Source organism: Myotis myotis, unplaced genomic scaffold, assembly GCF_014108235.1.
Source record: "Myotis myotis isolate mMyoMyo1 unplaced genomic scaffold, mMyoMyo1.p scaffold_m19_p_15, whole genome shotgun sequence".
Lineage (NCBI taxonomy): Eukaryota > Metazoa > Chordata > Mammalia > Chiroptera > Vespertilionidae > Myotis > Myotis myotis.
Window position 1 is genome coordinate 6112373 of NW_023416319.1, and position 70396 is coordinate 6182768.

At 53.4% G+C, this 70396-nt stretch overlaps 1 protein-coding gene and 1 long non-coding RNA gene across 5 annotated transcripts; one reads left to right on the forward strand and one right to left on the reverse strand.

Annotated features, from left to right (window-relative positions):
• Positions 1 to 22260: 22260 nt before the first annotated feature.
• EMX2 (empty spiracles homeobox 2) lies at positions 22261 to 28574 on the reverse strand. 3 transcript variants are annotated; one of them, XR_004972097.1, is made up of 4 exons: positions 28000 to 28574; positions 25894 to 26078; positions 23188 to 23771; positions 22261 to 22625 (listed from the first exon to the last, which is right to left on the reverse strand). XR_004972097.1 is itself a non-coding variant. In XM_036335843.1 (3 exons), exons 1-3 carry the CDS (start codon positions 28403 to 28405, stop codon positions 23604 to 23606), a joined length of 759 nt encoding a protein of 252 aa, XP_036191736.1. In that variant the 5' UTR covers positions 28406 to 28574; the 3' UTR covers positions 22261 to 23603. The 3 variants fall into 3 exon arrangements, 2 of the variants coding, with proteins under 2 accessions (XP_036191736.1, XP_036191737.1); XM_036335843.1 differs by having other exon boundaries at positions 22261 to 23771; XM_036335844.1 differs by lacking the exons at positions 22261 to 22625; positions 25894 to 26078 and having other exon boundaries at positions 23668 to 23771.
• Positions 28575 to 28591: 17 nt separating this feature from the next.
• LOC118669703 lies at positions 28592 to 53800 on the forward strand. Of its 2 annotated transcripts, none has more exons than XR_004972099.1 (3): positions 28592 to 28690; positions 51415 to 51543; positions 53528 to 53800. It is a non-coding gene; the product is annotated as an uncharacterized LOC118669703 (long non-coding RNA). The 2 variants fall into 2 exon arrangements; XR_004972098.1 differs by lacking the exon at positions 28592 to 28690 and adding an exon at positions 29177 to 29567.
• The last annotated feature ends 16596 nt before the right edge of the window (positions 53801 to 70396 follow it).

Here is a 70396-nt window from a genome sequence, read left to right on the forward strand (position 1 = left end):
AAGAAAGAAAGTAAAATGGCATCTATTTGCAGATAACATTGTTGCTTAGGTAGAAAATCTTAATAAATCAATGAAACAATTATGAAAACTAATAAATCATTTCACAGAATCACAAGATACAAAGTTAATATACAAAAATCAATGATATTAGCAGGAAACGGAAAATTACATTTAAAAATAATTTAGAGGGCATATGCTAGGGGGTGGGGGTGGCCTGGGAGAGGTCAATCGGGGAAAAAGAAGACATATGTAATACTTTAAACAATAACAAATTAAAAAAATAAAAATAATTTAATTTGCAATAGCATCAAAAAGAATCAGAGAATTCTTAAGAATAAAGGTTTTAGTATGTGTAAGACCTCTATACTGAAACCTATAAAATACTGCTGAGAGAAATTAATAACTTCCAAAAAATGAAATAAATTGAGGAATGTACCATGTTCACAGGCTGAAAGACTCCTATTGTTACAATGTTAAGTCATCCCAAATTAATCTATAGGTTTAATGCAATAAAACAGGTGTATTTGTAGAAATTGACATGCCGATGATTAAAATTTATATGGAAATTTAAAGGACTTAGAATCATCAAAAGAATTTTGAACATGGAGAATAAAGCTGGAGGAATTGCATTACTTGATTTCAAGACTTACTAGAATGCTACAGAAAACTACAATAATTAAAGCAGTGTGGTATGAGAGTAAGAACAGACATATGGAGTCCAAAGGTTGGCCTACACATAATGGTCAGTTGACTTTCACAAAGATGTTAAGAATAGTCTTTCCAACAAACAGTGCTGAAATTAGTGGATATCCATATAGGAAAAAAATAAATAAATCTTGACCTAGAGGTCACACTATGCACACACACACACAGCTTAAAATGGATCATAGGCCTGGACAGAAAAGCTAACATTATAAATTTTCTAAAGAAAAAATAGAATTTTGTCAAGTTTAAAAGTCTTCTCTTCAAAAGACACTATGAAGAAAAGAACACGCAAGCAACAAACTATCAGATTCACAATACATATGAACCACTAAAAATATGCGTCTAAAATAAAGAACTTTGCCCTAGCTGGTTTAGCTCAGTGGATAGAGCATCAGCCTGCAGACTGAATGGTCCTGGGTTCGATTCTGGTCAAGGGCACATGCCTGGGTTACAGGCTCAATCCCCAGTAGGGGGTGTGCAGGAGGCAGCCAATCAATGACTCTCTCTCATCATTGATGTTTCTATTTCTCTCTCCCTCTTCTTCCTCTCTGAACTCAATAAAAAAATATTATTAAATAAAATAAAGAACTCAGAAGACAGACAACCCAATGAGGGTGGGGAAAACACAAGCAAAAGATTGGAACAGACACTTTACAGATGACCCAACAGGCTGCAATTTCCAGACTTAGCCAGTGGGAGGCACTGGTGAGAGACTGAAGGGAGCGGGGAGAAGCCAGAGCATTTTTCCTCCTACCTCTCTGCCTGGGGGTGTCTCCTCCAGCAGCAGCTCATGCATAGCTCCAGCTTTCACAGGCCAGGCCTTCCTGATCCCAGGTCACTGGGGACTCCCATAACACTCCCTCTTCCCTTTGCTTCTCCCACTTCCAGTGGGAGTGGCTTTCTGCCCTGACTAATCTCTGAGTGACTTCACTGACCTCGGTCTTTTGGGCTCCTCCACGTCACCTATGTGACAAGTTCCCTGTGTGACATTCCCTCTGCTACAAACAAATGACTCGGTTTCTGTTTTCCTGGTCAGCTCCCACCCGTACAGATGGGTGGTCACCTGGTCCACGGGCCCGTGGGACTCCGGAACATTAATAGTCACTGCCTGTGCGCTTGTTCAGAATCACGGTGAGTGCCAGTTCTCCGTCAATTGCTTTGCTGAGGAAGCTTTGCATCCCTCCAATCCTTTTGGTGAAATACCTGCTGTTAATTACTGATTACCCAAGGGGATGGCTTCTCTCTGTTTTCAAGGTTTTATGGCCAGATGTCTGGTTCTCTGTATTTGTTTCTGGGGTTGGTCTCTGGTGCAGGAAGGAGTGGAAAATGTCTCCCTGTCCTATAGTTGAGAAGAATAACCCTCTGACTGAGGTCCCAGTTAAGAGTGGGTTTTTTCTTGCCTTTTAGCAGAACCCTAGACACGAGGTCTCTTCCTCGGTAATCCATGCACACCTCCCCCCGCTGCCCACTCCCCAGCTTCAGGCCGACCATGCACAGCGCAGGCCTGTGCATCGGGGTTCCGGCTGCATTTGTATAGCGCTGGGCACGGTGGGAGACACACGAGTGTGTCAGACAAAGGTGCTCCCCTCCAGAATCAACTGCATCATTTTCAGGGCTCGATGCAAAATGACCACACAGGGCACCTCATTCAAAGAAGCTCAAGATGCCACCGCAGACCATTAAACCAAAAGGAAGGGTCAGGCCATGTGTGTGAGCCTTACACTCCAGACAAAGAAGTTTGCATTTCCCCCCTAATCACGTGGTTTCTCCATCAGCCATTCCTGACTCCTGAGACTCTGAATAGGCATTTGTAGGAATGGGGTATCTGTGAGCTATTTTCAGCAATTCTAGAAGCTTAGCAGGAAGCATATATTCACCCAAAGTAAATCTGCATAGTTCAGTAACAGCTAAGCCAGTGGTTCTCAACATGTGGGTCGCAACCCCTTTGGCGGTTGAACGACCCTTTCACAGGGCTCGCCTAAGACCATCCTGCATATCAGATATTTATATTATGATTCATAACAGTAGCAACATTACAGTTATGAAGTAGCAACGAAGATAATTTTATGATTGGGTCACAACATGAGGAACTGTATTTAAAGGGCCAGAAGGTTGAGAACCACTGATTTAAGCCAAAACTTTGTTAGCTTCTTATCCCCTGCTAATCAATGATTCCGATTGGCATCCACGTGGCTTTGGTTATTTGTAAATGGACACCCGGATTGATTCATAAATCATAAAGTGTGGTCTACACATGGTCTACAGAAGAAATTATTAAAAGAGAGTGCCATGGGAGAGGTTTGAAGCAGGGGAGTGAGCAGAAGGGACCTGGGTTTTAGAACCATCCCTGCAGCTGCCACTGGGGACATAGGTTGAAGGGGCAGGAATAGAGGTAGGAAAGTGTGTCAGGAAACTGCTGTGGCCACCCAGGAGAGGCTGGGGAGTGGCCCAGGCTCCCTCTATGTCTATCTGTCCATCATCCATCTATCCTCCATCCAGTCAGCACATTCAATGAACAGCTACAATGTGCCAGGCGTCTGAACCAGCTGGGGACCCAGTAGGGACCAGCCACAGATTCTCATCCACGAGGAGGCAGCAGCTAAACCACTACACAAATGGATGTGTGATTGACACTCAGGATGGGTCTGTGAAGGCAAAGTCCAAGGTGCAAGACCAGGAGGACAGGGTCCTCATGGTGATCATCTTACTGTGTCTTTAAGGTCTGGGGAGATCAATGGGCTCCCCAGAATGACATGCCTGAAGAATGCATGGGCCTTAGCCACTCTTCCCCACAGAGTGAGTAGGGCCTGGGTCTGCCTCCTGCACCCCTGCACAGTCTCCCACCTGTGGTTCCAGCACAGGGTAGGTGTGTGAAGTCCTCACTGAGTGCATGAATGAAAGGCTACCTATCTCCTCGGCTGGCGTCTCATTTTATCTATTTAACAAGCACGACGTACCAATTGACCATGTGCCAGGCCCTGCTGCCAATGCTTTTCAAATATTAACTCAGTTAATCCTCATAACAACCTGTAAGAGATCGACATTGTGGCCGACCCCACATCACAGAGGATGACAGTGAGGCTTAGGGCGAGGAAGCCTGGCTCTGAGGTCTGTCCACACCAGTGGCTCCAAGTAGCGTCTCCCTGCCCGCAGCAATCACATCACCTGGGAGGGCGTTGGAAATGCACTTAACAAGCCCTCCAGCGGGTTCAGACACCTGCTCTGGTTAGAGAAACACTGAGCCACACCCGCCCAATGGGTCCAAGCTTAAGAATTACCTGTGGTCCTGTTAAAACTAGAGCTTCTGAACACCACCCTCCCGCCCACCTACTGAATCAGACCGGGAGGGGGCCTGGAAATCTGTGTTTTTAACAAATCCCCCAGCAGGCCAGCTTTGAAAACATTCGTCCAGGCGACTCACGTTTTAACAGTGCCGTGGAGGAAAAGCAAGATGGGACTTCACAAAGCGTGGGCGTGGGTGCACAGGAGGTGGGTGTGTCCTGTGATGGCAGGTTGATCTTCCCTGAAAGTCTAGACAAACCTGGAGCTGAGAGGACAGCCGATCCCAAGCGAAGTCACAGGTATAAATCTCCTGATCCGACGGGGTAGGAACCGTTCACAACTTCCACGTGAGGAGAGCAGATTCCATCTCCGGCAGGAATGTGAATGCCGCCTGGTCGGATGCTCGCAGGCCAGCCTCGAAGTCCACTGCTCCGGGCGAAAGTCTGCCTTTATTGCTGTCTCTCTGAGGAGCAGAGACCGTCCTTGCCAGGGATTTCCTGCAATAAATACCTCTGTCATCTTGACTAAGGAAGCTGTGGACCTGAAACACCTTGGGCTGAAGTATTACTCTGCCTACCTCTCCGTAGTCACCTGGGCTGTGAAGGCGTTGGGTTTGGGGAAGGCTGGGGAGAGAATGAAGAGGCCAGGGAGGGACTGAATCACCTTTAACAGGTCATTTCCCCTCTCCCCTCCAACCTCCTGGTTTTCACCTACTACTAAAAACCAAAAGGGGAAGGGCTTTTTAAATGTTGGATATAAGTTGGCAGAACCTTTAAGGTCTATATGTCTAAATTATAAAGCTAAATCCAGCCTGGTCAGTGTGGCTCAGTGGCTGAGTGTCAACCCATGCACCAAGAGGCGTGGGTTCAATTCCCCATCAAGGCACATTCCCAGGTTGCCAACTCGATCCCCAACAGGGGGTGTGCAGGAGGCTGCCAATTGATGCTTCTCTATCATCTGTGTTTCGCTCTCTCCCCCTCCCTCCCTTTCTCTCTCTAAAAAATCAATAAAAATGTGTACATTTTGTTAAAAAGGATAAATCCAGGCACATGGCTTCTAACCCAGCTTTCGATTTATTATGCACCCGGGAATGTTCGTGATGCCCAATCTGCCCGAAACAGATCAATATGTGTAGTCGACTGGGCTGTAGAGCCCGCGGGGCTTCAGTTCTGCTCTGCCACCATTTATTAGTCAGTGTGGCCTTGAACGAGTCTGTAGACTTCCCAGAGCCCTGGGTTATTATCTGTAAAGTGGTGGCAAGCACCACACCCACAGCCCACCTCCTGGAGCTGTTGGGAGGAGTATATGAGAAGGCTTGTCCTTCTGCCCTCAGAGCCCATGCTGTGACCACTCTTTCCTGGGCATGCTGGGTGACTTGGAGCAAACCCCTCCACTCCCTGGGCCTCGGTTTCCCCACAGTTTGGAGTAGAACCGACTGAGATTGCTTCCATTCAGACCATCCAGGGTCTTGATCTGGGACAGGGGTCGGCAAACCGCAGCTCACGAGCCACATGTGGCTCTTCGGCCCCTTGAGTGTGGCTCTTCCACAAAATACCACGTGCGGGCACACACGTACAGTGCGATTGAAACTTTGTGGCCCAGGCGCAGAAGTCGGTTTTCGGCCTGGGCGAGTCTATTTTGAAGAAGTGGTGTTAGAAGAAGTGGGGGTATGTTCGCTGAGGTCGACCCCTCAGATTGAGGACGTTGTTAGCAAAGGCCAGCTTAGGAGTACCCTAATTAAGTTAATAACAATGTATCTACCTATATAGTTTAAATTTAAATAATTTGGCTCTCAAAAGAAATTTCAATCGTACTGTTGATATTTGGCTCTGTTGACTAATAAGTTTGCCGACCACTGACCTGGGAGGTGGAAGAGCAAGGGTGGCCCATGGCTGACCTCCAGGATCCTGAAAGGACCTCCTCCCTGGGGAAGGGGACATGGAACCCAGCTGGACCTCCACTGAGCAGAAGGGGAGCCTGGGGGGGTCAGCCCTGCCCCCCAGATTCTCGCTGATGCAGAAGCCCCTTTGTGACCCCCGATGCACATGCATGCTGCTCAGTTAGGGACCCGCGCTAATGAGCCGGCATGTCAGCTCCACCAGTCAGGCCGCAGGGACCCAGGCGATGGAACATTCGCTCAGGGAGGAGGCATGCTGTCTTGCCTCTTTCTGTTTTGTTTTGTTTTTCAGTAACATTTGTCACTGCGACACACGAGAATAAAACCCAGATGGAATCCCTGTGACAAGAGAGGGTCTTCTCTGTCCCTGTGTGGCAGGAGGAAGCCCATGGTGGCGCCTGGAGTCCCCGTGGCAGAAAGGGGCGGGCTCTCCGCTTCTCCTCATGGCAGCCTCCCAGCCAGGGCCACGGGATGGCAAACCCCGGGTCCGACCTGTCTTCTCTCTGCTGGACTGAGGAGGTCCAGAGCAGATGAAGATCTGAGGTTCCCCAGCTCCTCCAAACTCCGGCCATGGACACTCGCTTCTTCTTCTGCCCAGGAGCCTCTGTCCGGAAAGCATGGCTGGGGTCACTCACTGAGAGCACCCTCTTGGGAGGCCTGCCTTCAAGCACAGGGCGCTGAACAGGACACGCTGCACCAGGAGCAAGCCGGGACCAAAGCCTGAACCACACCTCCAGCAGGAGGCCTTCCCTGACCACCACACCCTTCTCTGTGAAAGTCACCACACACTGGAAGACCCAGCCACATGACTCGCACTTACCAGCAGCTTGCCTTGCTCACTCATGGCTGTGTGTGGCTTGCTTCCCTCCCCACCCCGCCTGTCAGCAGCTCTGAGGGAACAAGAAGCATCAACGCTCGCTGGGCATTGGTCAGCAAGGGAGGAAGGGGGATCAGCTCTCCCCCGACAAAGCCTTCAGCCCTGCCTGGACCTCGTCCTTTACTTTCTCCCTTTTCCCCACACCCCTGGCCTGAGAGCATTCCAGAGGGACGGCTTGTTTCCAAACCAGGAAGTTTTCCATAGTTCCAGTCCAACTCATTGCAGACTTGGGGGCCCGTAGGAGAGGGTTGCCAGCATCCTGTATACATAAGACACATCCTGTATTTGCTGAATATGTCTTGCATCCTGTATGGTCTGGCAGGGTGTCCTGAAAGCCTAATATTCTGTTTTTGTCAACAAGTTACAAAAATCCAGCCATTGGGCTCTTTTGCTAATTGACCTGGGCATCCAGGATTTCTCTCTGCTCTCTCTGGCCGCCTAGAGTCGCTGTGGGCAACCTAGGGTCATCCAGGGCCCAGGCGTTCTGAAACCACCAACCACACCACACCTGGGTGGGGGCAGGGTGTGGTTTCCACAGGGATCATGGGAGCAGCTCTGTGTGGGTGTTATGTGTATGTGTATGTATGTGTGTGTGTCCCCATGCTCACTGGGCACGTACTCTGTATGTGTGTACACAGGTTCCGCCTGTTCGGGGCATGACAATGAGCCAGCCCCACCCAACCTGAAACAAAGTGTGAATGGGATGGGCGAAGATTCATCAGGAGTCTGTTATGCTAAGAGGAATGATTTTCCAACTGCTTTTCCCATTGAAATCCTTCCTATTAGATCCCCCCTGCCAGGCCGACCTCTGAGGGCCTCTCTACAGGTGGTGTTCCGGGAACATCCCAGACCCATCAGGCTGGGAAGATCCTTTGGTCCAACTCCTTCCCCCTCCCCTGCCTCCCCAGATGAGAAAACTGAAGCCCAGACAGGGAAAGGGACTTACCAGGTCACACAGCCATCAGAGGAGGAGCTGGGCCTGGAACCAGGGTCTCCTGGCTTGATAACCCCGGGCTCATCCCGCCCCCTAAATGGACTCTCTCTGGCCGCAGGTCCCAGGCCAGAGAAAGGTGAACTCTTGAGAATGCAATGGCAGCCTTTTGCTCCCCAAGCGGCCAGCATACCCATTATAGCAGCTAATACTCACTGAGCCCTCCCTGCACGCTGCGGGCGCATTTCATTTCCGTGGCAACTCCCTGTCGTAAGTTTGATGAGTGCCTTCATTTAAAGATGAAGCAGCAGAGGAGGCCCAGAGACTTGCCCCAGTCACAGGGCGGCTGAGTGAGTGGCCACTTTAAGCAGACAGGCACCTGGGAGCAGGGGAGTAAACTGGATTCCTCTCACTAAGTGAACTGGGTTCTCCAGAGGCTGGAGGGAGTGAGGTTCTGTAAGACTGACCAAGTGTGATCACCAGGGTCTGAGCCCTTTCTCTCCCGGCCACTTCCCCTCCGGCCCACGTCATTCATCTCAGCTACGGTTTCCAAACCCGCCTCACCGAGAGATTTTCCAAGACAGGGGGGTGAAGCGATCCTGTTTCTACCTTGTAAACCCTGCCTTTCAGCTCGCCCCTTGAGACAAGACACTTTCTCTTCTTTCTTCCTGGATGCACCCCCCAACACACACACACACACACCCCACCTCTCCCTCCCACCATCCTGGGCTCAGTGCAGTTACTTCATTCAGCTGCCGATTGTTCGCCCGGCGTCCCAACACCACACAGGTGTACTGTGTACTCGCTTGCTTTCAGGAAAGTAAGTAGCTTTTTGGTGGGCAGCCAGCAGTGGGGACTGGATACGGGCAGAGAGGGGTGCACAGCCCCCTCCCCAGGGGACTGCCCTGAGCATGTTATCGAGTGCTCCTGAAACCCAACACCCCAGGTGTGCGCCCCAAGACAAGGCTGTTTTTCCTCTCCTGAAAGAGGCCTCCCGCCCTGGAGGGAGGGGGCGTGGCTGAGGGGCTCTGCTTCCTGAGGTCAGGGCTGCCTGGGCCAGGAGGCCGGAAGCCGGGTGGGGTCTCACCTCTGAGGACCCTCTGCCTGGGTTTCTTACTCTCCCCCCTCCCTCCTTCTGAGAACCTAGATCTACTGCCTGACCTTGCCCCCTGCCCTCCATTATCCCACCCCCCATCACCTCTCATCCACCCCCTGATGTTCCTGGGTCAGTCCAGGTGACTTCCCTCTCCATCCTCCCCAGCACCCTGCTCCCGCAAAACCATCCCTGAATGCTGTTGTCCCAGTGAGCTCCCCCTCCTCTCTAGGCCGAGCCTGTCACTCTTGGTACAGGCTGCCAGGCCGCAGATGGGCTTGCCTGAAGCCAGATGACACCTCAGCTCAAATCCCAGCTCAGTCATGTACTGGCTGTATGACCTTAGGCAAGACTCTGAACTCTCTGAGCCCAGTGTCCTTGTCTATAAAATGTGAGGAGAGGCCCCACCACTGGGGTCGCTCTTGAGAGGGTGACATGAAATCATGCGCGTGAAGTTCTGAGCCCTGCACCTCACACTGACACTGCGAACAGAAGCCTTAACAGGATCATATAACATAACCACACTCTAAATCAACCTCCTCCTGCCCAGCCTGCCTCCTAATTTATGGTTTCCCTGGTATTGATTTTTTGCTGTCTTATTTTTACTCTAGTGGTGTGGTGCACGGATTCGTGCACATTGAAAGGAACTTAATTAGAAAAAATAGTTTAATATGTCTATTCGCCCTTTCTCTATAATAGAAGTGACAGAGATGAAAAAAATAAGTAAAATGTATATAAAAATAATATATAATTTGATTAATAAACAAACAACATGATATAACAACAACAAAGACATGATATACTAGTAAAAACAACATTGATAAAAACAGTGACTGATAAATTGATTAAACTTACTCTAATACAGCGGTTCTCAACCTGTGGGTCGCGACCCCTTTGGCGGTCGAGCCACCCTTTCACAGGGGTCGCCTAAGACCATCCTGCATATCAGATATTTACATTATGATTCATAACAGTAGCAACATGACAGTTATGAAGTAGCAATGAAAATAATTTTATGGTTGGGTCACAACATGAGGAACTGTATTTTACGGGCCAGAAGGTTGAGAACCACTGCTCTAATATCTCCCTGTATACCACATTAAGGGTAAAAACACTTTCAGAGCACTTGACCAATTTCCCTTGCGATGAAGTATTTAAAACTTTAACGTCACACACTCTTCGAACTCGAGAGAAAGCAACATATAACTGACCATGTCCGAAAACGGGTTCAGGTAGGAATATTCCTACTCTGTCTAGAGTTTGTCCTTGTGATTTATTAATAGTCATCGCAAATGCTGGCATCATGGGAAACTGTCTTCGAATTAATTAACTAGTCTGACAGGGACAAATCAATTCTTGGAATCTGAACAACCCCTCCTTCTGCAGATCCTGTTAATATTTCAGCTTCGATTATGTTAGGTCACAATCTTTAGATAATAAATCTAGTACCATTACAAAGATGCCATTTACTATTAAGATTTCTCAGTAGCATGATGATTGCGCCTACTTTCAGTTTTAATTTATGACATGGCATTCCCAAAGGAGTAATACTATTAAGAAATTCGATGGGAAAATTTTCCTTTTTGGCATCATCCATTGAATCGATGGAATCACCACTCAAATAGGTGTGAAAATCTCCATCGAGTATGTGTATCATGCATGCATGAGTCAACATGTATCTTTAAATTGCCAGTGCGCTTCATATGTACCGGCTGGTCGGTCAGTCGGACAATCAGATGGACTTACAGTTGGTCAGTTAGCCTTTTATATATATAGATTACAATTTGTTTATACCTCACAAGTATCATTAATTAAATTTAATTATGTTCCCTGTGGGCCAACTCAAGTATTTTGTAAGGAGACAGGAAAGACAGACACACAGAGACACCCAGAGATGGGCAAAAGGGAAGGAGAGACACACAAGGTGGTGCTGTGAGAGCAGGAGAGGGAAGGCAGGGAAGAGTGAGCAGCTCTGGCCAGACCTGGGCACCAAGGAGTGACCAGGATGGGTCGCTGCCACGTGCTTTCTCAGAGCCCTTTGGAGAGACTGGATTTACCTGCGTAGAGAAAGGCAACAGGCTAAGCAAATGATGGCAGGTTCTGTATGGGAAAAGGCCCCAGAGAGCTGGCTGGGAAATCTGGGTGGTCTTCCTGGAGGTGGAGGGCCTGGAGGTGGCCCTACAAGGGCAAAAAGGATGTAAGGGAGGCATTTTAGGACCTTGTGAGCAAAGACTGAGACCAGGAACTTAAAAGGAAACCCCAACAGAAAAACTCCCCACCCTTGCTCCATTTTCCCAACACACATACACACACCCATACACATACACATACACACACCCACATACACATACACATACACACACCCACATACACATACACACACCCACATACACATACACACAACCATGCATACCCATATGCACATTCATACACACACATACCCGCATACACATACACACACCTATATACACATACACACACCCATGTACACATACACACACCCATATACACATACACACACCCATGTACACATACACACACCCATATACACATACACACACCCATGTATACCCATATGCACATTCATACACACACACATACCGCATACATATACACACACCCATGCACACCTATACACACACTCTCTCACACACACACACAGATCCATAGCTCTCTGAGGTGGTCTCCCTCCTCCTCTGGGCACCCACAATGTCATCCACACACCTGGCCAAGTCCTGGGCCTTTCCCTGGCTGCAGCCCTGTGGCCCTCTCAGACCAGCCTTGTACCCGACCACGGCATGCATTTCAGAGGCTCCTGGGAGGGCTCCAAACACAAATGGGGGTGGAAGAAAGTGAGGGGTAGTCCATGGGGGTGACTGTGGGGAGACACTGTCAGTGGGTCACTGGGAAACATCCTGACTGGAGGCCCCAAAACTCAGACACAGGCCACAACGTTCCATCCTCACCTGCACGTGTCCCTCCCCGGCGCCAGCCTAGAGTGCCGTTCAGTCCTGCCTCCCCCAGGCCTAGCCCCCGCCCCCCCCCCGCCGGAAGCCCAGGGCCAGGCTGGCCCCACCGCAGCCCAGAGCTATCCATTTCCCCCTCCACCTTCCAGCACAGGTAACCAGCTCTTGAGGAAACTCGAGAGGTTGGTTCCTTGAAATGGAGAAGGAGGTCAAGAGAAACATTTCCCAACTTTCAAAAGGAACTGTTTGGGATAATTAATCAGCACATCACCAACACCAAGGGATTGTTTCATATCAGAAGAGGTATAATTAAGGAAACAATGGCAGGCTTGTTGTGTGTTTCGTTCCTAAAGAATGCTAATTATGTCTAGCACGCTGACACCTCCAAAGGCTCTTCCCCAATATTGAGAAGTCACACCGAATGTGGCTGCCAGGGATCTGTTTGTCTCGACTGAGAACAGGGAGGGTCGAGGAGCAGCACAGGCCTCGGACGGACGGGCTCTTTGGGCCTGGAGTTGCTGCACCGGTGAGGAAAGGCGCTCGCAATTACTAAATTGCACTCGCTGCTGCTTAATTACACCTTCGGATCCGCACCTAATTTGCTGAGGGTGCAACTGAGCTGCCGTGGGTGTAATTACTTGCCGGGACACTACTTACCCATGCAGCGGATGCAGCCGCAGCCTGGGGAGCCGGGGAGCCCTTCTCGGCTCTGCTCAGGGAGGCTGTGGCCCTGTGGCTGCGGTTTCCAGACCCGGACCCTGGCGGCCAGAGGAAAGGAAGGTGCCCCCCCAACGCGCCCTCCGCCCCCCCTCCACCAGGCTGCTCTCTGGAAGCTCATTAAGGTCCATCTGGAGCAACTGGGAGGACTGTCCTGGGCTGACCCTCCTGGTGGGCCCCTCCTCAGCTGCCCCCAAGGAGGTGTCTCTGGAATGGGTCAGTGGCTCTGCCCAGGTTCTGCCCCAGCTATCCTGGACATGTCATCCCCGGGTATTGTTTGCTGAGCCTGGTTCCCAGGAGTATCCCTGAAACAGCCGGGGAAGTAGTGGCTAGAGGTGCTGGTACCCAAGGGGGACAGGCGCATGACCACAGCTACCAAGGCCTCAGGTAAGGGAGCAAAACCCCTCTCTAGAGACCGTGGAGCCCTGCGAGGGTCTGCAGTTACAGCCACTCTGGCAACACGGAGATCCGCGGTTCACACGAAGGAAGGGGAGGCACTCGCATTACCCCCAAACGCCCAAACGGGAGAAAGACACGTGTGTTCGCAGATGGGCCTGCCATGGCCTCACGGAGAGTAGAATTATTATGGAGTCATGATTCTGTGGCTAAACTTTTAAAAGAATCCTGTTAGAGATGCCTCCCAAACTTGTCGCTGGTGAAAAGAGACAATGTCTGCAATTTGCTTCAGATTAGTGATGCCCGGGGGCATGCCTGGGAGAGACAGACGGAACAAGATTTAGTTAATCATTTGTATTAGTTTGCCACGGGCTGCAAAGAGGAAGAAGAAAGAGGAAGGGAGGGAGGGAGCGAGAGAAGGGAAGAAAGAGAGGAGAGGAAAGGAGGAAACTGAAGCCCAGATTGGGCTGGGGAAGGGGTGGGGGTGGTTCTCCGCCTCCCTGGAGACAGATATGAGAATCTGGGGGTAAACCACAATCAGACGGGCAGCAGAGAGGACACGGGTGGGGGTGGGGCTATGTTGGTTCCTCTCTCTTTACTCTGAGCCTCCCCCACCCCAGCTTCATCCCTTTGACTGGGAGGAGAGAGCAGATCAGCTCCTGGAAGGCGAGGAAACAGGCCTCCCCTCTCCAGGCCCTCTCCATCACCCTGTCAGCCTCCCCTGGAGAGGCCGGAGGGCAGGGGCAGGAGGGCAGTGACAAGGACCTGGCCAATGGCAGGGGGCGGGACAAACTGAGATGGTGCTTGTAACGCGCTGGCACAGAGCAGGAGCAATAGCTCTTCACCCCCTCCCCACTCCCCCACCCACAGGTTGGCCTGCAATCTAGCGCAGACGCAGGGGAGGGAGGGTGCTTCAGAGATGAGCATCAGGCTGGATGCCCATTGCCAGAGCCGCCTGGCCCTACCTGTGCCCTTCCCCGGGGCCAGGAATCAAGTGACCCCTCTAGACTGTTCTTTCAAGTCTGCACTCGCCCAGACAGAACCTGTTCAGAGAGCTGATGGGTGGAGAGTAGCTGAGGACATGTGTCATCGGTCCCCCCACACACGTTACACATGTGCGCCCTGGTCTAACCCCTTCTCTGCCCTCCTGGGACTGTAGCATATGCTCAGTCACATCTCCTTTTCAGCTGGGAACACTCACAATTTGCGGGGGAGCAGGGTATGAGGGGGGCGGAGGGTGTGGGCAGAGAAGAGGAGCCTTTAACGTGCTGCGTTCCATCAGCTTCAGCAGCAACCCCACACCAGGGTCTCAGGGCTGAATAAGTCCCCTCTGTGCTGCCCCCAGCCCACAAGTGGGGGGGGGGGTGACATCTGAATCAATGGGGCACCACTCACTTAAGGCAGCAGCGGCCTTCCCTTGAAGTGATCTGCAGTATGAGATGACACTTGTGTTTTTTGTGGATGACATAATTGCCATAATTGATAGTGGGGGACAAGGACAGCAGGGAGGGAGGGGGCAGGATGAGTCTTCCAGGAGGCAGACCTCGAGGGGAAAGGGGGTGCTCTGAGGCTGGGGGAGTCAGGACAGAGAAGCCAGCTGGGCCCCTACCCTCTACATGGTCCCCACCAACATTCTCAGTATGGCCCCCTGCCGTGCTCACCCACACACACACTCACACACACACACACACACTCACACATGCACTTGCAGGCTCTCACCCACAAACCAATGTCCATAGTCACTCATTCTCAAACGTTCACACACACACACACACACACACACACACACTCACACTCACACATGCACTTGCAGGCTCTCACCCACAAACCAATGTCCATAGTCACTCATTCTCAAACGTTCACACACACACACACACACACACACACACTCACACTCACACATGCACTTGCAGGCTCTCACCCACAAACCAATGTCCACAGTCACTCATTCTCAAACGTTCACACACACACACACACACACACACACACACACACACACGTGCACCCTCAGTTACTCAGCCCCACTCACCTGCGCTTCCAGCCTTCTGCATAGTGTTTGCTACGTTGTGGTGGCAGATAGGGGTGGCTGTTGCATCCAAAGCCTCCATGGTGGGAAGGGGTCAGGGGACAGTCCCCAGCTAGGTGCACACCAGGGAAGTAGGGACTTCTCCTCATAAAACTGGTTCTTAGTAATAAAGGCACCTTCAATAATATCACACCCAACGCACAGAATCCGCACCAGAGCTCCAGGGTGTGGAATACAGATTGTGCTCTGCCTAAGAGGCCTGGGGTGTGGGGTGCACTGAAACCCAGCTCCCATGTCACTCTCCCAGTCACAGGGCAACCAGCCACCAGGAAGACCCCATAAGGGCCAGTGTGCACGCCTACACACCCATGTATGAGATCCGCATGCTTGAAGTTAGTCTATGCAAGCACATTCAGGCACGGCTCGTGCATCCATGACCGCTAGCATGCAAATGAAGTGCATGGCCAGATTCAGGCACAAAGCTCTCTTCCTTCCCGGGCACCCTCTCGGGGCCCCAGCACAGGTTCTCGTGGCTGGTCCTGGGTCTCTGAACCCCAAGGAATCCTGCCTGAAGAACAGGATCCAAGGACCAGGTCGGTCCCCCCAAAACGACTCCACCTGTTCCCTCTTGCCTGGCACCAGGATGAGGCTGCTGCCCCAACAGTCCCAGCTGAGGGGAGAGGCCAGGCACTGTGCCCCCACTAAGTGGCCAAGGAGGTGGCCCGGCCAACTCTTGCATCGGCAGTGGGTGTGTGGGTGTCTGGGCCCTGCCTCCGGGAAGTCCTGGCTCCCACCTGTCAGACCTGGAAGCCTCTGGGAGCCAAACAGGGGAGAGACCACGTGCACACCCATGATTTCTAAGTGAGCCAGACCCTCTAAATGAGGCTGCAGGGTTCAACCACCCACCACCCAGGAAGCACAGGGGGGGGCCACCGGGCAGGCCTTGGGACACCCAGCTTTAATGGCCTCACTGTCCTTTGACTCCTGAAACTCTCGTCTTCTCTGGGCCTCCCTACAAGAGGCTCTCCAGTGGACAGTCCTGGGTTGGGGCCCAGGACCACCCACCTCTGCCCAGGCACGAGGCCCTGAAAGGGGGGAGGGGTGGACAGAAGCTCCAGCCCACACCTTCCTTGGAGCTGCCCCCACCCACACACAGAGCAGGGTCCAGCCCCAGGGGCACCCCTGCCCCGAGGTTGGGGTGAGCAGGCTCTGGCGCCTCCCTGCCACCCCACCCCCACCCCCCAACCCCCACCCCCCACCCCAGCTCCATGCCGCCTCCTCTGGTTTAAGGGGGAGGGGGAGGGGCATCCACATTCTCTAGGGAGCAGAGGGAAGCCCCGAGAAGTGACCCCGTTTCTGAGTGAAATTGAGCTGCCATTTTCATCTCCTTCCCAAATGTCAGCAGCGTTAGATCAGATTAGGGGCTAATCTCTTGCCAAAATTCATTTCGGAACAAGAGAGGTGGCGGTGGGTGCGGTGGAGGTTGATTGTTTCGGTATTTCCCCGCCCCCTACACACACACTTTCCTGTTACCTGGGCGCGAGCAGGGGGTGAAAATCGGGACAGACGCACTGAGGCCCGGGGAGGCCTGGCGACAGGAGGCAGGCGCCCGCCCTGCGCTCCGCAGTCGCGCTCCGCCAGCGAGCCAGGCGGCTGTTCTCCGAAAGCTCCGATGGCTCCAGGCCCCGGGCGTCCTTCTCGGCCGGAGCCCCCCACCCCCACACACACCGAGGGACAGGCCCTGGGCGGGTTTCAATACCCGCAGGCGTCTTCCCTGCCAGAGGTCCCGCCCCGCCTCCAGCCGCTCACCGGGCAGGCAGGCTCACCGGGCAGGCAGGCTCACCGGGCAGGCAGGCGCGGGTGGTAAGAGGGGAAAGGAGAAGCCATTGCGACCAGAGAGAGAAGGAGGAAGGAGAGAAATAAACGCCCAAATGCACTGGTCAGTACCTGCAGGAGGCCACAGCCGCTGGCCTGAATGCATAATGACCCCCACGCGAAAATTCCCCATCTAATTTGATATTTGCTTCTTTGCAGAAGCTATAGCCTTCGTAAATAATATACAAAGTAAGAAACCTAATCCCGCCTGCTAGAATGTTTAATTCATCATTATGCGAGCTAATTGGAAGGTGATTATATGGTAATTGCTCATTAGTGGTGTATATTTATCGCTGTACCTTATGTCAAGGCCATGGGAATTGTGTAGAGTCTGTTCTCTCATTTCAAGGATCAATTTCAGAAGCAGGAGCAAAGCAGGCAAGATCAAGTTCTTCCTGCCGTCAGGGTCCAGCCCAGGGCTGTGGAGGCCCCGCTATATATAGGCCCTGGAGCTTGGGGCCGGGCTGAGCCCAGAGCCTGGAGGTGCCGGGCAGCCAGCCCACTGCCAGGCAGAACTGGTCCTCCCGTACAGAGAGAGGCGAGCTGTGCGGCTGGGGAACCCGGGAGGTTTTCAAAGGACCCCATCCCAGGCTCCTCCCAGGCCCTTCTGGGAGTCTTGACCTCGGGGCTTCTTCCGGGGAGAAAGACCTTCCCCCTGCGCTTTCTCGGGCGCCTCCTGCGCTGTGCGGAGGGGCAGTCGCTGTGGGTGGAAAGGGAGACCGGAGCGGGAAGGTGAGGTTTGACTTGAAGGGAAAGATCGAATTCAGAGTGTGAGGACCCGGGATCTCTTCCCCATAGGGCCCCTGATGAGTGGGCAACTCCCAACTCCTCCCCCAAAATTAGCTCAGTTCCCCCACCCAGCGGACTGGGGTGCTTGGCCGGTGGGCAGCCTGGTTCATGCAAAGGGAGGAGGAACTCAGACTCTCTCCCGGGTTGATAAACTCAAAGCACAAAGAAACGCAGGACATAAGCCCAACCCAGCTCCCAGGCCAGCGCCCGGGCACGCGGGGGAGGCAGGGAAACAGGTCTGAAACCCCCAGGGTGCGGAGGAAAGAGGTGGGCTCAGTCTGCAGGTGGGAGTGGGGGCAGGCGTGAGGCCTTGAGCCTCCGAAGCTTGATGGCTGCAGCCCGGGCACTTGCACGTGGGCACGATCTTCGGCGCGCTCTGGCGCCCCCTCAGAGGAGTGCCAGGCGCCTTTGCCCACCTGGACCCCGGCCCGTGGCCCCCAGTACCCTTACCAGCAGCCCCGGGGCCCTCCCAATCCCCCCCCCTCCACGTTGGGCAACAGGCTCTAATGAACAAAAGGCCAATTAGAGGCTGGGGCGCGGCTGATGAATGGACCTTTCGCTTTCAAGTGTGGCACCGCCTCGCGTTTCCTGGCGCACAGGGTCGCGCTGGGAGAAGCCGCCTCCCCGAGCGGGGTCACGACTGGGGTCAGCAAGTTCTCAAAACTCCCACTTCCCCCAGTTATGGGGCTGCTCTGGGGAAGTAAATCCAGCGGTGAGCGGGTGAGCGGAGCCGCGAACAAGGCGCGCCTGCGGCCCGCAGCTGGGCCTCCATCCAGCCCGTCGACCCAACGCTGTAGGCCCGGTTCCCCTGCCGCCCGGCCCGCGGCCGCTCTGAACAGGCAGCAAGTAAATCACACGCTGATTGCTGGAGTCATACCGGCCGGCCTAGGAAAATGCAGTTACCGAAAACGACCGTTGTTGGCCAAACTCCGGAGCCAGTGGTGCGCTGTGGGAATTACACCCCAACTCAGGCCTCCTCACCACACACACACACACACACACACACACACACACGTGGATCCCGAGAAACACGCAAATACTGCCGGGGCTCTGGGCATAAGCACCATCACACGGGAACCCCCACACAAACACGAAATGTCACTGAGAGAGAGAGAGACGCTGAGGCCATTCCCATCGTCTGATTTACAACCACTGCCGCTGCGCGGCCAGACACTGGCACTCAGGTTCCATACACAGCTGTATTCCAGGCGCTCTAACTACGGCCGCACAACTACACGTTCCTGCCCAACTCAGTACAATTCTAGAGGCACGAGGAAAGCTGGACAGCTGGACACACACAACGACACAGCAGCCCTGGTCTCTCCAGCCTCTCACGCAGCCAGCACAACCAGCATCTACACACCCTGCCTGAGTCCTGGCTCAGACACACAGCTACATCTCCACACAAACACAACTGTTTCCGGGCCTAACGCACACACGCGACCTGTGCAAACACACAAGCGCGGCCGCTCGCCCTAACTTAACATCCACACCCCTATTTCGACTTGCAACTGCACACACGCGGGCAGCCCAGCCCACAGGACTGCGCCGCAGATCAGGGCCGGGGCCTGGCCTCCCAATGGCCAGAGGCCCTCCCCTGACGATCCTGGAGTCCTGGACTTTGTTTCCTGCTACCCAGGCGAGGCGGGGACGGGGAGGAGCCGAGGTTCCCACGGCTGCACGCAGGCCCAAGCCCCCTTTCTGCCTAGCCTGCTTGGCACGGGCGCTCTGCCTGCCACAGTCCGCCCCAGCACAAAAGTGGCCCGGCAGGTTCCGGGCCTCCGCCAACGCACCCGCTGCAGCTCGGCTTGGCTGCCAGGAGCAGAGTCGGAGGGAGCTGGGGCCACCGGACACTCAGAGGGAGAAGCAGAAAGGGGTCATACCCCCGGTGGGGGTCCGAGGTTTCTCCCCCCTCCAGAGCTGCTGATGCTTTGAACCACCACCCCCAACCCCCACCTCCCCTCCCGCCTGCCGGGCCCTGGGCCTCGAAGAGGAACAGAATCCCCAACTCAAAACGCAAGCTGAACCCACGTGTACCTTGCAGGAAGGAGAATGTAGTTGGGGCGCACAGGCAATAGACATCCCTTTTGACTCGCTCTGGGAAATGCTGACTAGGGCTGGCCCACAGGTAATCAACAAGGGAGCCGGACCTGGATCAAACATGTCAACTACGTTCCGATGTTGGGCAACAGGCAGGACACACGGCCACATGCGTGTGGTTCGCCATGTTCAGGGAGGAACACAGAACCTGGCCCTGGATGCCCACAGAGCCCTGCCGGGGCCTCCAGGGCTGGCACCCATGAAACACCAGAGAGGACCCGGGCCCGGGACACACAGCTCCCACGCACCCCTTGTCCGAAAGGCTGCAGCCCAGCCCGCGCGCTCAGCGAGGGGGACGCACGCAGTCGTCAGGCACACGCGCCCGCACCCTGCCCTGCGCCCCGTGCCCAGATTGCCATCATGGGATGGCATCTCGCAAATATTTATATTCTTCAGCGCCACGGCAGCCCGCGTCCACATTAGACGTCCTAATCCTGCCACTTTAAGTAGATGAATTAATAAAGCAAACGAGCGGCTAATAAGCTGACTGTCCTGCCTTTCGGAGGGGTGGGGGGGAAGGCCTGGAAAGTGCGCCAAATTTGTTTGCAGTGGATCAAGGCGAGCCGCCTCTGCTGCACTTTCTTTATCTTAATTCCGACTTGAAAAGATATAATTATCTAGTTTGAACAGAGCTGCTATCAAATCCTTCTCTGGGCCGGGAAGGGGGGCGTTGGAGTGGATTGCGGGCCTCTGAGCCGCTCCGTGCAGCCGGAGATAGCGCGTAATGAAGATGTGGAGGCCTGAGATACAAAGGGCATTAACCTCATTAGCATGAAACCTTTTCTTCTTACCATTGTGGGACCCTTTCAGCCGCCTAATCCCCCCTATTTTCAAAGCTTGGTTTGTAATAAAGCTTTTAGGTGGGGTTTTTTTTTCCCAAAGCTAATGGTATTCTCTGATGATTTTATTGCTGTTACACTCACTACATAGGACGTTTACAAAAAAAAATCTTAGTCACCGCCCCCCCCCATGTCTTGTACTTAAAAAAAAAGTATATGGTTCTGCAGAAATCAACTTTGTATCAAATTGAGACATTTTCTTCTGGAAAAGCCAGCCTGAATTTTAGCAGGTCTGTCCTGCAGGTCCCAGGTACTCTGAGTTTGGGCAAGTGGGTAGAAGGGTAAGTTGTCTAGACAGAAGCATGGCGTAATGTAACAGTGACTGGGAGAACTCCGGACAGCCTTCGTCACTAAGGTCTTGCTGTCAATGGGGCCGAAATCCTCACTTAAGTTTCCCGTGATACCCAGGGCAGCACCTGTCCCTTTACTTCCAGAGACAAGCCTGGGTCTCCTGAGGCGGCCCCCTCCCACCTCCTCCCCCCACAACCTCCTGCACCCAAGTCTCCCCACAACATATACACCTTCCCAGGAGTCTGCGTGAAAATCAGCACCCGGAACAGCCAGGGTTCTGGAGAGGAAGGGACACGGAGAGACAGGCCAAAATAAAGTAAAACGAGGGAGAAAGATCAAGAATGCATTCCACTTTAAAAGAGAGGAGGGGACGGGGTTGGGGGGGAGGAAGAAAAATTTCCATCGTGCCCTATAGTCCCCTCACGTGCACAGAATGTCTAATCTTAACTTTTCAAGGCAGGATGTTAACAAAGCTTGTATTTTTGCCCTGCATTGTAACTTGGCCTTATCACAGTGTAAAGGGTGGGGAGATTGTCCTAAATTATGTCCAGGCAGCCCCCCTGGATCTGTGGATTAAGAGATTAAAGGAGACCACTGGGCAAGGCCTCCTCTTTCCCCTTCATATTCCTGGTATGATAATTGCTTAAACTGATTTGCACTTTCACAAAAGCTCGCAGGACGCTTTGTAGCTCGAACAGAGCAGACGAGGTTTCTCTATCAATGGAAATAAAACTGATTAATGCAGCCTATCAGGATAAGAAGCAAATGAAGCATGCAAAAACAACCCGTACCCCAGAAGGGGGGGGGGCGGGAGGACGGAGGACGGGGGAGCAAAGTTTCCTCCAAGACTGGTTACAACTTTGAATGTTGAAATCCAGAGGTGGAGGTTTCCCAGGACGCTCCCTCACTGTATGAGGCTGCTGAGGACCTTGGGCCTGCCTTCGCACCCTCGGCAGACGGGGGACAGAGGGCGAGGAAAGGAAGAAAGGAGAGAGAAAGAGAGAGGGGGGGGGGGAGATTGAGAGAGAGATTTGTACTTTGGGGTTTAAAAGTCAAAAAACAGCTTCAAAGTCGCAGGGTTCCAATTCGGCAAGGTGTTTTCCCCAATCCCGGAGGAATATTCTTCCATACATAACTATCTGTTTAGGTTTTTTAAAAGCTGACTTGAGAGGTTGCAAGAAGTAGGCATTTTTAACCTGCCATTGAAACTAAACTCCCTCTGTAGGCCTTGCAATGGGCGATGGTCTGGTTGGAAAAACTTTTTCTCCCATCCCTTTTCTGAAGGATTTAAGTTTTCCTAATCCTCTCCCCTTTCCACCCTCATCTCTCTTTAAAATGCCCAAGAATCCATCAGTCTGGCCCTTCTGGGGGTGAGGAGACTGGGTTTCTTGAGCCTAGTTGGGGAAGGACCACACTCAAATTACTGGACATACTTTTTACAGAAAAAAACTGACTTTGGTTTCCCAAGACAACTACTCTGAGGGCATATTGATAAATCTTTATTGACAAAATATTGACATTGACATACTTCTTGGAAGTATATAGTGTGTTAGAATTCTAACAAATTAACACAAAACACAAAAATATTTACATTCTGGTATAGAAGACATTAAGGAAGCGTTTGTCACTCTCTTTAGTAAGTCTATGATCTTGGAATAGAAACTCAGTGCTTGAAAACTTGCCGCCATGTCTTTGGCCACACTTAGCATCATCCCCGCTAACTACAGTCCTTCGGTTTTTGCAATCGATCGATTTAAAGTTTGGAATGGCCTTTGCAGTCAATGGTTGAACTCAGCCAATATCTCCAACCACTAAAAGGAGTTTGCTTCGTGATTTTAAGCCTTGGGATGTTAGGAAAGGGAATGTCCAAGAAATAGAATTAATTTAGGTATTTTTTTTCCAACACAATTCCTGACTCCTCTTGTGGGCACCCTCCCCAGCCACCCCCAGCCCCCCATCCGGCTCCCCATTTCTCTGTAAGAGGACCACTATCGCTGAGCCTACTAGTTTAGCTTTCACAATCACTTTGACATCAGAAGATATCAAAACGTGTTTACAGACTGCACATTTCTCGAAAATCAAAACTCAAAATCAAAAGCACACAGAACCTGTCTTCAAAAGGAAAAGAAAGTTACAATTCATTTTCTGTCTTTAGACACCATTCGCCCAACAACTGCTACATGCAATTCAAGTTTTTGGACATGTGTGGGATGGGGCTGGATATGAAATTTCGATCATCGTTATTATTACTGATTATTTTTAAAGACTGGGGGTGGGTGGGGAACACTGTGAAGTGCAAAATAAAAAGTCCTGTGCCTGGTTGCTTTTTTTTTTCCTTTTATCATCATTATTATTATCTTTTTTACAAAGAAAAATAAAGTCGGACTGCGATAAACGGAATACCTGCCAATCATCTTGTCTCGCTGGTTGGGCCTTTGACTGACAGCTCCCCTTGTCAGAGCGCCTGCCGCTTTGCCACCTTTAGATCTCTCTCTCTCTCTCTCTCTCTCTCTCTCTCTCTCTCTCTCTCTCTCTCATTCTCTCTCTCTCTCAGCTGCCTCTTTAGACAAGGGTTGCATGTTGATCAAGGAGCCTCCATCCTCTGCCATCATGGCGCGGCCTCCGATCAGGGCCCTGCGCCCTCGCGGCCCAAAGTCTGCGACGCGCTCTCCGCTGTCCCTCCGACTCCCTCTCCCCTTCTCGGCGAATGTGTGTGTGCGGTTTGTTTTTGTTTTGTAGGGTGTTTTCTTCTTCCCCGCCTCTCCCTGTCCTCTGTTTTGCTCCGCTCTGTCCGTTTCCGTGGGGTTCGGGTTGTGTTTTTAATCGTCCGAGGTCACGTCTATTTCCTCCGGGCTGGCCTGCTTGGTGGCGATTCTCCACCGGTTAATGTGATGCGTCCCTTTTTTCTTTTGTTGCGAATCTGAACCTTCTTCCTCCAGCTTCTGTCTTTTGAACTTCGTCCTCCGGTTCTGAAACCATACTTTTACCTGCGGGCCAGACGCAGAAGGGGCGCGTTAGTTCCTCCACAGCGCCCTCCTACCTCTCTGCCTGCGCCCGGCAGGCCCCGTCCGTCCGGCCCCGTGCGCGTCCCGCAGCAGCCTGTGCACAGCCTCCCTTAGGGGAGCGGAGCTGCAGAAACCCGGCTCCCCACCCTGGGTCACCCGAGTCACTTTCCCGGCTCGGGACCCCAGCGCACAGTCCTGCTCACCTTGCCCTGAAGGGGACACCCTCAGTCCACTGAGAATAGAAGCCAGGGAAACCCCTATAAAAATCCTAAGAAAAGCAAAAAGCGACCTGTCCGGAACCCCCTCTCCCTAGCCCGTGCATGCGGGAAAGACTCCGCCGCAGCTGCCCGGGCTCCCTGCAGGGCCCAATGTGCTTTCTCTTTTCTGTGCGGTTCCGGGCGTTGCCTAAACATAGCACTTCCTGGGCCAGGCCCGGGCCCGGTAGGCAGTCATGTCTGCCTGAGCTTCCCTCTCCTGGCCCAGGATTCTTGCAGGTGAGCGAGAGTGGGTGCTAGGGGGTGCTGGAGGCAGCCAGGAGGGACGCGGGGTGCAGCAGCCTGGGGACCAACCCAGCTATTCCACTGCAGTTAGGGAAAGAGGCTCAAAAGTGAAAGCTTCTGAAAGACCTCAGGACAGAGGGGAAGAAAGAAACTGAGACAGAGGAGAGGGGGAGAGAGAGCGCCTTCTTTTGCCCCCTCCTGGCCAGCCCCAAGACAGGCCTGGGCCAGCTTCCCACCCTGGTCACATCCCTTAGCAGGAGGCTCCTCTGGCAGCCTGGCCTCAGAGTAACTGCTAGAGGTCCAGGGAGCAATGAGGAAAGGACTTACTGGGGCTGCAATCCCCATCGCCCTCTGGGGAACCTGGGCAGTGGGTCTCTATCCAGTGACCAGACCAGACAGTAAGGCCACCCTAACTTCCCACCTGGTGAGGTGCAGGTAAGGAAAATGGAGGTGGCCGCACCTCCCCTGCCCTCGGACCTGATCGCACCGCCACAGGCCGCTGAGGTCGGCTCCACTCCCTGCTCGGAGAGTCCAGCCCAGGTCCCAGCTCGTTCTCCCCAATAGCCCCAATCCCCCCAAGTGCCCCGTGAACAAGCGGAGCTGGAACAAGGCTGACTGTAATTTGCTTTGAGTTTGCTAATTGAGGGGAGGACGGTTCATTTCTCCCGGCGCTCGCCCAAGGCGCGCGTCCGTGCGCTCCGGGCTTGACACGCACACAAAGACAGCGGGCGGCGTGGGCAGCGAGGCGGACAAAGACCACCGCCGCCTCGACGCTCCAGGATGAATCAGCCGGGCCGGCCGCGCCTGGTGCCGGCCCCGCACCTACCCGCGACGCCCTCCTCGGTTTTGTCCGGGGGAACGTCTTAAAACAAAAGCCTGGACCTCTTTGCACCGCCCAGAAACACTGTTACAACTTAATCCGCACGAAAACGTTACTGTTTGCCGGGAACTCTGACCCCACCCTGCGGCTCCGCGTACAGTAGCGCCTACTGTAGCCCGGAGCCCCCTCCCCGCCCCTGGGCCGGCCAGAGCCGGGACCCTGCGGCGCAGGCAGGGCCTGTCCCCGCGCCGCAGCCTCGCAGCTCTGATTCTCTGATTTAGGGACGCGCCCACGACACACGGCCTCCGCCTTCCGACTCTCAGATCCCTTCGTGGGGAGTAACCGGTGTGAGCAGGGGTCTGTGTTCGCACAGAACTTGCCTTTAACCAATTCCCAGACTTCTCCAGCTTCCACACCCAACACTCCGACACCCCCACTGCTCTCTCCCTCTTCCTGGACCCCAGCCGGGTCCCCAGACTCTCGCCAAAAGTTTCCCCCAAAAGTGCAACTGTGTTAGCCAGGAGCTAAGTCCAGCGGACAGCAGGAGCGATCCAGGCCGCCCGCCCCCCGCCCCTCTCCCCAGCGCCTGGGGCAGGTAGACTCCTGCGGTCCCATCTGGAGACCAAGGAAGCCTGGCACCTGGAAACGTCTACATCCTGAGCGGGGGGCGTGGAACCAAGTCCCCGGCCCTTTGGCGACGGCCCTCTCTGAGCTCAGCACTTGTGTGCCAGCTGCGTGGGTCCCGAGATTGGGGTGGGGGTCGCCGCGCCTGGGCCCCACTCACCTGAGTTTCCGTGAGGCTGAGGCTGTGTGCCAGCTGCTTCCTCTCGGCGCCCACCACGTAGTGGTTTTTCTCGAAGGCGTGTTCCAGCCTCAGAAGCTGGGACGGGGAAAAGGCGGTTCGGATCCGCTTCGGCTTTCGGGCCAGCGCGTTGTGCAAAAGGAAGCTCTCGGGGCTTGCGTCGTTCCCTGCGGGGGACACAACGTAAGTCCCATTAGGGAGGGGGTGGGGGGCGCCGGCCTGGCCGGGGCCGCGCGCTTCTCAGGAGACGGGCTGGCGGGACACCGCGCTCCGGGCCTGTGCGTAGCCCCGGCGGCTTGGCGGGTGGGTCCGGGTACCCTCCGGCCGGCATAGTAGGCACGGGCCCGGCTGCACCGCCCAGACCGCCGGGCTCTGCCTGTGCGGCAGCCACCCCGCAGCTGCCCTGCTGGGCCAGTCCCCAGGCTCCTGACCTCCGCGGACTCATCAGCCGCCGTGGCGCGCGGGCCTCGCCACCGCCGAGCCGGGCGCCCAGGGCAGAGGAGGGGGCGCCAGGGACAGACCCGGGAGTGGGAGCCCACGACCCAAAGGGACGGCGGCTTTCTCCTCTTTCTAAGCTCTCGGGGAGCTCTGACCCAGGGCGGCGAGGCAGCGGACCAATATTCAGAGTTTTCTCGGGGACTTATCTTTAAATTCTGTATTTAAGTTCTTCCCCTCTGGAAAAGTGCAGAGGCCCGGCGTGTCTTTCCAGCCCGGCTGGGACCGAAATGTCCCCGGCGGGTGCGCTCCGCTCCTGCCTCCCGAAGACCCGGCTCTCGCGTTCCCGGCTCCAGAGAACGGGGAGACTCGGCGAAGGGATCGAAACCCGGGAGCTAGTGAGCGGAGGGGGCCCGAGGGGACCATCCACGACCCCGGAGGATCACGGCTGCCCTGGGCCTGGTGCGAGGGCCAGGAGCGTGGCCGGCAGAGGATACGGAGAGGGGGCCCTAAACTTTGCGAGCAAAGCCAAAGAGTTTGGGGTTTTCTCATTCGGGTGGGAAATGGATTCACTAAAAGCCCAGACGAAGAAAAACTAACCCACAGTTCAGGCTGGAATGGAGGCCTATCTAGTCAAGGGAGGAAAGGGAACGGCTGTTTTTGTTCTGTTTTTTTAAATGAGGGGCGGGGTGGCCTGTACCCGGTTCTGAACTCCGGCAGGAACGCCAAGGGTTAATGAATGGACCAGCCGCTGGGTATCGATCTGCGGCCGCGGGGGGTCGGTCTTTTCCCGGCTCCCAGCGCTACACTAATTCCTCGCCTCTTTTCCCGGAGTTTTAACTTTGTTTCTTCCACCCCCACCCAGAGAAAAATAAAACAAACAAACAGAAATAGCAAGAAAGGAAAACACCCAAACAATTTTCTCTAGCCCTGGCGAGACTCGGCTCATTTCTCTTAAAAGAAAAATAAGTAAATAAATAAACAAACAAAACCCAGACGGAACCTGCCTTCCTGACGCGGCCGCTCGGCGCCCGGATGGAAAGGGCCGAGCATCGGCGGTTTCAATCCGCGCGGGTTCCCGCCCCTGCGGGGCCTCCAAAAAGCAGGAAAACACACACACACACACACACACACACACACACACACACACACACACACACCCTGATTTTGCCCTGGCGCGCGGGGGAGAAAACAAACCCCTTGATTCTGCCCCGGGCGCGCGGGTCCCCTCGCCGCCCCAAGAAAGTCAGAGACCGAGAAGTCACGGGTCTGGGCGGAAGGGACGCGGAGCCGGTGGCGAACAGGGTAGAGCGCAGTCGAAGGCGCCCAGTCCTCGCCCCTTGGAGCCAAGGTTTCGAGGGCATCGCCGAGAAGACGCGGAGCCTGGGCACCCCGCGGGGTCTGGGGCTCCTGGGCCGCCTGCCTTGACCCGAGAGGACTCGGAACCACCAGCGGCCGCAGTCCAGTCCCAAACCGGGCCGCCGCTTTGGGAGCCGGGGACCAACACCCCGCTCTTCGCCGCCCAGTTGCCCACGAGGGCTCGCGGCCCGCCGGCGGGAGGCACCTCCACCCGGGCCTTGCCCGGCGCCCACCCCGAGCAGGCCCAGGCTGTGCGGGATGCGGCGCGCGGCAGCCCCGCGACGTGGCACGTACCTTGGAAGCGATGGCCCAGATACCGGTAGCGGTGGATGAGCCACGGGTAGAAGGTGGACGGGTCCCGCTGCTGCGAGGCGAAGAGGGGGTGTGGCGAGTGCGAGGAGGGCAGGGGGTGCGCGGCCAGGGCGTGCGGCGGCGGCACGGGGTGCACCGGCACCGCGGGGTTGGGCGGGTGCGAGACCGCCTCGGCGAACACCAAGTCCGGGTTGGAGTAGACGCCCCTGCCGGCGGCGGCGGCGGCGGCCGAGTGGAAGCCGTTGAGGAACGGGTTGATGGGGCTGGAGTTGGCGTAGCTGAGCGCCGCGGGACGGATGGGGTCCTCGGAGCGCGAGGCGGGCAGGGGACTGTCCTTGGCCACCAGCGACTCGATGGTGAAGCAGCGCTTGGGCGCCGGCTGGAACATGCTGCGCCGCGGAGCTGGCGCCCGGGGCTCCCGGCTCGCGGCGACCGTGGCGCGCTGCCTCCGCCGCCCGCTGCCCGCGGCGAGCACCGACGAGAATTGGGGACTTGTTTGTTTGGGGTGGGGGTGGGGGGAGGAAAGGAAGAAAGAAAGGAAAGGAAAAAGGAAAGGAGGGGGGAGGGGGAGGGAGAGGCAACGCCGACGATCCCGAGAATCTTGCACCAAACTCGCCCAACCTGGAGAGACGGGGAAAAATCCTTCCAGAAGAATTTGCAGGCGTGGATTGGGGTAATTTTTTTTTTTTTTTTTTTTGGCGAGATGGCGTGGGGGGATCGGAGTTAGAAACAGGGAGGAGGGGGGGGAGTTTCTTGGGGGAGGCAAAAAAAAAAGTTTTCTCTCCTCTGCAAAAGGCGGGCAGGGCGCCCTAAGTCCAAGGACAATCCATGGAAGTGTTCGCTTCTTCACAAGTTGTGCAAACGATTTGTTAGTTCATGAGCCTAATTAGTGCGGGGATCACATAAACAGCTTCCTCCGAAGCCTGGTAAGTGGCTTGATGATTGGTCGCTATTACTCGCCCTGAGGTGGAAGGGGGGAGACTCTGTAAAGTGCGTCAGAGGGAGGCGAGCGCCTGGGAACCCGGAGGCCTGGATCCCGGCCGAGAGCGGAACGGAGTCGGCGCCGCGGCCTCGGCCTCGCCTCCCGCGCCCGCCCGGCCGCCCGGCCTCGCCGCACCTTCTCCCCGCGCTCCCCGCTCACTCGCTCCCGGGGCTCCCACTCCGGCTTCTCCTCCTCCTCTTTCGCCTCCTCCTCTTCTTTCGGCTTCTCTTCCTCCTCCTCCTTCTCCTCTTCCTTCTCCTCCTCCTCCTCTTCTTCCTCCTCCTCTTTCCCCACCTCCTCCCGCTCTGCCACCTCCTCCTCCTCCTCCTCCACCACCACCACCACCACCACTCCCTCCGGGGCACCCGGGTCCCTGCAGAGTCCCCGGCCGGCGCAGCCTCCGCAGCGGCCTCCCGGAGCCCGAGCCTGCTGAGCCCGAGCTGGTAGGACGGACGGACGGACAGACAGGCGCTCCGATTTCTTGCGCCTAGCGCTCCGCTGCTGCTGCCCCCGCGCCCCCGCGGCCCCGTGTCAGGGGAGCTGGGATCGCCCCGAGAGCACCGCGAGGGTAAGCGGGCGGGCGGGGATTGGCTCTGCGCGAGGGCTACCAGAACCGTTTGGTCATTTCAACCCGCACCCACGGCAGCCTTTCCTAGGTGAGCAGGGGACCGGGGAGTGGGGGTCCTCGCGCAGCCTCGGGGTCTCGGGGTCGCCGCGTTTCCGATCCTGTTCGCAAGTTAAGACGGAGCCCGTGGCTCTGCCGGGCAGCGGGCTTCCTATTCGCCCCCAAGGCCCACTGTCTCTGGGACGGTGCTCACCTCCTTCCCCAAAACAGCTTCTTCCGTGGTACCTGGGACCAAGGCTCCAAGGTCAGGGGGAGAGGCTGTGAGGTGCTACTGTTATCATTCCGTGGTCGTTATTATTTTGTTAGTGTTATAATTATTATTGTCGCCGTTGTTGTTATTATTTCTATTATTATTTTGCCATCTGTTGTCCCGGGGGCGGGTTGCTGTGCAAACCTAGGGCTCACAGCGAGGGACTGCAGATCGCATCTCCGGTTCCAGGCCGTGTCCGCATTTTCGAGCTCGCCTTCGGTTTTGGGATGATTTTAGGGCCGCGTTCCCTCGTCCCCATTGGCTCACGCAGTGGCATAATTATGATCACATCCCCCAGGCTGCTGGCGCTGCTCTCTGTTTATTGGTGGTTAAAGATCTATTATCTATTCATCAGCCGCCTCTTTTTTTCCTCTTTTTTTTCTTCTTTTTGCCAATTACATTCTTCAAAAAATGAAGTACCAGCAGGTATTTTGCACTTTTACAATTAATGATAAAAAGAAATCTGGCATCCTTTAAATCATGACTTGGAAGCCCATGTCATTGCTGTTAAGAATGAAGAAATGCCTGTGTTTGGTGACTAGGTTGCCTTGAGACCCAGAAAAACTCGATTGGGGAGGGGGTGGGGGGAGAGAAGAGCGAAGCCTGTGATGGAGGCAGAACTGCCACCAGATTTATCCTTGGAGGGGCCCAGTTCTTAGGCCTGGCTCTCACTTTCCCAGCTGCCTCCCTCCCCACCTGCGTCTCCCTTGTCCTTCTCTGGTTTTACCTGCTGTGTACTTGTGTTCGTGTCCATCTCTCCACTCCTTAATTACAGGCATGGTTTGTTGGAGTGAGGGAATCCAAAAAACCCTGTCAGAAAACTCTCCAGGCAAGAGAGGCGTTAGGAGGGCGCTTTCTGGGACTGTCTAGGCGCCTGACCTTAGTGAGGGGGGACAGAGGCCGTGTGTGCTGCCCCCTCCTCTCCTCCAGCCTTCCCTGGGAAATTCACACGCACACACACTCACAAACCAGACAGGTGTGGGTTTCAGCTTTGCCTTCACACAAGAACCCTGCCCCTGCCTCAGGCTGCAGACCTCTGACACCAGCTCTGGGCAGGGGTCCTGGCTGGGTTTTCATCCTTATTGGGTACTCACGACCTTGCTTTGCAGACCTCTTAGCCCCATCCCCCCCCCCCCCAAGGATGTCTGTCGGATGTTCGACCCAACCTCTTGGGGTGCAGTGGCCTGTACCACCACCCTCCAAAAATATCTTCTGTAGCTCCGAACCCCCCTCCTTCCACTAGGCTGTAGGGAAAGACACCCGGCCAGGCCAGGCCTGCGGAGATCCCTAAGCTACTTGAAAAGGTGGAGGCCTTTCAGCTGGGCCAGCCAGCCGGCCTGGAGGGGAGGTGGAGGTCAGCCCTCCATTTCCAGTGCCAGAAAGATACATGCAGCGTAGGAAGGCTGTAGGATCCTGGGGTGAAAGGGAGAGAGCCCCCTTCTTCTCCATGGATGGCTCTCCAGGAAGGCTGGAGGGTCAGGCTCACCCCAAGGCCCTCCAAACTGGGCCTTAGGTTCCCCGTTGAAAACGGGGGGCACTAAAAGCCACCCCCTGGCTGCAGGGCTGGCAGTGACCACTCATCGTGCAGTTAGTGATGGTGACCTTGGTGGGGATAGAAGAGTAGATGACCTGACGGCATCCTTCAGTGTCTCCACAGTGTGTGATTCCTAAGGGTGTTTCCCTCTTTGAAAACTCTCAGGCTGAGCTCTAAGGCGTAGTGGGCACCCCCTCAAACCCTTAGCCCTCTTTGACCAGAATGTGCCTGGAGTCCCTCTGGAGCCCAGACCCCTCAGCCTCTCCCTCCAGGGGCAGAGGGCCCAGGCAGCTCACAGCCAGGTCTCTGCTAGCAACATCCTCTGCTGACCGCTCGCTGACCTGACCGCTGACGGGGCCTCACAAAACCTGCCTGAGGGGTCAGGTTTGCCCCAGGGACTCTAGGTGTCAGGCAGATGGGCATGGGTGTGGCAGCTGGGGGCTCCAGTGCCCGCCCTCCTGGCAGGACCAGGACTTACCAGTTCCTCTGCCTCCCTCATCACTGGCCCCAAGCCTCGCCTGGGCCCCCATGAGAGGGAAGCGGGTTTCCAAGGAGGCAGGGGCCCTGGGAAGCCCTGGAAGCTGGGTAATCTATGCTAATTCATGCGCCCAGCCTTGAGACGCTTGGGAAGGTTTGTGCAGCCCCCACTCCGAGGCTCCTACAAGGTGTCAGGCATTGAGGGGGGGGGGGAGTGTGCAGGAATTAACTAGGAAAGTAGGAGAGTAACTCCTTAACCCGACTGGTGGGTGGAAGGCAGCCAGGGTCCAGGACACTCTGGCCTCCTCTGGCCTCCGGTCCTTGGACGGCGCGGCTGCGTTCACATTACTGGTGGCTTAGCCTGGCGGAATCCAGCCCCTCTTTGTTCCTTAGCTGCCCTAGAAAGGTGAGCGCTTGTACAGGCAGCATGTAGCGGGGAAAGGGGGATTTCTGAGGCTCCTGATGGAGCAAGGGGCTCCCCTTCCCTATGTCCCAAGCCTAGGGTTGGGCTCTGTAGACTCAGGAATCTACACTCTGCAGGCAGCCAGACTAGCCGGCGCATAATGAAGGTTCTCATCTTGGATCTGGCACTTACCAACCGACCGACCCAGTGATCTGGGGCAACATGACAACCTCTCAGGACCTCCACTTTGTCATCTGTAAAAATATAGCCAGATTGCGGGGCCTTCGAGGCGGTGGAGGGTAGGACTCAGGCCTGTTTGGGGAAGTGATAGACCCCTCTACTTTCTAGTGGTAATTACATGTCTGCAGTCGTTTTTCAAAACTCGTAGAACTAACTGTGCCCCACAAAGGGTGACTTTTACCCTATGGAAGTTACACCTTATTACCCTGCCCCCACCCAAAAAAGTCAGGGCCTCAGGGGTGAACTTGGGCCAGTGACCTAACCTTCCTGGGCCTCTGTGACCTCTCCTGTGAAATGGGAATAAAGAATAGCATCTTGGCCCTCGGGGCTGTCCAGTGAGATAAGCCACACAGAGTGTGCCAGGCCCTGTCTAGCACACAGTGAGCTGCAATAAAAGTCACTTCCTGTCCTTCCGTCACGTTGCTGTTGTTATTGTTACCTACCCACCTCCAGGGCTTGTTGCTGGACTTCAAGGCTGAACGATAATAAAGTTGTGCAAACATAACCTATTGCTGGCCTCGCACTCCTGCCATGAGCATCTCCATGCTCCCTGAAAGTCCAGGACTTCCCCCGGGAGGTGTTGGGGCGAGAGAGGCCTGGATTCCTGGTTAGTGGGAGGCACTGAAAGGCAACGATTTCTGGGGATCGCCCCAAACCTTCTGCTCTCGGTTCCCCACCAGGCTGCCTGTCTTTGGAGGAAACAGCAGTGCTTCTCTCTGACCCGAGTCCTGCTGGGCCTGGGGGGTATGGGGTGCTACCTGGGATCACTCACATTCTTGAGCCTCGATGGTCTTCTCATCCGTGGAAGGGAAATATCAATATCTTAATAATTGTTGAGAGTAGTATGGGAGCTAATGGTTGGCATAGTCACTATTCATCGAAGATTATTGTTAGGCGATGGCCTGGTGCTGTCCAGCCCACTGATCGCACCCTGTCATATCCAACTCCCAGCGGCTGAGACCCTCCGGGTGAGCCGGTCCTGAGAGGCCGCACCGGCGCCCGCCAGGCAGCGGGAGCGCGGACCTCAGTGAAGGGTGAGCCCTTTCCCGGGCCCTAAGCTTGCGAATGTGTCCTGGGATGGGGAGGCCTGGGGGCCGGTTAAGAACTCCTTCATCCCGCTTTGATTCCCAGTCACTCGGCCTCTCCGAACGGAACGCGTAGGGCGGCGGAGAGAACATGAAAAGAAAAATCAAAGCCTTAAAAATGTTTGAAAATGGTGATGTCAAATCCCTATCTGGCCTCCTCCCTCGAGGCCGATCGCTAGGCAGGCGCGGCGGCCTGGGACCCGGATCCGCGAGCGCGCAGCGGCGCCTAGTGGCGAGGGCCGGGCGCGGGCAGGGTACCCGCCGAGATTCCGAGTTCCGTGCACGCGGGGTGTGCTGGGGCTGCGCCCCGCAGCTAAGCTCTCAGCGGGACCCCCGTCCGGGCCAGGAGAGGAAGTCTCAGGAGGCGCACTGGCCACAGAGGAGAGAGGATGACTTGGGAATGTGCCCCTACTCCCTGCAGCAGCGCCAACTGTCCGCTGCAGAAGTCACCGTCCACGCAAGAATTCCAGCTCCACTAGCAGCCGGGCTTCCTCCCGAGGGATGCAAAAAACCGGGACAGATTCTGCTCCCAAAAGGACGAAGCGATCAGGATCCCCTGTGCCAGGGCGATGGCTAGCTACCGCGCACATGGGGTCCCTTGCCTGAGGTCCCAGGTCGCACCGCCCAACTATGGGCCCATAATGGCCTGCCCTGGGGTGGAGTCCGAAGGTCTGGGGTCCTGCGGTGCGACTCTCCCAGCTTCGCGCCCCCTCGTGGCCGGCCGAGGACGCCGTGAGACGGGTCCTGGTGGCTATTGCGGAGGTGGAGTTTGATCGCGCAACTGGGAGGCCGCGACAGCCCCAGACTGGCCCGGGGACCCTCCCCCTCCTCCTGGAATGTGTGGACCCGGTCAGTCCGAAGCAATCTGGGTTCTCCGGCGAGGTGAGGCCGTGGAATAGGCGCAGGGTTCGCTGGAAAACCCTTGCGACATCAAGCGCGTGATTGTGCAGTGTTCGTCCTGGGGGCTGAGCCCTAGCAGGAGAGTCTGGGCCCTGAGCCCCGCCTCTGATGACCGGCTGCCCTTCTCTGCACGTCAGCAGGAGCCTCTGAGCGCCCGGGTCTCCGAAGGTCTATGGTTTGGAGAGCTAGGAACGCCACACTGATGCGTGGGGCCACACGCAGGATCTGACATTATCCCTCCTGCATCACGTTGAAAGTCATCACCCTCACACCTGTCCGGATTCTCTAGGTCCAGCTCTTTCTGCCTCACCTGCCTTCACATGAAAGAGTCGGGCCAAGTAAGGACTGGGAGGGACAGACAGACACAGACAGAGAGGCAGGAATTCGAAAACGTGGGGGCTCTTGCTCTGGCTGGGCAAGGGTGGAGACAGCTCCAACCCCTGCTCTCCCCCCCCACCCCATTGTGGGTTGTTCAGTTCCCCTCCGGAGCCCCAGAAGTAGCAGTTCCATTGGGCCACAAGGGCACTGACCGTTGGTAGGTGCCCCCGGGGACAGACAAGGTGGCTTCCAACCGGCCTTGGGCCGCAGGTGGAGCAGGGAGGCAAGGGACGCACCTTCGACTCCCCTGCCTCCCACTTCTTTTCACTGGAAGCTGCTCCCACCACCAGTTGCCAGTTTTGTAGCTCGGGGTCCAGTTCTTTAAGGAGCTTCTTGGGGTTACAAAGGGCAATCCACCTTGGACACCAGGGGTGACTTCTGAAATGCTGGCTCCCATCAGCCCTTCTCAGGAAAGTGTCACTTCTTTCAGTACCGCCCCATTTTCTTAGAAAGGGGATTGTGGCCACACGAGGAAAGAAGGAATCTGCGCACCTTTGCTCTTGGACTCCCTGAAGCCTGGGGAGGGTGTGGGGGAGACTTAAAAGAACACACACCTGTGCCGAGTGCTAGCGTTTAAAAGCATGTTTGCTCATACACATGATCGCAGGCAACCTCACAATCTGGTGTGGAAGGGGTTGGGATACCCATTCTTCGGATGAGAATACTGAGGCTCAGAGAGGTTACACAAAGCACTCTCACCGCTTGGCCGTGCAGTCAGTGGTCACTCCAGGGGGAATCCTAGGACAGCCCCTCCTCCCCTCTGCCGCCCCCCCCCCCCCCAGTTGCCAGACTCCTGCATTCAAACCAATAAGAAGAGGGTGAAGAGCCCTGACCGGCAGGCGGCACCCAAACGGGCTCAGTGGGGAGGCCTGGCAGGCCAGCCCTACCAGTAACGCCCATGCTTGCTTGAGTCACTTGCCTGCCACTGCCTTCCAGGCCCCCTTCCCAGGCTCAGGCCTCTCCGCAGTCACCTCCTGTGGCCCAAGCCCTGGTGTGGGACTAGAGGACCCTCAGTGGCCACTGGAGGCCATGAAGGAGGGGGGATGGCCTGGCGCTCCAAGGCCCAGACCAAGACTCCCTGCACTCCACACCCTCGCATTGTTCTTGTGGGCGACTCAAAGCAGCCCTGAAACCTCCCTGGTGCCCACAAAGGGTGTCTGCTCCCCCCTTGCCTTCTACTCCCGCACCCCGTACCCTCACCTCTGCCCACGGAAAGCAGGAGCAGGGCCTGAGCTCCCCTGTAAGCCAGCACTGGCAGAAGACCCCTCGGTCACCGACCTGTGTCCCTAGCTCTGCCCTGCCTTCGCCCAGCTAGGGAGACAGAAGCCCTGGGCAGGCGCTGGGGCGTTGGAAGGGGTGCACAGACCGCCCCCTCCCAGGGGGCAGCTGCAAGCCTCCGGGGCCTGGAGGCCTTCCATTCATTACCCGGGACCCGGAAAGTGGCCAGGCTGCCCCCAGGACGAACAGCAAGAAGTCCTCTAGCTCCAGGCCCACAGCTGCGCTCCCTCCCCCGCCACACTCACATTCCAGGCCCCTGACTCCCGGGGTTTGGACACCAGGCCCGGCTGCCTGATTTGCGGCCGATCTCAGGGACGCACCGGGTGCGCTTCCCCTCTGGCCTGGCGGAGCCCTCCGCTGAGCGGCCAGCCTCTGGCGGCTGGAGGTGAGGCCCAGTGCGGGCCCGAAGGGACCTCAGGAGCCTGCAAGGGATCGGGCCAGGTTGGGCCTCTGAGACCTCCCCGCTGGGTCCGGTGTGTCCCCCCACCCCCACCCCTCACCACTGACTGGGACCCGGAGAGGCCCGACCTCGGTCGCCCTGCGCTTAGCCGGCCGCCAGCGGCTCGCCCAGGGCCGCGCAACAAAGGGTGGCATCGCAGCGGCGCGGGCAGGGACCTCATTGGTTCAATATTAGCTTTTCATTCCAGTCTATTGTGCCCATCTGAGATAATATTGACTCTGAGGTGAGAGCCCACAGGCGACAGGGCTTGTCTAACACTCCGCCGCGGGGCGCCCGGAGGGAAGGGAGCGGGGAATGGAGAGCTAAAGAGACTGCAAATAACCGCGGCTCGCGCGCCTCCGGCCACGGACTGCGGCCCGGCAGCCGGCGCTCCCCGCCGCGTGCGCCCGGCCTCTCCCCGCGCAACTGCGGGTCCGGAGAGGGTCTGGGGCCTGCCGGCCGCCCCGAGGAGGGCACTGAGCCCCCCCCCCCCCCCCCGGACAAGAGCGCTCGTTACACACGCGCCCCATTTTCCAGACAATTCCTGTGCGGCTCCGCTTCTGGGCACCTCTGGAGAAGAAGCCATGCGCACGCGGTTTCAGTTCGCCCCAAAGCCAGCGTCGGCCACGGGGAGTTTCCCCTTTCGAACGATGTCATTCGTTAGGGTGACTTCTCTGTCAAGGCGGTTTTCCGGTCTCCCCGGCGTCGGGAGGAAAGTAAACGCGTGCAGCCGTGTTCCCATGGCCGGCGTGTGTGCGGTGACCAGCCGTGGCTCACTGTGCCTTTTGCTGTTGCTCGGGATCCCCTTGCAGCCCCTCCGCGGGCTTCCTAACCGCCTTCTAGCCGCAGCTCTGAAGGGCCTCGGCGGCGATCAAGAATCTCACATAGAAAGATTCCTTTCAGTTTCCAAATGGCCTCTGGATGCCCGCCTTGGAAAGGCGCTTTATGTATGGGAGACAGACCCCTTCGGCTTTCGGCTCCCAGGACCGGCCGGCAGCTCAGCTCGGGGCTGGCGGTGCGGTGCGCGCGGGGAGGGTGCCCGGGGCCCTATCCCCCTGGAGCGTGACCTCCGTAAGGAACAGATCGTCTGCTAACTCTCCGAGGCGAGCAGACCTTTAGGAAACTTCACATCCACCCTGAGACACGTGGGCGTGTGGGGACCTGGGAAGGGGCAGGGACTCGGCTGGCAGGCAACAGCCTGGGGGGAACCCTTGTGCGCCCCCCTCCTTCTTCCCAGGTGCCGGTGCTGAGCTGAGGCTCAGTGATACCGACCTACAGCACCTTGACTATTTCAAAGGGCGACATTCTGCTGGCTGTCTATGAGACCTGTCATACATGACATACAGAGCCCATCTGTATTGTCCGTTGCTTAACCTAGTATGTATTCTATGGTTTCATCATAGGGAGTACTTAACGTGTATTTAACAGCTAGTTCCTCTATTACATTAGCATTATATTACGTATTTAACGTATTGTATGTAGTATATAGTTCTGGGTATATATTTCCATATATTTCATTTTTATATGTGTGTGTAAAAATATTTGGGGCGCCTTTAATCTCCCTGCAAGCGCATACTTGATCGTTTGAACGCAACGTTATAAACTCCTAATCGAAACCACTGTCACATCAGCGATGTCTTTAGAACAAATACCCCGGAGTCCACATTCGGCACCAGGGGAAGGCGGGGGGCGGTCACTGGGCGGAAAGGGACAGCAGGTCCCCCTGAAACCTGGTTTCCAAATGCCCGTCCCCGGGGACAGGGGAGACCGCGCTCCGAACCGGGCGGCGCCGCCTCCCCTCCTTGCCGCGCTGTGCTGGTTGTTTTGGTTTGGAGAGCGGCTGTTTAGAGCCTGGGACGGTCCCGAAACTGGCGCGATGAATTAAAAATGAATCTGGGAGCGCAGCATATGCTCCGCCGGGGCGTCTGGGAGAGCAGCGAGGCTTTCCGCCCCGCGTTCCGGGCTGCAGACGCCGCGCTGGCGGGCTCCGGCCTCCGCGCCGATGCGGGCGCAGCAGCGCTCCGGGCTCCGGGCTCCGGGCTCCGGCGGGTCCCGGCTCCAGCTGCCCGCCCTCCTGACCCTACGCCCGGGGGCGGGGGGTGCTGCGCGGGGCTCGGAGCGCCTGCAGATCAGGGGGTCCCAACTCCAAACCGCTCCTAATACCGACCCAGAACTAAAGTGAGCCGGCAGCGGGGCGCTCCAGCGACCGCAGGGCCAGGTGGGCCGGGAGAACGAAGTCGGGATTTCAGTTGTCCTTAAGCTATCGCTGCTTTAAAAGGCAGGAGCCGCATAGAGATCCAGCTTACGGAGGGAAAAAGGAAAACGGGGGTGGGATCGAAGTCAGGTGTGGCCCACTAAAGGTTCAGAAATGAGAAATAACCTAACTGTACAAACCGATACGCAGAAGGCGCTGCTTCGGAGGCCTGGGAGTCAGGATGGGAAATTGAGGTGGGGGAGGGGCGCAAGAAAGACCTCTGGAAGGGGGAAGAGGGGCCGGAGACCGCCAGGGTGCTGTGGGCCATTTATTTCTTGCAGTGCCCCCTCCCAATGGCTACCTGGGGAACACTGGCAGAACAAAACAGTGAAATTTGGCTAAAACCTCACCAAGAGGTTTGGGCTCCCCACTTGCAGAAAAACCCCAGATTCAACGAGACCCCAAGCCCGTCCCTGATCTAGTCGGATCCTCAGCCTCCGCTAAAGGTTTTTGTGGACTTTGATGAAGAATGCAGGCTGCGCCCTCCCTGCCCTGTCCAGGGATGGGGCTCCCAGACTCTCTGCAAAGAGGAACTGCCGACCCCTCCCCTTCCCCAGTGGCGGCAGCCTCCTGGCCTGGCTGCAAGGGAGGCATCTGAACACACACAGGATGCCAAGCCCTTCAGACGCAGAGCGGATCCTAGTGCCAACCATGTGGGTGTGCATCCCCCCCAGATCGGCCTTGGCACATCTGGCCCGCCTGCAGTGTTTTCCCCATCTAGGTGATCCATCTTGCCTGTGCCCAGTGGCTGAAAACTTTATTCTAATTGTGTTAGCGTGGGAGTTCCATATTTTTGCCCCTGCTCTGAGCCCCCATGATCCCGGTTTTAAGGGGCTACTGCTTAGGGGTTCTGGGAGCGAGGCGCTCATTCGTCCCCAGGGCATCTTGCATGAGTGACACACCTTTCCTATCATGGATGGCACCTGTCCCAGGTACTGTGCTACGTGCCTGTTCAAGGGTCTATCTCATCCTGTCCTCCCAGCCATCCATTCAGGTATGTCCATTTCCACTTTCCGGATGAGAAAACTGAGGCTCTGACATGTTAAGGGGTTCACCCAAGGCCACACACACGCAGGTAGGAAGTGTGGGAATCTGGATTCCAACCCAGGTCTGTCGGACTCCAACACCCCCTCCCCATGCCCCCATCTCTTATTTCCTTTAAAATACCTCCTTTGCCCCGGTGAGGAAGTTGGAGTCCATAGGGTGAAGCGAGAGATAAAACTTTGCTTAGTCCCTCCAAAAGTCAAAAACTGTAGGATCTAGAGTCCAGGATCCCACACTCTTTCCGGGCATTTATTCCCGCCCAGAAGTGATCATACACCGTTGGCATCAGGGTCTGTATATGGTTTACAGAGGCCTTCCTCACACTTCACTTTAGTCACCTCTCCGACCAACCCGGTGAGATGGAGATTGCCATTAATACCCCAGATTAGAGAGGCAGAAACGGGCTCAGTGAGGTTAAACAATGTGTTCACTGCCCGGCCAGCTCACCCAGAGCCCTGGCACCAGCCCCGGGCAGGCCCATGCGAAGCCTCCGGGCTCTGCAGACACCACATGTGGGACCATTTAACCAACGGAGCTAGGCCTTGCCTTCTGTTGTGAAATTGCTAGGATGTTTTCTCTTTGTTTAAAGTGTTTCTGCAAATATTATTTCAGGATTCAAAACTTTCGCTTTATGCCTCTCTTATAACCCATTCTTTCTCCATGTAGGCACCCAGCTGGGTGGCGGAGCCATAAAGGAAACAGAACAAGAAGTTGCCCCTTATCTGTGTTCACATGATATAGTCAGAGACCATAGAGTATATGTAGATTTTATCTGCAATTGTAGATTCTGCTCTATAACCATTTGCCTTATGCACCTCACTAAAACCCAAATGTGGGATCAAAAGTTTAAAGTTTAATCATGTGTATTTTTTCATGATTTTAATAGAATGTTTAACCCTGGCTTTAGATGATGTTTCTTCTTTGCTAAGATCCAAGGGGAAGAGCTTGAGGTTGGAGGAATCCTTTGGTCAAAGGGCTCCATATCCAAAAGTATAACCAAGAATCCAGACAGGAAGTGCCTTGAGGAGTCTTTGACCTTGAGCTGATGGGACCAAGTACCTTGCCCTCACTTATTCACTCTCCACAAGAGCCACATCCCCTCCCTCCATAAGAAAAAACCACACCTTTTTTTTTTGTCTCATTATTATAAAATTATATGTATCTATTGTTTATATTAGACCAGATATGAAAAAAGTAATGATCACTTAAATTCCCACATCTTAGAAAAGAAATTAGAGTATGTCTATACCTTTTTGTTTCATTATTCTAGTAAATAAAGGAAGGGAAACAAGCTATGTGTGATTCTGTTTATATGAAGTTTGTGACTGAATTCAGAACAGTGGTTGCCCTGTGAGAGGACTGACTGGAAAGAGGGCTCTGGGTGAGCCAGGGAATTTGGGGGGAGGGGGCTAAAATGCTCTATATCTTGATTTGGGTGATGGTAACACAGATGTACACAACTGCCAAAACTCACCGGACTTAAGACCTATGTGTTTTACTATAAATTTTTATATCTCAATAAAAAAAGAATCTTGAACAAATATTATAGCAAAAGACCTAAGAAGAAGGATAAGACAAGCCACACAGAATACGTAGAATTTTACAGAAAGAGATACCAGGCTTCCCCCCACCCAGCCCCACCCCCAGTACACCAGCTTCTCCCAGCACCCAACACCCTTTGCAGGCCTGCCCGTTAAATCCAAGAGGGCTGCTCCCTGAGAAGGCAATGCAATCTTAAGATCCTGCTGGGGTTCACCATCTGCCAGACTTTTTTTTCAATCCTCTGCATTTTCTGATTGGGGTGGGGGTGCCTGGGAGCCTAACAAGAATCTGAGCTTGAGTCAGGAAGGATGACCAACGGTCTTCACTTTCATAAAGATGATACCCCAAAAATTTCTTTCTTAAGAAACTGGTGGTCAGTGCACTCCCACAGGGGGGGGCGCCGCTCAGCCAGAAGCCAGGCTCACAGCTGGTGAGCGCAAGAGTAGTGGTGGGAACCTCTCCCACCTCCCCTGCAGGCAGGCAGTAAGGAGCCAGAGAGGGTGCAGGCCAGGCTGAGGGACACCCCCCCACCACCACCACCACAGTGCACGAAATTTTGTGCACGAGGCCTCTAGTGTTATAAATAATGGTCAAGGTTCCAGATTTGTCCTCCCCAAAAAATCTATTACATGCCTACTCATAAAATACAGAATTCTAAGCTTGGTAGGAACATAAGTGTATTGAATGATTGTGGTTTCGTGCCATGGAAAAATGGGAGGAAACTAAATCTCCTCTCTCCCCCTCCCCCATAAAAAACAATATACCAGCTTTCTGCTGCCAGGCATTATATTGGCATTTGGGATTTAAAAATGAAAAATACCTCATGATATTTTCCCTCAAGCAGCTCACTGTTGAAAAGACTATCTTGTAAATAAATAAGTGCAATAAAATCATATAGGTGTTGTGATCGAGGTTGTTATAATAAAACAGAAAAATAGAGTGAATGCTTGTTGGCAAAGGAAAACAAACACGTTTTTGAAGCCCTGAGAGCTGATGGGATGAGGAAATAGATTCAGACCTATAGAGAGACCCTCAGGGGTCATGGGGCCCGCGGAAGGGGAAGGGCCCTAGATCTGCTTCCACTTGGAATTGTACATCTTCCCTTTTCACTGCGGTCAGGGCATGAGTTTGACTTCTCCGTCATGCTTGGGGCTGGTTGTTCGTTTTTGACTTTTCACCTTATTTGAAGGGAGTCGAGGTGGGCAAGACTCGCAATTCCAAAGAGAAAGGAAAGAAAACTTAGAAGGTACAGAAATGTAGGAGAAGGAGTGTCACAGGCGGTTTGACCCAGCAGTGAGAGAGGAAAAAGCATAACCCCAACCCTGGGGAAGAAAGAAAAGGCCATTCTCTGCACCAGTCACCACGCGGTGGAGGTGACCGGGGGCCGGGTCACCACGCGGTGGAGGTGACCGGGGGCCGGGTCACCACGTGGTGGAGGTGACCGGGGACCGCGTGGTTGCTGTCTCGAAAGCAGAGTGGGAGGAGGCCCTGTGCCCCCAGAGGTACCGGACCACCTGAAGCCACATACTCATTCATTCAGCCCGTTTTGTGCATTTACCATTTGTAAGGAAATTTGCAATTGACCTGCAATTAACAGGGTTAAAGATTTAGTGAATTACGGTCCTTGCCTTGGAAGACTAGTTGGGAAACTAGACAACTGTTATTTAACGTGCCCAGACATAAACTCTCCTGTTTTTCGCTCCTGATGCTGTTCTCACTGGTGAGTCGGGGGTAATAACGATGCAGAATCTAATAACCTCACACCATTGTTCTGAGGATAGAATGCGATGAGGGTATCGAAACTCCTGTGTAAAGTGCAGGCTTCAGACAAGCATGCATCGCTAGAACGGTGTTCAGCTATGTTCTCCCCTTGCTGATCAAGTAGTCATTCAACCAGTATTTACTGTGCACATACGCTGAGCAGGCACTGTTCTGGCACGGAGCAGTGAAGAGAACAGACACAACCTCTGTCCTGCGGAGCTGGCATTCCCCAGTAGGACGTCTGCTGACATAAATAAAAAGATTCATCAGGCCCGGCCGGTGTGGCTCAGTGGTTGAGTATCGCCCTATGAGCCAGGAGGTCATGGTTTGATTCCCAGTCAGGGCACATGCCAGGGTTTCGGGCTTGATCCCCAGTGTGGGGTGTGCAGGAGGCAGCCAATGATTTTCTGTTATCATTGATGCTTCTATTTCTCTCCTCCCTTCCCCTCTGAAATATATACATATATATATATATATTTTTTTTTAAGAGTCATCAGCAGTTAAGAGAGGCAGGAAGCTTAAGATTATGTGTGTGTGTGTGTGTGTGTGTATCCACTATTTGTAATATTGAAAAATTGGAAGTGATCTAAGTGTCCCTTAATGGGAGACTGATATAAAATCATTACAATGCTATACAGAAAACTGTACAGCTATTTAAAAAAAAATGGAGGTGGCTCCATTTTTAGTATCATGGAAAGGGCTTTAAGACCTGTTAAAAGGAGAAAAAAACAAATTCCAGAACAATACATAATATGATCCCATTAATGTTTAAAATAAACACTACCTGCTCGTGTGTTTTATTCACACACTAGTATATAGTTACACGTGAATACTTAGATCTAAACCAGAGAGAAGTCCTGGGAAGATGCACTATGTTGGGGGAAGACAGAAGAACGCAGAGGAAGGGTGTGGGCCTCACACTTTTACGGACCACAGTGTTCATCTCTGACAGCGAGAGTGCATTTACGCCGTGCGTGTGTAATTAAACAAGGAGACACACGCATGTGGGTGCAATTGAGTTACAGCACTCCGAGTATGGATGACAGCCGTTACTCTTCTAATCTCCTTTAATGTTGTTTTAATGTCTACAGAGAGATGTATACACACAGAGGAGATGATGCCAAAACATAAAAGGTGGAATTAAAACACGGTGTCCTGGCTCGGAAATCTTGCCTCTCCCCACCCCACCTGCAGTTTATAGCGAAACCTATTTTTAAGAGCATCACGGGATGTTGGATAGGAATCCTTGATCTCCCAGTTCTGAGGCACATGTAATTATTTCACAGTTAAGTCGCTTCAGGATCTTTGCGATAGATGTGACTTCATTACGAGAGCATCATGCCTCTCCCAGCAGTAACTGAGCTCTGGCTGAGCCAATGCGGGGGTTCTGGTATGTGATGGGTGGCTCCCAACAGGGTCCCTCTGGTTCCCAAGCCGAGTCATGCGAGCTGGCCCTCGCGTTGGCTGACCTCTGCAGACAGACCAGCTCCTGCATCCTGGCCGAATGTCTTCCGTTGTCTCTCGGTGACCTTGGGCAAGTCTTCTCAGCCCCCGGGTCTCCTGTGGAGGAACTTTATGGCCCATCACATCATTATCAACCGAAAGCTCTGAGTTTTATTGTGGCAAGTTGTTACAGGAGGAAACCGCATCTCTTCACGTGCATCCCGCCAGGTGCTCGGACGGAGAAGCAGAAGATCAAGGTCCCTGGCCTTAGGAGCCATGGTGGAGTCCAATTCTTGGGGATGTGGAAGCTGGCGAAACTGCTAGAAAGGTGGCCCGGGAGCAGAAGTGTGGAGATCCCCCTGCACGTCTCTGCAGCTGCTTGTTCTACATCCCTTAGATAAAGCTGGCCTCTGTTCTCCCAGCCCCTGGTTCTGAAAATAAGGCTGCTGGCCCCTCCAGGGGCTGGGTCGCTGCAGGTCCTAGAGACGGACGCACATCATGTTACGGTAGGACAAGAGTCTCGGGGGTGGGGAAAGGGACAGCCTCGGGTCAGAGTGAGCTCTAGAAGGACTGGAGATGGCACCTGGGTTCTCACAGCCCATCCACTGATTCGGCAAACTTTTATTGAGCAACTGCTGTGTGCCAGGCACTTAGCTAGACTGTGGGAGCACCATGTGAACCAGGCAAATGTATGCCTTGTATGACTTCGGAGCTTAGAAGACTTTCCTGGGCAGGTTGATACCCTCTGAGAACGCTCAGATCTGTGCCCTTCCCAGGGGCCCCCCGAGAATCAGCCCAACCAGTCTTAGCTGCCAAGGAGCAAAAGCTGCAGGAGGAGGCCAGGCATGCCAGACACCAAGGCAGGAGCCGGGAGTCGGAAGTCATCCTGACGATGGTGAAAACTCCACAGTGCCCCTGGTCAAGGCCAATCTCCAGCAAGAGAAGCTGGCTTCCAGGGACTGAGGGTGGGTGGGTGGATTCCCTCCCAAGATGCCCTCCCCACCCCCAGGCAAGCGGACAAGCTGACACAGGTACTGGCTAGCAGCCCCTGGAGATGGGCCTGGGGAGGCCCCACCACTGCTGTGGATTCAGGCCCCACCCTGAAACCCATTCACCAATGCCTTGTATGTGGGCGCTCCGAGCCAAGAGTGCGGGGGATGGGGTCACAACCCAACAGGTGGCAGCAGGTGGTAAGCTTAGGGCTTCTTTGGAGGAGGGACTCTTTGGGGGCAGCGGGAGCCATGGCATCAGGAGACCCAGAGCCTCTGGTGCTCATGTGCTGTCAACCTTGGGCAGGTCACCTGCCTCCTCTGGCACATCCGTCAGATGTGCATTGTTTTTTATTATACAAATCACAGATGATCATCAAAGATGTAAATGTGACAGGAGAGGAAAAAGTCAGAGAAGGTGCCCCCCCCCCACCCTACCACCATTGACAGCCCACGGTGACATTCTTTTCAATATACAAGTAGCCCCCCACTTCTAATCTTATATAATAAAAGGCTAATATGCAAATAGATTGGACAGCAGAATGACCGGTCGCTATGACACACACTGACCACCAGGGGGCAGACGCTCAATGCAGGAGCTGCTCACTGGTGGTCAGTGTGCTCCCACAGGAGGAGCACTGCTCAGCCAGAAGTGAGCTAACAGCTCACGAGCACAGCGGCCTGCCTCCGTGGCAGCGCTAAGGATGTCTGACTGCGGCTTAGGCCCGACATCCCCCGAGGGCTCCCGGACTGCGAAAGGGCGCAGGCCGGACTGAGGGACCACCCTCCCCATCTCCCCAGTGCACGAAGGTTGTGCACCAGGCCTCTAGTGTATCGTAAGGATACACTGTCTCCCAGACTTCCCCTCTGTTGAGGCAGACGTCTGCCTCCTCCTTCAACCGACTGCATAGTATTCCAGCATCCAGTGGGACATCTTGTGACTGTTTCCACAGAGTAACTCCCCTGAACTGGAATAACTGAACAAAAATACGTCTTCACACCCTCAATAGGTGAATGCTATCATTCCTTTTTAAAATGTCGATGGCGATGAATGAAAATGCAATTTTTTTTCCTGATTTTAAACTGATTATTACTGAGGTTGAGCATCTCTTGTGTGTGTGTATGTGTGTGTTTAGTAGCTAGTTGTAGTTTTTCTGTGTAAAACTTGCTCATGTCTTCCCAATTTTTCTATTGGAACGATGGCCTTTTTCTTATTTTAAAATCATGCTTTATATAGTAAAGCCCTTGGTGGATTGCTTGCCATACAAGTTACATTTTCCCCTAGTTTGTCATCTGAGGAGAGTGTGTGTTTCCCATCTCAACAGTTTAAATACTTAGGCAGGCAAAATTGATAAACTTCTTCCTTTATGGACTGTGAGGTTTTTATCTCTTTTTAAGAAAGGTCTTTCTCTTTCCCCAGATGATGAAATTATTATTCTTTAGGTTCTTTGGCAACTTTTATAATTTTTTAAATGTGTACATCTTGAATACATTTGAAATATTTTCTGTGAATGGGGCATGGGGTGGAAATCCACTTTCCCCCCTCCAAAAGGATAAAAAATTATTCCAACACTGTTTACGGAACAATGTAGCTTTTCTCCACAGATCGGAGTATAGCCTTTATCACCTACTAGATCCGCACATGTACCTCTTATTCCCCATTAAGCTATTTTATCCTGGCTTACATTCTATTTTATTAATTAACTTATTCGGTATTCCTACCACATTATCATAATGATTAATTACTCTGACATTGTAATATCTTTGAAAAGCCAGTAGGGCAAGTGCCCTCTCATTTTATTTATTTATTTTTTTGTTTTGTTTTATAAAAACTGCCAATTCTGATGTACCTATTTTCTTAGATAATAGTTAGAACCAACTTGCCGGGTTGTGTGTGTGTGTGTTCATGGCCCAGCCCTCCCCTGACGAGCTCCCAGGCTGGCCCCGTGTCGGTGGCTGTCCCTGGTGAGGTCTGTCCCCAGCACTGCCTGGTGCTTGCTGGGCCGGACCTCACCTCACTAGGGTCCAGAGGCCCCGGCCTGAGGATTCAGAGTGGAATGTTCTGGTGGGAAAGTCGAAGGCCACCAGCCTGAGAACTGGCACGGGAAAGCTTACCTAGGTCCTTCAACTTGCCGGTTTTGCTCACCAGAAAATGCACTGGGATTGCCTGAAACTTATAAACAAATTTGGAGGAGAAGTGACATCTCCCCAATACGTAGTCATCCCAAGCAAAAATGCAAGAATTCACTTCGTTTTGCGTTTCTTTAATATGCTGCGATATTTGCTTCTACGCAAGTTTTCGATATTTCTTGCACGCATTAGTCATTGTATTTTCAGTTTTGTGAGTGATTTATGCTTTGTTTTGTTTTTGCTATAGCGAATGCAATAATTTTTCATTTTATATTGTCAATTTGTTATTACTATTAGATGAGAAAACTATTTAGTTTGCATCTGGGAATCTTTGTGAACTCTCTTATTGTTTCGATTAGGAAATCAGTTGAGTCTCTTGCATTTTCCATGTAAAAACTGCTTTACTTATTACCGAAGTAAAGAGTGTCTATTGCAGAAAATGAAGACACACAAAAGGAAACAAACGGTATTTGTAAAATCTACTCTTTAGAAATAGTCATTCTTAACGTTTTGGGGAAAAATATATATAATATGCATACTTGTAAATATTTAAGAAGAGTATCATTGTATATAACAATATCTACTGAAGTAGACTATATGTATTTATGGCGGTTCAAATAGCACCATAAGATGCATGTTTTCTAACCCACATTTCCTACTTAATAAACCATAAATCGTTTCCACGTTATGAGTTTGTTATCATTCTAACAGCTGTATTAAATGTATGAATTTATTCAAGCAATCCTTAACTTCAGGTAATTAGTTTGAGTCCACTCTTTAATATTATAAATCTATAATGAACATCTTATTACCTAAATCTTTGCAAATATTTGTGGCTATTCCTTAAGGAGAAATTTCTAGAAGTGGAATTTCGGGGCCCAAAGGCATGCAGAAATCTAAGGCTTTGGGGACAAATGGACACATTTCCCTCCAGAAAACTCATGCCAATTTATTCTTCCACCTCCGCTTTTTAATGCACATTTTTCTTCACATTCTACTTTCTTCAATAAACATCATCATAGGCGTTTCTTAAGTTCTTAAACTCACTGGCAACATCCTTTTCATGGTAACAGAATATTTGGTCAGCCACCCACCCTCTGCCAGAGCATCCGTAGTTTCTTCTGCTTCCTGGGATGAACCCCAAGAGTTCCTGGCTTCAGACCCTCAGCTTCGGGCTGCCACGTCTCACGTAGAAATAAAATAGTTAACTCGGCCTCCATCGTTTGCTCTCTGCGGCCTAAAGGGGCATGGGCTGGCCGGGGGGCCTCCATGAAATGTTAAACATTCTTCGAGAGTGACACCTCCAAGTAGCAGAAGATCTACTTGTGCTTTAAAAACAAACCAACAACAACAAAACACACTCTCCCCTGCCATTTTTTATCAGTGAAAAGGGTGTCATATTTCTCCCTGTCAGGTGTTCCCTGGGCAAGAAACCCCTGATTCAGGAGCCCTTCCTGCCAGGGGATACGTTTTTCTAAGCAGCAAATGACTGCAAACACATCTGCATTGACAAGTCACAGCTTATATCCTTCTATGGTGTTTCTGCTCTTTTTGAAAATGTTAATAAAAACTTAATGTGGAAAAAAAACAACTTTTTCCAAATATGTGTACCCATGAGCCCGAGGCAACTCATACTTTCCTATAAAATAAAGTAGGTCACTCCCATCAATCATGTCGTCTTAGCACATTTTTTCCAAATTAGGAATTCTCAATCCATCATACCACGTTATGGCATCCCTTCTCCAAACATTTCCTTTTAATACGCTCTTTAACATGATAAGAAAATCTAATAGAATACATTAGTGTCACTTTCCCGTGATGGAGTGTTTCCTCCTGTTGCAATTCACAATGAGTTCGGGGAAACATTTTTATAGGCCGCTCGAGAACAGCGATCGCTGGTTGAAAATATGACAATGGCCCCGAAGCTGCCAAGGCCACACTTGGGTGTGAGAAAGATCACAGCGCTCCCACTTCACCTCTCCACGTGTTGTGTGTGCAGAAAACTCCAAATACGTGTGTGTGTGTGTGTGTGTGTCCCAAAGCAAAATCGTAAATCCAGGCTCGGTACGTGAGGGGCGTGTTTCAGCTCAGCCCGGCGATTCAGTCGGATTGCACATGCGTGCGCAGTGCCCGAGACAGATCAAAAGCTTGCACTGGGCTTCATTTGAAAACCACATTGCTCCCAGACAGTTCCAGTTCTCCTGGATCCTGCAGAAAGGGAGGATCCCTGGCCTCATCGGAGTGAGATTCTCTGAAACCAGTCACCGTCTCCGAAAGGTGAACGTGGGCCCGTGTGAAGTGCACGCTCTGCGCACAGCCCGCCTGAGGTAGCCATGTGTGCATGTGTGGATCTGACAGCATTTACCTGGCAACAGCCGGGGGTTTGTTTCCACCCAGATCTCTGTTCTCGGACTCATGTGTTCGGCGTTAGCACTTGAGTCTCTTCAGGGATTTTTCATCTGGACAGAGTTTTGGAAGGAAACGGTTAGGAAAGTTGGGAATGGGAAGGCCCGTCGAGCGCCCAGGGATTCGGCTGTCTCAGGCTTTGGCCACCCGAAAGGAAAGCATCTGAACGGAAAAGAGAAAGCCGAGTCCATTTTCTGGACCTTTTGTCTGGACACGTGGGGTCCTGTAGACACCCCATAAGTCACATCCCTATCACGATCCCTCTTGGGAAAAGGAACAATACAGTCATGGTCTCTGATCACGCCTAGCATCCTGGCACGGCCCCGTTATGGCCCCCAGCTGACCACTGGAGGCTGTGTGTGCCCAAGAAATGCCATGAACTCATTTATCACTGAGCTTCAGTGCCAGGCCATGGAGGGCAGAAAATGAGGCCCAGCTCCTGACCTTAGGCGCATGAAGTCGGGCTTGATGTAAAAGGAAAGGAAAAACATCCAGGGAGTTCAGAGAGGGAGAAGTCACTGCCAGGTAGGGTTAGATGTGATCAAAGGTTAAGAAGATGATGCTTGCCCTAGCCGGTGTGGCTCAATGGATAGAGTGTCAGCCTGCAGATTGAAGGGTCCCGGGTTCGATTCAGTCAAAGGCACATGCCCGGGTTGCAGGCTCGATCCCCAGTAGGGGGTGTGCAGGAGGTGGCCAGTCAATGATTCTCTCTCATCATTGGTGTTTCTCTCTCTCCCTTCCTTCCTGAAATCAGTAAAAAAAATTTAAAAAATTATATATATATATATATATATATATATATATATATATATATATATATAATTTATTATTTTTTTTTTTTAAAAGATGATGATCTTTGAACCTGGCCCTGAATAATGAGTAGGCTTTGCATTTGCACAGATGGGGAAAGGGCATTCTAGGTAGGTCAAGGCACAGAGAGAGGAAAGGGGCGGGTGTGAGACATAACTCAGGACCCGTGGAATGCAGGCTGCGTAAAGAGAGGCCTGAGATGGAGTCTCAGAAGATTGAACCAGCGTGTGAAGGCCTTGAAGGCCGATGCTCTATCCACTGAGGACTAAGGACTAAGCCTCGGGGAGCGCTCCCTCTCCCATGCCCCCCACGTTGTTCTGGCCACATCAACGCATTTGCTTGTCAGAGCAAGATTACTGGGGTGACAATACTTATGTCGGTGCGTCTGGGCCCCTCCGTCTTTTAACCCTTTTACACTCTCCTGCAGACACGGCAAGTGCTACCGCAAGTTAAAGCAGTCTCCATGGCTCAGGTTGGAAATTGCGCCATCCTGGGAATTCCTGCTGGCCTCCAAATCATTGCTCGCAGAGGGTGCCCCCACTTTCCAGTGGTTTCCGTGAGTTGATTAAAATGTGTAGAAGAAGCTGCCACTTTCCTTCTGGCCCGTGGACCCAGGCGGGTGGGGGGACTATGCAATGTAAGACTTCAGGAGCTTTGGCAAATCCATTCGTTTGCTCACCAATTTATTGAGCAACTGCTATGTATGTGCTTTACTCTGCTGTATGTACAAAGTGTGGGAACAAAACACACAGGATCCCCGCCCTCATGTGGTTTACCTTTTGATGGCAAAGAAAGTTAACAAGATAATTTCAGCGAGTTATAAAGGAAGGAAGACAAGTGACGTGATAGAGAGTGACCGGGGGCAGGAGGTGGACGGTCACGTCAGGGAAGCTGGTCAGAGAGGGCCTGGAGGATGGAGGCCGAGAAGGAGCCAGCGGATGGGGGGTGGAGGCAATGCAGCAAGTGCACCCGTGTGGACACTTGAAGAAGCCAGTAGGCAAGGGAGAGGGGGTTGAGCTGGGATGTGAGGTGCAGTGGGACGCACCTGCAGGTTCGGGGGCAGGGTAGTGACTGAGCTCTGAATACGGGGTGCCCACTTTAGAGCCGCCATGAGCCACCATCTGCTCCAGCCTCCTGGTTGCCGACTTTTTCTGCAAAGTCGAAACGAGTGCTCGGGGCGCATCAGCTTTTATTTTTACAGCAATCTTCGTACCCAAACCACCGTAGCATTTTTAATAACAAACTGGCAGGGAGTCAGACATCTGCACTTGAAAAAAACAGCCCAAGCCAAGTATTTCTAAATGTTTTATATTTACTTGTAACATTAGAATAACCATGAGGTTGCTTTTTGCATAATCGGAACCATTCTCATTAGGGTTCGGCAGACTTCGTCCTTCGTGGGCCTGGGTGGTGGTTTTCATTACGGCGGTGACATGGGTCTGACGGGAGGGAATCTCTCCTTGGAACATTTGTGGAGAGAAAGGGGAAGACGTTGAGGGAAGCCAGGGCCAGCTAGAGATATAAGAACTCTGCAGAGATCATCACCAGCTTGGCATTGGGCTGCCATGAAAAGAACCCAGGCTGGGCAACCTTGGGCAAGTCACTTAACCTCTCTGAGCTTCCGTGTACTCCTAGCAAAATGGGGGATGGTAATAGAGCCCGCTTTATGGAGTTGTGGTGCGGCTCCAGTGAAAGAATGTAAGCCAGGAGGCCTGGTAAGAGGTGGAATCGGGTTGCCTTCTTCCAAAATTAGTATTTAACACCCCAGGCTGAGACAGGGTCCCCATTGATGGATCTCTTTTTGCTAAAGTAGGGCTGCAAGGCTTGTCAAATAAAAATGCAGGCTACCCTGTTACATTGGAACTTCGGATAAACAACAAATATTTAGTGTGAGTATGTCTCATGCATTCTTTGGACCATACTTAGAGTAAACAAGTATTTATTGTTTACCTGAAATTAAAACTTAACGAGGCATCCTGTATTTTATCTGGGAACCCTATTCTAACAGTTTAATGGTTCTAAGATCACTAAGAAAAAGTGTTTTTGAGACACACTCAGCCTTGGTACACTAACTGGGCCCCTGCGTTGGCGACAGTTTCATATCCTGGTAAAGACTCACTCACTCACTGAATCCCCAGTGCCCAGATGCAAGAAGCTGGTCTCTAAGTATTCAATAAAGATGTATTAAAATATGATCTGCTAAAAGATCATAAGACCTTGTTATAAGTCAATCAGATTTGATAAGTACACATACTTAAAATATATATACATATATATATATATATATATATATATATATATATATATGTTTTTTTATTTCAGAGAGGAAGAGAGAGGGAAAGAGAGATAGAGACATCAACGATGAGAGAGAATCATTGATCAGCTGCCTCCTGCATGCCCCTCACTGGGGATCAAGCCCGCAACCTGGGCAAGTGCCCTGACTGGGAATCGAACCCGGGACCTCTCAGTTCATGGGTCAACACTCAATCAACTGAGCCACACCGGCCGGGCAGTACACATCCTTTAAACATTCTTTATAGATCAAGCATCTCTGTCACCTGAGGTAGGTGAGAAGACAGAGCCCCAGTGACCACACCCCGACCCTCCACCACCAGAATCTGCCAGGAACGGAGAAGGAGGGCAGCCTGCAGCTCTCGCCTTCTCGCCACCACCTGCCACCAACATGGAGCCAGATCTGTGCAGCTTCCATCTCAGCCCGTGCCCTGAACTCCCCCCACGGCGTCCCCCGAAACAACATGGGCTGTAAGGATATTTCACACCAGTTCATTTCATACTTCATTTACTCTATTAAACAAGGAAGATAGAACTTCCAGGTTCAGAGTCCACTCTTTGCTCGCCCTGCCTCTGGCAAACAGGAGACATCTGGGCTGGGGCGAGGGGCCTGGCGGAGGAGGGGGTTGGGGGAGTCAGGTGTGGCCCCGCCTGCGCGTCCCAGGCCAACAAACGCCTACGTTTCCTGGGAAGCTGTGAGCGCGAGGATTTCCCCCGAATCCAAGCTGGGCTTAGAAAGCCGTGATCCCAACATCAAGAAAAGAAACCGGCCAGTAAATTCCTAGTTAGTTCATTTTCTAAGACTTCTGAATGTGTTTTGAATTTTCTCTAAATTAAGATAATCATAAAAGGTTAAGATGTTGAAACAGAACTCCACCTGATCCCAGGGCTTGATTTGTATGCTTAATTAGTTCCCCAACATATGGTTCAGAGCCTCTTACAAAAACAGGGCCACGACTCGAGGTATGTTTGGGTAGTAGATCGGACGATGTTAAAGGGACATTCAGACCCATCTCAAAGGCCTTAACCTGCCCTTGATCTGTGCTGGAAGCTTTTGCTGACATCTGTTTCAAAGAGATAGCCAAAAAAACTCCCCCGTGGCCTCACGATAAAACAAAAATCCATGCGGAGATAGATATCAGGCATTAAAATACTTAGGATTCAGCCGTGTCTGAGGAATGTGTGGCCCCAGAACATAGCAGTGGGGGGCGGGTTTGGAGGGGAGGTCCTGAGAATGGAGTGCAGAGCCTTGGCTCACGATGCAGAGGGAGCAGCTGGGTCACAAATGTCCCCGGGGCCCTTTGTTCCCCCGAGTGTTTCAGTCCCGATAATAAATCAGGTGCTCCTGTGGGCGGGGCATCACTCAGGTCACCAGGAGTTACCTCCCCAGCTCCCAGGCAGCCCTTCTCCTCTCCCCCCACCCCGCCCCCTCCCAGGAAAGCACTTTGGAGACTCCCCACAACAGGAGTGAGTGAGGAATGATACTGACTCATCCACACTCCCTGGTTTAGTTGTGGGACTAGCTCCGCCCCTAACCTAACCTGCACGTGTGTACGTGTGTGTGTGTGTGTGTGTGTGTGTGTGTGTGTGTGTGTGTACGCTCATAACACAGCTTTCAGACAAGCCCCCTCCCTAACCTCCAATCAGATGTCTGCCCCAAAGTCCTCCCTATCTACGCACTCTGGGTCCATCGTGTTTGTGAAAACTTGGGCCATGTGTGGGAAATGGCAAAGCCATCCAGAGTCATAGAACAGGCCCCGGGCGGGGACCAGGCCCATCTCCTGGCCTCAGTGCACCATCACTCCACCCACATCCGTCCGTCCAGTCACCTATCCTCTTAATGAGTACTCACCAAGCACCTACTGGGTGGGGGTATAAGGTGCTATGGGAAAAGCAGAGCTGATTGCAGTACAGTCCTGCCCTCCAGGAGCTCGCACTCTAAGGAGATGGGGCAGGCACAGGAGGACAAGTGGTAAGTGAGGCCGTCACGGGTGTTTGAGAGAGGTGTGAGCAGCATGACAGGAAACGTGAGAGAGGGACCATGTCAGGAGGGCCGTGAGGCGGCTTCACGGAGGACGTGGCATTTGCCCTGGGCTCTGAATGATGTACCCGTTTGGACAATGAGGGGGACCAGGTGTTCCAGGCGAGGGAGTGACGAGAACAAAGGTCCCGAGAAAGGGAACCACTGTGTGGTCCAAACACACCGAGTCCATCTCCAGGGACAAACAGTATCCACACCCCCGCTCATCTGATCTTCAAATGCCCGTGCGAAGCCGATGAGGCCGGTATAATTATTTCCATTTTACAGGTAAGAAAACCCAGGTGCATTTCCCAATGTTTCCCAGCTCAGATGCTGCAGAGCCCAGATTCAAACTCAGGCTGAAACTTCCTGGACCCACCCACAGCTGAAAACTGAAGAAAAGGTCAGATTACCAAGGGTCTTAAACGTAAAGCCGAGGAGGTTGCTATTTCGTCTGCAGTCATGGAAAGCCGTGGAAGACTTTGAGCAGGGCTGGAAGATCCACTGGACAGCCTGGAGCTAGAGAAGCGAGGGCAGACAGAGGCTGGGTGCAGGGAAAAGGAAGAATCCGTGGCAGTCCCTCCGACCCAACCTGGGCCAGGAGCCGGAGGAGAAAGGCGAACAAGGATGCAGGCCAGCATCCTTGCAGATGGCTCCATGCAGAAGGCAGGAAAGAGGCTCTGATGATGGGTGTAGCTGCGCTTCCAAAGGGCTGGCTGGTTCCTGCCAAAGTCAGCCGAGCCTTTAGCATCGATGCCAGCCACAGTTCAGAGTGCGTACAGTGTTGGGCACTTTCACATGCATTTCCTCATTGAATCCTCACACCCACCCTGCCAAGTGGCTAATCTTTTAACTCCGTTTTACAGATGAGCAAACCGAGGCACTCGGTGGTTCGGGAACTTGGCCACGGTTACCCAGGGAGACAATGGCTTAGAGTGCAGTGTCAACAGGTCCCACCCAGAGCCTGGACCCCTGACCACTACCGACAACCGCCCCTCTCAGGTCTCACAAGCCACTCAGATCCCAGGAACGAGACGCTCTCACCACCCATCAATGTGCATCTGCCTGGCCGCCCTTGGCCTGCAAAACCCTCCCCGATGATCTGGCCCAAAGTTACCTTCTTCCTTTGTTACCTCCCGCTGGGTCCTGAGGGATCCTGCTGCCACAGCCCGGCAGGCAGGAGGCCAGATCCAGGCTATGAGAGAGAGAGAGAGAGAGAGAGAGAGAGAGAGAGAGAGAGAGAGAGTCCCTGTGAGCCGGAGACCCAGCCTGGGGCGTCACAGCAGGAGACCTCAAACCAGGCCAAGCTCAGTGGGACTGAGATCAAAGGCAGCAAGGGCGGGTGGGGGGGGCAAAGCAACAAGGAACAGAAATGAGCAGGGGTGAGGCTGGTCTCATATCATTCCTGTGGCTGCATCCAGGGCTGGGCTTCTTTGAAGGTCTGGGCCACCCCCAATCTGGGTGCAAGACAAGAGAGCTCCTCCCCTCCCTGGGTTCCCGTGCCAGGAGCTGGGGCTGAGGAGCCCCGTCAATAAAAGAGTGTAGTGACCGCTCCTCCTGGGATCCCTTCATCCCTACATGCGACATCTCAGGGCCCTGTGTCCACATCCAGGCTCTCTCGTGTTGCTGCTTTCATTTTCCTGCGTGGGTGTGGCTAATTCACAGTTGAGTCTGTTACACTCTGCGGCTCTGGGCCTAGTACTGTGCACATAGTAGGACTTCCAGAAATCCTGAAGTCCTGATGGAGAGATGCATCTTCTCTATGGCCTTGGTCCATAAAAACCCTCAGAAGGGACACCTGCTGAGAGCCAGAATGGAACACGCAGTGGGAAAGCACTGTCCAGGGGACCAGGGTCCTGGGTTCCAGTCTAGCTCTGCCGCCGACGTCCAAACAAGCCACATCACCTCAGTTTCCCCATTTGTAGCTCTAAGGAAAGGTTAGCTGGTCCTAAGTTTCCACAAAGCTTCCTCATCTTCACCTACTGGTCACCTCTTGGTTAGGTCTTTGTTCTGGGTCACCTCCTCCGAGAGGCCCTCCCTGATCACTCTGGCCACAGCAGCCCCCTCCCCTCTCCCAGGCACCTCTAACATGTCCCCTGTTTGTTGTCTCCATCTGACCTTTTCCTGTTGGCGTATTTTTCCACTTCTTAACTGTCTCCCTAAATAGGATGGAACTTCCAGGACAGTTCCCCTCCGCTGCTCCCTGCTGTTTCCAGAGCCCAGGATAGAGCCTGGCCCAGCGTGGCTGCTCAACTACTGTTTGCTGAATGAACCATGTCATTAGATATTCTTCAAAAACCATGTGTCTATTGGCTACAAAAATGGTCCAAAGTGTGGGTGTTATTAATAATTAATAATCCCCTGTTATTCTTGAAAATATATTTGTATTGATTTCAGAGAGGAAGGGAGAGGGAGAGAGAAACATCAATGATGAGAGAGAATCATTGATCAGTTGCCTCCTGCACATCCCCTACTAGGGATTGAGCCCTCAACCTAGGCATGTGCCTTTGACCAAAATCAAACCCAGGACCCTTCAGTGCACAGGCCAACACTCTATCCACTGAGCCAAACCAGCGAGGGCCCAACCCCCTGTTATTGATACCTAAATGGTCAACTACCACTTATGAATCGCCTGAGGAGGTCACTTTTGTTTCCAGGTTCACTGTCCGTCCCCACAGTCAGCACCTCAGCTCCCTGGGAGCAGGGCCTCTCCCTTGTGCAGCACTGTCCGCACCCCCACCCCCAGCACAGGGTGTGGCACCGAGGTGCTGTTCGAAGGCATTTATTCACTGAAATAAGGGCTGTCCTCCCCCTGAGGACACTTCCAATCGATTTGCTCTTCCCGGTGGGTGGACACTGCGGAGTCATCTTTCTACGAGCAAGTGCGCGGACTCTGTACTAATTTGCTTTCCTGTTTTTAAAAAGCCAGTTCTAGCTGCAGGTCTGCCATTCGGGCAGCTTCTGGCCATGAGAGAATCGAGAGAATCGGCGTCACCACGTCCCACTGGTGTGACTCCAGATCCCCGCAAGGAACGCGAAGTGTGGGGCAGCCCAGGAGGCCTGGTTAGGAGCCACTGCGCCATCCATGAGACTCTGCGATGCAAGGCTGCTCAGGAGCCCACAGGACACTCTCGGCCAACCCTGGAGCCCTGGGGTCCCCAGATTCTACCTCCTCACTCTTGCCAGGGGTGCTGGTGCCAGAGGGCCTGCCACGCCCTCTCGCCACTGAGGCCACGGCAGAAACCCACAGATCGGGCCCAACACGGAGGCCACGGCAGGAGGCGGAGGAGGACAACTCTCAGGCGTCCGCCGGGTGCCTGGCGTTCAGACTTGGCTGGGCACAGTAGCCTCCCTGAGACTGTGCGGAGCAAGTTCAGATGGCATGAGACGCACCACCACTGATGCCAAGAAATCCTGGGTGTCCCCTCAGGGCGCCACCCCCCAGGGCAGCCACAGCCGGGCCTGGGCTCCCCTGGTGGCGTGCAGGAGCCGCACAGGACCACCCGCCTGTAAAGGAAATGTCGCAAGTGCCGTTGGACCATGTCAGCTGCACTCTGGTTCCATAGACTGATGACACCTCTGGAGACACCTTCTCCTCCTCAGAGGCTCCCACTGGCAATGTCTCCTTTAAGCCCGATTTAGGGGGAGGGCAGAGCAGCTATGATGACAAGTCCAAGGTCAAGCAGCAAGTTGCGGGTGGAGAGGCCGGGACTGGAGCCTCGTTACCCATCCCAGGCTTCAGCCAGAGGGCGCAGACGGGGCTGCGCACGAAATGAGGCTGCCCAAGAGTGAGGAACAGGGTCTCCCCATCCAGTTGGCCAGGCTGTGCCCCGCGTTAGGGCGCCCCCACCAGAGAAGTGCCAATCACATCTTGGACATCATAGACTCATATATTTATTCCATTTCTCTGGATTGCAATAAAGTGTCTATTCTAATAAAAATCAGTGTATTGGAACACTTTTCCCACAGAGAGAAGTAATGTTTCTTGGCAAAGAGGCCCCTTATTTTACGCTGCACAGACATACTGAGTGGCTGGCAGCGACCCCGATGGAAGCCACTCCTACTTGGGAAGCCTGGACTTGTTTGGGCAGAAGCAGAAGAGAAGAGTGGTCTTGCTACACCCCCTCAAACTGGGCTGCCCTAATGGCAGAAGGGTCTGGGGAAGCCAGCAAGCAGGGTAAAGACACCTACAAGTCAATAGGACAAAAGACAACCTACGGGGGAAATGGGCAAAGGGTAGGACTTGTTATCACAGAGGAAGGCAAGGGGGTGGACGTATGGAGGCTGGCTGTGGACACTTGTCATTGTTCCTCCTGCCCAGCGCCCCACCCCCGCTGCCTCCTGAGAGCCCAGGATGCCAGGCTCTGGGCTGAGTGCTGTGCGCGAAAGGTCTCCTCTTTCTTTTTTCAGCGCTTGAGGGAGGAGCTTCTATCTCTTCTTGCAGGTGGGCAGACAGGTGAGTCAGTCACGTGCTTTTTTTTGTTTTCATTTGAAGTTTTCTAGGTGAGACAAGGACTCTCCGGTTGTCACAGGTTCTGCCATCCTGTTATCACCACGCTCACTTCAAACGTGGGGCATTTTCTTCTGGGAGCAGCTTTACTGAGGTGGAAGTCACACACCGTGCAATGCATCCAGTTAGGGCACGCGGCTGACTCAGTGGTCTCCAGTATGCCACAGTCTTTGCTACATCCATTTCAGACCGTTTTCATCGCCTCATAAGGAAAGCCTGTACCCCTTTAACTCTCACCTCCCTTCCCCTCTCTCCTCCCATCAGCCCTAAGCAATTATCAATCTACTGTCTATTTCTATCGAATATGCTTGTTTTAGACGTTTCCTATAAATGGAACAAGCCAATATGTGGCCGTCGTGTCTGGCTTCTTGCTCTTAGCGCAGTTTCCCAGGTCCATCCACATGGTAGCTTATATCAGTACCGCATTCCTTTGTAGGAATGAATGATATTCCCTGTGTGGACGTACCGTGTTTACTACATTTTGTTTATCCATGAATCTGTTTGGGAGACAATGTTTTCTCTTTTGTTAAAATCCCTCACCCAAGGATATGCTTAGACAGAGGAAAGGAGAGAAAGGGAAGCATCGACGTGAGACACATCCTTCGGCTGCATTCCTGCCCTCCTTATGTGCCCCAACCTGGGATCAAACCCGAAACCCAGGTATGTGTCCTGAGCGGGAATCGAACCGGCAAGCTTTCAGTGCTCAGGACGATGCTCCACCAAGTGAGCCGCCCCTGCCAGGCAGAGCCGCTGTTTTCTTGAAAGCAGTCCCGGCTCTGAGTGCCTCCTCTCATTCAACCCTCACAACCTCATGAGGTGGTGTTACGATGACCCCTATTTCACAGGGAAGGAAACGGAAGCCCAGAGAAAGGATCTTTTGCCCAAAGCCACGCAGCTCCTGACTACCTGCCAGGCCCTGGGTTTGTCTGCAAGTCCCGGGGGCCCAGGACTCCCCACTTCAGTTATTAGGGTCTCCAGGGGCGCGTCCAGCACACCCAGCCACTCCTTCACCCCCACGTGGAATCCAAAATGGCCCACCAGAGCCTCCTGCCTCACTAACCCCCCCCTCCCACCCCTCCACCCCCCCGCCCTGCTCAGCTGGGCTCCTCCCCCAGCCTCTGCAATCACCCCCTCAGTCAGGAACATTCCAGAAAACCACTTCCACCATAAAACACCTACCCAACAAATACGTTTGGTCAACAAACCCCTTTGAAGGGTGTCACATGGGCCTGAAAACCCCTCGTGATTTGGGACCTCACTAACGCAATATCTGTGCCTTTTCTGGAGGCTGTGCGGGGCTGCAATGCAATTCAGTGAGCAAACCCTTCTTCACCACAAATGTGTCGCTCAGAGTGTAGACACGATTGTGCAAGGCATGTTTACACAGGGCTTCCGAACCTCCTCAACAATCACGGAAACGTCCAGAAGCAACCCAACGGCCGAGAGAGGGGTCACCAGCCCTCAGCAAGTGGGTCCTCGGGCAGGTCCCCTGACCACCCGCAGGCAGCCTTGCTGAGTGGGAGAGTGACAGCTGCTCAGGAGTCAAGATGCCCTGGCTGCCTTCCTCCCCGTCACGTGGCGTCTCAGACTCACTCTGAGTCTCCGAACCAGCCCTGTCCTCGGTTTAGCTTCTGTGGCAAAGCTCGTGGCTGCCAATCAATCAGCAGCACCAGGGAGGGGGCCCCAGTTCCTCTGGGACTACAGCAGGCGGGGAAACATTTCAGATCAGGTCCTAGGAGGGACCCCAGCAAAGGGGCCCTGGAAGGGGGTCCGGTGGAGACCCCCCTTCCTTCCACAAAACCCTGTTACCTGTTCCACGAGAAATTCACCTCTGAGCCGTCTGAGGACGGGCGACACCCGCAGCCACCGGGACAAGCCCTCAATACCTCCAGCCTATCAAGTCCTGGTCACCTTCGCTCTAGTCATTTCCTGTGACCGAGCGAGGGAGCTGCGGAGGAGCAGGCTGGGTGGGGAGCGCCTGCCCATCCTAGGACCTCCAAAGGGAAGCCTTCCACTTCTTCTAGACTCACAGGCCTCGGGGTGTCCAATGTTGTGGGTTCGGGCTGACCCATGCTGCCCCCCGTTTAGGAGTGAATTATTGTAAAGTCACAAAGAGTGTGCAGGGGCTGCCTTTTATCCTGTCCACGGAGCAGAACCAGTGACATTCTGGGGGAGGGAGGGCAGAGTGAGAGCAGAGATGCAGCCAAACGCAGAGGTTTAGGACCCACCCACCCCCAGCCCCCGGTGTGGATACAAGGAAACAGGGAGAGCCGGCTGGTGTGGCTCAGTGGTTGAGCGCCAACCTATGAACCAGGAGGTCAGGGCACAGACCTGGGTTGTGGGCTCCATCCCCAGTGGGGGGCATGCAGGAGGCAGCCAATGAGTGATTCACTCTCATCATTGATGTTTCTCTCTCTCTCTCCCTCTCCCTTCCTCTTTGAAATCAATAAAAATATATTTTAAAAGGAAGGAAGGGAGGGAGGGAGGGAGAGAGGGAGGAACCAGGGAGGGAGGAACCAGGGAGGAACCAGAGAATGCCTGCTCCAAACTGGCTTCCTCCTGGGCCTGCAGCTGGGCCTGCTTCTCCTGCCACAAAATGGAACCTCCGGCTGGAGGGCCTGCCAGCGCTTTCAGCTCCTGCCCTAACCCTCGTCTGCTGGTGGAGGCTGCCTGGAGAGCTGTGCTGGGAAGCGTCGGAGGGGGAGGGGGAGAGAGCGAGCTGGGACCACCAGCCCTGTCTGCTTGAGCGCCGGAGCGCGGCGGCACATTCCCTGGCATACACTTGCCACCCCTGACACTGAGGCCCTGCGTCCGCTTGGGCTCAGATCTCCTAGGATTTCACGATTTCTTGACCGCAGTAGTCTCTGCCTTCTCCAGGGACCTATGTCCAGGGCTCTTCCCACCCACCAGGAACTGACATTTGCTCGGAGGACTGAGCCATTCGCATGAGAGACACACACCCGAGGCCAGAGGAGGCCGGCTCTCCCTGCGACCAGACATGAGCCCAAAGAGAGCCTGTCTCTGTCCACACTGAACCCAAACCCTCAGGGCACAAGGCACAGCCCAGGCCAGGGCCCCTTCCAAGGTCGCCCACTCTGAGCCGATCGCAAGATGTGGCCACTGTCCGCTTGGTTTAGGCAGCGAGGCCCGAGAAAGCCAACTACCGTCCGGAAAAAAAGCGAGAAGAATTTTGAGCCGAGTTCTGCTGGGAACAGAGAGGCCTCCCTGTCTGCAAAGCGGAGCCCATCACTGTGCCTCCTCGGAGAGGGGTCGCTGTGCCGGTGCCATGGGGTGGCGCAGGCCAAGCGCTCAGCACAGAGCCTGGCCCCAGCCCTCGCTGTCGAATGAACGCAGCCCAGTGTCCACAGTGTGACTCTTTCGGGTCCCTCCTCGGTGACATCGGGCCCACGGGTCTGAAATCTATTCTGCAACCAGCCCTGCCATCAGCAGGCTGGGAGCCAGCTCTCTCTCCACCAGGCCCCGCGCTGGCCAGTTCCAATAACACGATTAGTCGTTTTTCATTCCTGAGCCGTCTCCCCGTGGGTGGGTGCCTGTGTGCATGTGTGAGTGCCTCTGTGCCTTTCCGAGCAGGGGAAAACCCATATTCTCTCTCTTCTGACCGAATTAATCAAATAAATCTTCGGTAAGGAGCTGCTAAATGACTCACAGGTGTCTCTGCCCTGTTACGGGTTGCAGAAAGCCCCCGTTACAGTCCTTTTAATTTATCAGAGGAAAAAAGATGCCCTCGTGTGCCCCTTCCCGCTTGCAATCATAATCAGAACCAGTCTATTTTCCGAGGGTCCGAGGCTCATTTTCCAAAAATGTGTATCAATAGATGGAACAGCGGGAAGATTATTTTGCCAAGTTCCAGCCTCCAGCGCAGCAAAGGTGCCCTGGCTGGGGAGAGCGTTTATAAAACCACATTTAATAAAAGAGTGTTATATTAAGTATGTTTGTGAGTGTATTTAAGCATATGGTTTCCATATCAGGCGTCAAGATGGCAAACACATGGCTTACCTTCTTTCTAACCTTTCGGGAGACGTCCTTTCCAGGGGGTGGTGGGACGGGAGGATCCGGGCGGATGCGGGAGAGTGTGTGTTGTTTTGTTTTGCTCCTGACAACTCCGGCTCCCAGCGAAGAGCACCGAGGTGGTTCCGAAGGCCCGTGAAGACTCGCTGCCCCTTCTGTGTCTGGGATTAGCCCGGCAACTTGCTTGGCCTCCTCTCTTCCGCCGTCCCAACAGCCTCCCAGCTCTCCCTGGCCTCCTCTAAGGCGCTGGGGGCCGGCGGACTTTAAAGGGTGAGTCCGTTTCAGCTGCACAGAACCTGAGCTCCTGGGTTTTAAAGGGGAACCCTTGGGGAAAGCGAGCGCTCTAAGGAAGCCGCCAGCTGGATGCCCATCGGCCCCTGTTTAGCGGCAAGCCATCCGGCCCCAGGATGCATCAGCCTGGAGACCTCTTTTTGGCACCTGCGTTAGGACTCAGGATCGATTTTCCTTCAGGTCAGAGACAGTGGACTGTGGCCCTGTGGGCCCAGGGTCCCCAGAAATGCAAGGAAAGGCCTCCACCGCCCAGCGCCCTAAAACCATCTACAGTATCCCCCCTCCTCCCCCCCACCCCCCCCGATTCTGAGACAATCCCAGAAGCCAAAATGCCAAACTAAGAAGGGGACTGGGGGACAGGAGAGGGGGGCTCTGCAGCGAGGCCGCCCGCCTACCCCCACCAGCCCAAACAGATTTGCCTGAGCGAGTTATAAATCTACCGGTACCATTTCTTTTTCGTCACTTGCCTAATCCCGTGCCCTTCGTTTCATGTGCTGTAATTATTAACATCTGCTTTCTGCGCCCGGCCCTTGCGGAGTTTGCAAAGGCCGTTTTCAGCGCGGAACAATGGTGACAGCTGTTTCATTTAGCCTAGGGCCAGCACTTCCTGTTCAGTCTACATCTGCCCTCCTGTGTCCAATTTCTGTTTCGGGGGTTTTGTGTTTTGTTTTCTGGGATTCCCCCTCCCCACCCCCCACTTCATCTGACCTTACTATATGTTTAAGAAGAATTCCTAACTTAGCACTGCAGCTAGGATTTCTCACACATATGCTTACTAGATTGGCGACCGCCAGAGAGAGGGGTGGGAGAAAGCCGAATTGTCTCCAGCAGCTACCACGGTGGAGGGCAGAGGCAGAGAGCAGGGCTGACCAGGGAACCAGGTGCCAAGGGAATCCCTGGGCCTGGAGGTTGGGGAATAGGCTGGCCTCCCTGGAACCCAGACACAGGACAAATGGGCTGAGCCACTCTCTCTCTGGGGCTTCTTTGGTCTGGGTCTCCCCACAGAGGGGCCCGTGTTTCTGGGTGGCCACCACCAGCAGGGGCCCTTCTTTGGGAACCAAGCAGGTGGGGTGCGATCAGAGGCCCCAGACTCACTTTTTCCCATGCATCTCCAGCCGAGCAATAAACTTCTTTCCAATTTGCACAGCGAGGCCCGGGGCCTGGGGAGAGGAGGCGCCGTGGACAGCGGAATAAACCCAAGAGGAAGGAGTTGCGGGGGACCTGCCTGGGCCCCTGGAGCACATATAGCTGTCTGGGACCAAAGAGAATGGGGATGATGCCCTGCGTGTAGGTTCCCCTCCACCCACCTGTCCCAGTCCCACCTGACCTGAGCCTGGGGCCCCAGCTCGGCTGGCACGCAGATGGGACATTATCCTCCGAGACGAGTGTTATCACAAGTGCTGGGTTAGGAGCCTGGAGGTTTACAAAGGCTGCCTTCACGCATTGCTGGATATTTATTGCCAACCGGGGTGAAGACTGGTCCCCACGTGGATACGAGCTGGCAGGGATGTGTGTGTCCTGGGGGCGCTCAGGGCAGAGCATGGGTGTCAGGGGACGGGTGTCATTCCTCAAATCGGGATGCCTGGAGACTGTGCTGTGCCTTTCGCTGGCTCTCAGAGCGTCAGGATTGGCCGAGACCCCGGAGATTGAACGCCCACCACTCTATTTTTCTTAAGAGACGAAGAAATTGCACATCAGCGAGAGGGCGTGCCTGTTGGTCAAGCTTGAGGATGTGGACAGAGAAGCAAACGAAGGTAAACCTACGTTGCTTCTAGAAACTTGAGGCACGTTGACCATTTCAACATGAAATGTCTCTTTCCATCGCAGACCCTCTCGCCCTTCTAAGTGGCTCACGTGAAAATAACTCGGGACGCCGCGTGCACCTGAAACAGTGAGCGAGTCAGGGAGACACCAGCTGCCTCTCTCAGTGCCTCGGGCCCACTCCAGGGCCATCTCTCTGGCTGCCAGGGAGGCCTGAGAAAACGCGGAGGGCTGACCTGGCACCTGTGGGTCCCGGGAGTTCCGGGCAGGCGGTCGCAGGCCCCACGTCCAGCAGGAGTAAGAGCTCAGGTGTGAAAGATGCAGCTGAGAGGGCCCGTCCCCCCATCCCCGCCAGGTGTCAGGTGTGCAGAGTGATGAAGGCCCCAGAGCCCAGGAATCACATCGCCCCCCACCCTTCCGTTGAGTGGGGAGTGGCAGGAGGCCTGACCCAGACAGGCATGGGAATTGCAAAGACTTTCCCTAAGTTCTGGAATCCCAGGAGCAGTGACCACAGCGTCAGCAGTGCCGGAAGTCCCTTTGCCCTGCACACACCCAGCCCTCCTGGCTGCCAGCCCCAGTCCCTTTCCCTGCCCCCACTCCCAATCTCCCTGCCCTGCCCCCCTCTTCTCTTTCTCACTCCTTTTCTTCTTAAAGTTAATTGCAACTTTTTTTCTCTGCGCTCTGATCTGGATAAGCCACATCTCATTAGAAAAAGATTTAGCAGGAGCCAAAGCAGCCTGGAGAAGGAATCCCTAATCAACAGAGAAAAGATTTGGGTGTAATTGCTCTCTCCCGCCATTCTCACCGCCCCCCCCCCCCCCCCCCGCCATCTTTCTCTGCTCATTAATCTGTAAAGAAAGTCGCAGTCGAATGGATTGGTGTTCAAGTACCTGCTGCTGCGGCAAACTACCCAAGTGCTTTGGGGTTTTCTTCTGTTGGTGGGGTCTGCGGGGGAGTGTAGGAAGCACCTTGGTTGCGGGGGGGGGGAAGCTTTTTGGGGTATATGTGTGTGAAGTGCTTTGGTTGTTGGGGATGTGTGAGTGGGTGTGTGAACTCTTTGGTTGTTGGGATGTGTACATGAAGTGCTTTGATGTGTGTGTGTGTGTGTGTGTGTGTGTGTAAAGCTCTTTGGTTGCTAGGGGGATGAAAATTCTTGGTGTGTGTGTCTATGTGTGTATGTGTGTACATGTTGTGTGTGAAGCACCCTAGTTGCGGGGTGCATGTGTGTAAAGAGATTTGGTTCAGCCCAACCGGTGTGGCTCAGTGGTTGAGCATCGACCTATGAACCAGGAGGTCACGGTTCAGTGAGAATAAAGGAGGGAGGAGGGTTACATTAAAAGTTACATTAGGGGGAAAAGGTTGCCCCTAACCTGACGCCCTCGAGTGCCGAATTTGATCTAAGGCGGGTCCCCTGGCCTTGGGGCGAAGGGTTTGGTACAGCTGCACCTCGATATCCTGCGTGCACGGGTTCCGGAAGCACTGGGGGGGGGGGGGGGGCGGGTCTGGCAGGGCCCAGAGACCCGTGTTGCAGAGCATCTTCTGGCGTGCTCAGAGGAAGACCAGAAACGCCCACCCCCAGGCGATGTGCTCGTCCTTAGTGTGGCTTCTTTCCTCGGTCATAGTGGTCCGATGTCGCTTCTCCATTCTTTGGCGGAGACCCACGGCCTTCTTCACCCCTTTTCCCACCGAGGGAAGACTCTGACCTTGGTTCTCCTTAGCAGCTGTTTTCATTTTTTTGCCCCTGAATGGTGGGTAAACAGCCTACTGCATTAGATAAAGGCTTTAGCAGCTCGGCAGCTCGCCTCCCACACACAAGCTCTTTCTCACGAACACAAGAGGAAGTTGAACTTGATTTTGTCTCCTGGGTTATCTTAGAATTAATTGGGAGGAACCTTGAGTTCAAAGTATAGGCTCCCAGCTGTCTCTGGCGTTCATCGGCTGCCATCTGCTGGGTGGTCCTGGTATGGCCTGGTCTCCTTGGCAGGCCAGCTATTTCACCAGGGGTGAAGAGGTTCGTCCATTCCATCAAAAAATATTTATTGAGCAGGAACTGTGTGCCAGGCATGGTTCTGGGCACTTGGGATTCATCGGCAAACAAAACAGACAAACATCTCTCTTCTTCTGGAGCTTACATTCTCGTAGGAGATAACAGGCAGTTGACAATAAACCTAATAAATAAAGAATACCGTATGTTAGAGTGTTAAATTCATGGGGGAAAATTAAAAAGCAGAACTTGTAAGAGGAATGGAAAATCCTGGGTGGGGGGCGGGGAATGAGTCCCCTTTTAAATAATTTTCAGGGTCAGACTCATTGAGGAGACTTTTGAACAAAGGCTTGAAGGAAAGGAAGGACTCTGCCATGCAGGAGGACTATACCTGGCAGAATGGATGGAAGTGCAAAGGCCCTGGGGTGGGAATGTACGCTGTGCATTCAGGCAATACCAAGGAGGCCAGGGGGCTGGAGAAAGCGAGCCAGGGAAGAGAAGCCAGAGAGGTGATCACACAGAGGGGGAGGGGCTGGACAGTGCAGGGCCTTGTGGACTATTGTTTAAGGATCTGGGCTGCCTTGGTTGGCTTGAGCTGCCATAACAAAACATCATGGACTGGGTGGCTTATACAACAGACATTTATTTCTCATAGTTCTGGAGGCTGGGAAGTCCAAGATCAAGGTGCCAGCCTGTTCATTTTCAGGTGAAATAACTTCTAAAGAGTATTTTGAGGTCTATTTCATTCATGAAACACAAATACCAATCCTAAGTTATGTGGATTTTTTTTTCTATATTGCAGATCAGTACACTGAGGCTTAGGGAGTTATTTAGCCAAACAGGAAGCTGATGATTGGAACTAAGTATGCATCCCTAACTTTGAAGCCTTAGCTCATTAAATCATCCAACGTCCTGAATGTCTGTTAATACAAACTGATTCTCTTTGCTAATATTTTATTGAGAATTTATGCATCTAAATTCGTGAGAAATACTGGACTGTGGTTTTATCTATTTATTATTAAACTCTATTTTTTACAGCAGGTTGGAGTTCACAGTAAAATCCTGTAGAAAGTACAGAGAGTTCCCATATACCGGTCTCCCTTGTCCCCGAAGCTCCGCCATCACCAGCAACCCCACCAGAGCAGTACATGTGTTACAATGAGGGGCCTTCATTGACACATGGTGATTGCCCAAAGTGCATCGTCCACATTAGAGCTCACTGATGGTGTTTACATTCTAGGGATTTGAACAAATGTATAATGACATGTATTCACCACTGTAGTTATCATACAAAATAGTTTTATTGCCCTAAAAGTCCTCCGCGCTCTGCCTAATTATCCGTCCCTCTCCCCAGCCCCTGGCAACCACCGATCTTTTTACTCTTCATCGTTTTGCCTTTTCAAGGATGTCACAGAGTTGGAATCACACACTGTGAAGCCTTTTCCAGGTTGGCTTCCTTCACTTACTGATAGGGGTTTAAGTTTCCTCCATGTCTTTTCATGGCTTGATAGCTCGTTTCTTTTTCAGCGCTGAGTAATATTTCATTGTCTGCATGAACCACGGTTTATGTATTCATTCACTTACTGAAGGATATCTTGGTTGCTTCCAAGTTTGGACAATTGTGAATAAAGCCGCTATAAATATCTGTGTGTATGTTTCTGTGTAGACGTAAGTTTTCAGTTCATTTGGGTAAATACCAAGAAATGCAATTTCTGGCTCATACGGTCAGACTATATTTAGTTTAAGAAACTGCCAGATTGTCTTCCAAAGTGACGGTGGCACTTTGCATCCCCACCCGCAGATGAATCAGAGCCTCTGCTGCTCCACATCCTCGCCAGCATTTGGGGTTGTCAGTGTTTTGGATTGTGGCCATTCCAATAGGTGTGTCGCGGTATCTCATTGTTGTTTTGATTTGCATTTCTGTGAAGACATAGGCTGTGAGGCAGAGTTTCATAAGCTGTTTTACCATCTGTATATCTTCTGTGGTGAATTCTGTCTAGATCTTTTGCCAATTTTTAAATCAGGTTATTGTTTTTTTATTGTTGAGTGTTAAAAGTTCTGAGTCTATGTTGGACACCAGTCCTTTATCAAATGCATCTTTTGCAAACATTTTATCTGATTCTGTAGCTTGTCATTGTCTTTCACAGAGCAGAAGTTTCTTTCATTGTAATGATGTCTAATTAAGTCTATCAATTACTTCTTTGATGGGCGGTGCTGTGGGTGTTGTAGCTAAAAGTCAGTGCCATGCCCAAGATTATCTAGCTTTTCTCCCATGTTAATTTTCTCTCATCTTTCTACTTTCCTACTGTGGAAGCTTGGATTACTGGCTTTGGACATTTCTCCTTTTCTAATCTATGCATCCAATGCTATAGCTGTCCCTCTAAGCACTGCTGTACTGTATCCCACTAATTTTGAAACATTGCAATTTCATTTACTTCAAAATATTTTTAAATTTCTCTTGAGATTTCTTACTTGACCCATGTGTTATTTACAAGTGTGTTGTTTAATCTCTCCCTGTTTGG

Excerpts from the sequence above, each read along its gene's own strand:
- EMX2 (XM_036335843.1), bottom strand. The coding sequence starts at position 28,405 with ATGTTCCAGCCGGCGCCCAAGCGCTGCTTCACCATCGAGTCGCTGGTG. Across the intron at positions 26,079-27,999 it reads TCTGGGCCATCGCTTCCAAG|GGAACGACGCAAGCCCCGAG; the intron begins GTACGTGCCACG and ends TGTCCCCCGCAG. Across the intron at positions 23,772-25,893 it reads TCAGCCTCACGGAAACTCAG|GTAAAAGTATGGTTTCAGAA; the intron begins GTGAGTGGGGCC and ends TCTGGCCCGCAG.